The sequence below is a fragment of the Delphinapterus leucas genome, chromosome 15 (genome assembly GCF_059928025.1).
Source record: "Delphinapterus leucas isolate spDelLeu-1000000601 "Yukka" chromosome 15, BTC_Dleu_Yukka2, whole genome shotgun sequence".
NCBI classification, from domain to species: Eukaryota; Metazoa; Chordata; class Mammalia; order Artiodactyla; family Monodontidae; genus Delphinapterus; species Delphinapterus leucas.
Window position 1 is genome coordinate 56806551 of NC_143143.1, and position 70247 is coordinate 56876797.

Below are 70247 nucleotides of genomic sequence, written 5' to 3' on the forward strand. Positions count from 1 at the left end.
TCCAGCTGGAGAAAGAGAAACAGGGACGGCTTTCCCCGGGACAGTTCTGGACCTTTGAGACCGTCCAGAATCACCAAAGCCTAAACGTTGCACGGCCTGGGGAACGCTCTTCCGCATGTCCAGCCATCCCCGCGTCAAAACCTGTCTCAGCAGAGGCAGGCACTCTCTCACTTGTGCTAGATAGCTCGGCAGAAGCTTCAGAGAAACCTGCTGCGTCATTCAGCTGGAAAGTGGGACGCGGATGGGAGGGTACGCTTTCTCCCGGTTTGGAGGCGCCTTGCGCTTGGCTTCCAAGCTGCCTGAACGGCACTAGCGGGCCTACGTCTCTTCACGGCAAGATTGTCGTTGTGGGCCAAGGCTGCGTGTTCTGCAAAGCGAAAACTGTGCTGGCAATACCTTTCACATTCGCTGCCGGGGCAACGTACTGCTCTCTGGGTTGACTAGGTGGAGTGCCCCAGTCGTCCAAGAGCCTCGCGAAAGAAGCGCTGCGCAGACTCTCTTTGGCAGTCGAACGGCCCCCTCGACTGAAAGAGAACCGCAGTGCCAAGAGACACCGTGCTGACGACTGGCTCCAAGAGGAGATTCGGGACAGCACTCTCACAGAAGCCAAAGATAGGCTGTGGGCCCAGCCTGAGGAACAGTGCGCTTTGCACACTGTACACAGCTAGGCATGAGCCAGAGAGCCTTGGTCACTGAGGCCTACCTAAGGTACTGGCCTACTTACCCAGTAGGTCCCATGCAGAGGTCCCTGTGCCCCAAAGTGCCTCCACGGAAGGGCCCCGTTCCTCCCGTGTGTTTCCTTGAGGCAATCAGGAACCACTGAAGGTAACTCCGCGAGCTCAGGGTTGAAACTGGGCGACCCTGGGCAAACCTTATTCCCCTCCGTGGTAGACGGGACAGTTGCGGGTCCTAAGCTGCCTGAAGCACACTCCTCGCGCCCACCTTCTCTTTGCTGCCTGAAGGCCTCACATAAGAAGTCTGAGTTTACTCGTGACGGAAGCAGTCTGAGTGCCCTCGTGTGAGGCCTGCTGCTCTGAGTTCCTTGCTGGGAGCTTCAGCAAGAGCACTCTGCAGCTCGCCGACAAAAGAATCGTGAGCCCCCCCACGGCCTCAAGGAAAAGTCCAGATTTCCCCCGTTAGTAACACCTCGGAGTGCCATAGGAGCGAAGAAGCATGCCTTAAGGGAATGCTTCAACACTGTAAGGGATTTATTTCACGAGACACTGTGCACTCACGTTCGTGGTAACAACTGTCAAAGGGCACTGTATGCCTTCCAACTCCTCTGTTGTGTTTGAGCCACAGGAAGGCAATGCATTCGTTTGAGTAAGCTCCCTGAACGTGCAACGATGATGGCGCAGCGCTGCCCTGTTCCCTTGAAAGCTCTCGTTTGTGCGGCTTTCCAACGGCCTCAGGGTACGCAGTTGTAAACAGCCTTACATTCCGTGCTGCTGTGCCCCCAAGGAGGAATTTGGGCTCCTCTGTGAAGCACCAACGTGGGTCACAAATGAAACCAGGGGGCTCCCCCAGGACGTCTGCGTACGGCAGTCGGTTCCCAGATGTTTACTTCCAGCTGGAGAAAGAGAAACAGGGACGGCTTTCCCCGGGACAGTTCTGGACCTTTGAGACCGTCCAGAATCACCAAAGCCTAAACGTTGCACGGCCTGGGGAACGCTCTTCCGCATGTCCAGCCATCCCCGCGTCAAAACCTGTCTCAGCAGAGGCAGGCACTCTCTCACTTGTGCTAGATAGCTCGGCAGAAGCTTCAGAGAAACCTGCTGCGTCATTCAGCTGGAAAGTGGGACGCGGATGGGAGGGTACGCTTTCTCCCGGTTTGGAGGCGCCTTGCGCTTGGCTTCCAAGCTGCCTGAACGGCACTAGCGGGCCTACGTCTCTTCACGGCAAGATTGTCGTTGTGGGCCAAGGCTGCGTGTTCTGCAAAGCGAAAACTGTGCTGGCAATACCTTTCACATTCGCTGCCGGGGCAACGTACTGCTCTCTGGGTTGACTAGGTGGAGTGCCCCAGTCGTCCAAGAGCCTCGCGAAAGAAGCGCTGCGCAGACTCTCTTTGGCAGTCGAACGGCCCCCTCGACTGAAAGAGAACCGCAGTGCCAAGAGACACCGTGCTGACGACTGGCTCCAAGAGGAGATTCGGGACAGCACTCTCACAGAAGCCAAAGATAGGCTGTGGGCCCAGCCTGAGGAACAGTGCGCTTTGCACACTGTACACAGCTAGGCATGAGCCAGAGAGCCTTGGTCACTGAGGCCTACCTAAGGTACTGGCCTACTTACCCAGTAGGTCCCATGCAGAGGTCCCTGTGCCCCAAAGTGCCTCCACGGAAGGGCCCCGTTCCTCCCGTGTGTTTCCTTGAGGCAATCAGGAACCACTGAAGGTAACTCCGCGAGCTCAGGGTTGAAACTGGGCGACCCTGGGCAAACCTTATTCCCCTCCGTGGTAGACGGGACAGTTGCGGGTCCTAAGCTGCCTGAAGCACACTCCTCGCGCCCACCTTCTCTTTGCTGCCTGAAGGCCTCACATAAGAAGTCTGAGTTTACTCGTGACGGAAGCAGTCTGAGTGCCCTCGTGTGAGGCCTGCTGCTCTGAGTTCCTTGCTGGGAGCTTCAGCAAGAGCACTCTGCAGCTCGCCGACAAAGGAATCGTGAGCCCCCCCACGGCCTCAAGGAAAAGTCCAGATTTCCCCCGTTAGTAACACCTCGGAGTGCCATAGGAGCGAAGAAGCATGCCTTAAGGGAATGCTTCAACACTGTAAGGGATTTATTTCACGAGACACTGTGCACTCACGTTCGTGGTAACAACTGTCAAAGGGCACTGTATGCCGTCCAACTCCTCTGTTGTGTTTGAGCCACAGGAAGGAAATGCATTCGTTTGAGTAAGCTCCATGAACGTGCAACGATGATGGCGCAGCGCTGCCCTGTTCCCTTGAAAGCTCTCGTTTGTGCGGCTTTCCAACGGCCTCAGGGTACGCAGTTGTAAACAGCCTTACATTCCGTGCTGCTGTGCCCCCAAGGAGGAATTTGGGCTCCTCTGTGAAGCACCAACGTGGGTCACAAATGAAACCAGGGGGCTCCCCCAGGACGTCTGCGTACGGCAGTCGGTTCCCAGATGTTTACTTCCAGCTGGAGAAAGAGAAACAGGGACGGCTTTCCCCGGGACAGTTCTGGACCTTTGAGACCGTCCAGAATCACCAAAGCCTAAACGTTGCACGGCCTGGGGAACGCTCTTCCGCATGTCCAGCCATCCCCGCGTCAAAACCTGTCTCAGCAGAGGCAGGCACTCTCTCACTTGTGCTAGATAGCTCGGCAGAAGCTTCAGAGAAACCTGCTGCGTCATTCAGCTGGACAGTGGGACGCGGATGGGAGGGTACGCTTTCTCCCGGTTTGGAGGCGCCTTGCGCTTGGCTTCCAAGCTGCCTGAACGGCACTAGCGGGCCTACGTCTCTTCACGGCAAGATTGTCGTTGTGGGCCAAGGCTGCGTGTTCTGCAAAGCGAAAACTGTGCTGGCAATACCTTTCACATTCGCTGCCGGGGCAACGTACTGCTCTCTGGGTTGACTAGGTGGAGGGCCCCAGTCGTCCAAGAGCCTCGCGAAAGAAGCGCTGCGCAGACTCTCTTTGGCAGTCGAACGGCCCCCTCGACTGAAAGAGAACCGCAGTGCCAAGAGACACCGTGCTGACGACTGGCTCCAAGAGGAGATTCGGGACAGCACTCTCACAGAAGCCAAAGATAGGCTGTGGGCCCAGCCTGAGGAACAGTGCGCTTTGCACACTGTACACAGCTAGGCATGAGCCAGAGAGCCTTGGTCACTGAGGCCTACCTAAGGTACTGGCCTACTTACCCAGTAGGTCCCATGCAGAGGTCCCTGTGCCCCAAAGTGCCTCCACGGAAGGGCCCCGTTCCTCCCGTGTGTTTCCTTGAGGCAATCAGGAACCACTGAAGGTAACTCCGCGAGCTCAGGGTTGAAACTGGGCGACCCTGGGCAAACCTTATTCCCCTCCGTGGTAGACGGGACAGTTGCGGGTCCTAAGCTGCCTGAAGCACACTCCTCGCGCCCACCTTCTCTTTGCTGCCTGAAGGCCTCACATAAGAAGTCTGAGTTTACTCGTGACGGAAGCAGTCTGAGTGCCCTCGTGTGAGGCCTGCTGCTCTGAGTTCCTTGCTGGGAGCTTCAGCAAGAGCACTCTGCAGCTCGCCGACAAAGGAATCGTGAGCCCCCCCACGGCCTCAAGGAAAAGTCCAGATTTCCCCCGTTAGTAACACCTCGGAGTGCCATAGGAGCGAAGAAGCATGCCTTAAGGGAATGCTTCAACACTGTAAGGGATTTATTTCACGAGACACTGTGCACTCACGTTCGTGGTAACAACTGTCAAAGGGCACTGTATGCCTTCCAACTCCTCTGTTGTGTTTGAGCCACAGGAAGGAAATGCATTCGTTTGAGTAAGCTCCATGAACGTGCAACGATGATGGCGCAGCGCTGCCCTGTTCCCTTGAAAGCTCTGGTTTGTGCGGCTTTCCAACGGCCTCAGGGTACGCAGTTGTAAACAGCCTTACATTCCGTGCTGCTGTGCCCCCAAGGAGGAATTTGGGCTCCTCTGTGAAGCACCAACATGCGTCACAAATGAAACCAGGGGGCTCCCCCAGGACGTCTGCGTACGGCAGTCGGTTCCCAGATGTTTACTTCCAGCTGGAGAAAGAGAAACAGGGACGGCTTTCCCCGGGACAGTTCTGGACCTTTGAGACCGTCCAGAATCACCAAAGCCTAAACGTTGCACGGCCTGGGGAACGCTCTTCCGCATGTCCAGCCATCCCCGCGTCAAAACCTGTCTCAGCAGAGGCAGGCACTCTCTCACTTGTGCTAGATAGCTCGGCAGAAGCTTCAGAGAAACCTGCTGCGTCATTCAGCTGGAAAGTGGGACGCGGATGGGAGGGTACGCTTTCTCCCGGTTTGGAGGCGCCTTGCGCTTGGCTTCCAAGCTGCCTGAACGGCACTAGCGGGCCTACGTCTCTTCACGGCAAGATTGTCGTTGTGGGCCAAGGCTGCGTGTTCTGCAAAGCGAAAACTGTGCTGGCAATACCTTTCACATTCGCTGCCGGGGCAACGTACTGCTCTCTGGGTTGACTAGGTGGAGTGCCCCAGTCGTCCAAGAGCCTCGCGAAAGAAGCGCTGCGCAGACTCTCTTTGGCAGTCGAACGGCCCCCTCGACTGAAAGAGAACCGCAGTGCCAAGAGACACCGTGCTGACGACTGGCTCCAAGAGGAGATTCGGGACAGCACTCTCACAGAAGCCAAAGATAGGCTGTGGGCCCAGCCTGAGGAACAGTGCGCTTTGCACACTGTACACAGCTAGGCATGAGCCAGAGAGCCTTGGTCACTGAGGCCTACCTAAGGTACTGGCCTACTTACCCAGTAGGTCCCATGCAGAGGTCCCTGTGCCCCAAAGTGCCTCCACGGAAGGGCCCCGTTCCTCCCGTGTGTTTCCTTGAGGCAATCAGGAACCACTGAAGGTAACTCCGCGAGCTCAGGGTTGAAACTGGGCGACCCTGGGCAAACCTTATTCCCCTCCGTGGTAGACGGGACAGTTGCGGGTCCTAAGCTGCCTGAAGCACACTCCTCGCGCCCACCTTCTCTTTGCTGCCTGAAGGCCTCACATAAGAAGTCTGAGTTTACTCGTGACGGAAGCAGTCTGAGTGCCCTCGTGTGAGGCCTGCTGCTCTGAGTTCCTTGCTGGGAGCTTCAGCAAGAGCACTCTGCAGCTCGCCGACAAAAGAATCGTGAGCCCCCCCACGGCCTCAAGGAAAAGTCCAGATTTCCCCCGTTAGTAACACCTCGGAGTGCCATAGGAGCGAAGAAGCATGCCTTAAGGGAATGCTTCAACACTGTAAGGGATTTATTTCACGAGACACTGTGCACTCACGTTCGTGGTAACAACTGTCAAAGGGCACTGTATGCCCTCCAACTCCTCTGTTGTGTTTGAGCCGCAGGAAGGAAATGCATTCGTTTGAGTAAGCTCCATGAACGTGCAACGATGATGGCGCAGCGCTGCCCTGTTCCCTTGAAAGCTCTCGTTTGTGCGGCTTTCCAACGGCCTCAGGGCACGCAGTTGTAAACAGCCTTACATTCCGTGCTGCTGTGCCCCCAAGGAGGAATTTGGGCTCCTCTGTGAAGCACCAACGTGGGTCACAAATGAAACCAGGGGGCTCCCCCAGGACGTCTGCGTACGGCAGTCGGTTCCCAGATGTTTACTTCCAGCTGGAGAAAGAGAAACAGGGACGGCTTTCCCCGGGACAGTTCTGGACCTTTGAGACCGTCCAGAATCACCAAAGCCTAAACGTTGCACGGCCTGGGGAACGCTCTTCCGCATGTCCAGCCATCCCCGCGTCAAAACCTGTCTCAGCAGAGGCAGGCACTCTCTCACTTGTGCTAGATAGCTCGGCAGAAGCTTCAGAGAAACCTGCTGCGTCATTCAGCTGGAAAGTGGGACGCGGATGGGAGGGTACGCTTTCTCCCGGTTTGGAGGCGCCTTGCGCTTGGCTTCCAAGCTGCCTGAACGGCACTAGCGGGCCTACGTCTCTTCACGGCAAGATTGTCGTTGTGGGCCAAGGCTGCGTGTTCTGCAAAGCGAAAACTGTGCTGGCAATACCTTTCACATTCGCTGCCGGGGCAACGTACTGCTCTCTGGGTTGACTAGGTGGAGTGCCCCAGTCGTCCAAGAGCCTCGCGAAAGAAGCGCTGCGCAGACTCTCTTTGGCAGTCGAACGGCCCCCTCGACTGAAAGAGAACCGCAGTGCCAAGAGACACCGTGCTGACGACTGGCTCCAAGAGGAGATTCGGGACAGCACTCTCACAGAAGCCAAAGATAGGCTGTGGGCCCAGCCTGAGGAACAGTGCGCTTTGCACACTGTACACAGCTAGGCATGAGCCAGAGAGCCTTGGTCACTGAGGCCTACCTAAGGTACTGGCCTACTTACCCAGTAGGTCCCATGCAGAGGTCCCTGTGCCCCAAAGTGCCTCCACGGAAGGGCCCCGTTCCTCCCGTGTGTTTCCTTGAGGCAATCAGGAACCACTGAAGGTAACTCCGCGAGCTCAGGGTTGAAACTGGGCGACCCTGGGCAAACCTTATTCCCCTCCGTGGTAGACGGGACAGTTGCGGGTCCTAAGCTGCCTGAAGCACACTCCTCGCGCCCACCTTCTCTTTGCTGCCTGAAGGCCTCACATAAGAAGTCTGAGTTTACTCGTGACGGAAGCAGTCTGAGTGCCCTCGTGTGAGGCCTGCTGCTCTGAGTTCCTTGCTGGGAGCTTCAGCAAGAGCACTCTGCAGCTCACCGACAAAAGAATCGTGAGCCCCCCCACGGCCTCAAGGAAAAGTCCAGATTTCCCCCGTTAGTAACACCTCGGAGTGCCATAGGAGCGAAGAAGCATGCCTTAAGGGAATGCTTCAACACTGTAAGGGATTTATTTCACGAGACACTGTGCACTCACGTTCGTGGTAACAACTGTCAAAGGGCACTGTATGCCGTCCAACTCCTCTGTTGTGTTTGAGCCACAGGAAGGAAATGCATTCGTTTGAGTAAGCTCCATGAACGTGCCACGATGATGGCGCAGCGCTGCCCTGTTCCCTTGAAAGCTCTCGTTTGTGCGGCTTTCCAACGGCCTCAGGGTACGCAGTTGTAAACAGCCTTACATTCCGTGCTGCTGTGCCCCCAAGGAGGAATTTGGGCTCCTCTGTGAAGCACCAACGTGGGTCACAAATGAAACCAGGGGGCTCCCCCAGGACGTCTGCGTACGGCAGTCGGTTCCCAGATGTTTACTTCCAGCTGGAGAAAGAGAAACAGGGACGGCTTTCCCCGGGACAGTTCTGGACCTTTGAGACCGTCCAGAATCACCAAAGCCTAAACGTTGCACGGCCTGGGGAACGCTCTTCCGCATGTCCAGCCATCCCCGCGTCAAAACCTGTCTCAGCAGAGGCAGGCACTCTCTCACTTGTGCTAGATAGCTCGGCAGAAGCTTCAGAGAAACCTGCTGCGTCATTCAGCTGGAAAGTGGGACGCGGATGGGAGGGTACGCTTTCTCCCGGTTTGGAGGCGCCTTGCGCTTGGCTTCCAAGCTGCCTGAACGGCACTAGCGGGCCTACGTCTCTTCACGGCAAGATTGTCGTTGTGGGCCAAGGCTGCGTGTTCTGCAAAGCGAAAACTGTGCTGGCAATACCTTTCACATTCGCTGCCGGGGCAACGTACTGCTCTCTGGGTTGACTAGGTGGAGGGCCCCAGTCGTCCAAGAGCCTCGCGAAAGAAGCGCTGCGCAGACTCTCTTTGGCAGTCGAACGGCCCCCTCGACTGAAAGAGAACCGCAGTGCCAAGAGACACCGTGCTGACGACTGGCTCCAAGAGGAGATTCGGGACAGCACTCTCACAGAAGCCAAAGATAGGCTGTGGGCCCAGCCTGAGGAACAGTGCGCTTTGCACACTGTACACAGCTAGGCATGAGCCAGAGAGCCTTGGTCACTGAGGCCTACCTAAGGTACTGGCCTACTTACCCAGTAGGTCCCATGCAGAGGTCCCTGTGCCCCAAAGTGCCTCCACGGAAGGGCCCCGTTCCTCCCGTGTGTTTCCTTGAGGCAATCAGGAACCACTGAAGGTAACTCCGCGAGCTCAGGGTTGAAACTGGGCGACCCTGGGCAAACCTTATTCCCCTCCGTGGTAGACGGGACAGTTGCGGGTCCTAAGCTGCCTGAAGCACACTCCTCGCGCCCACCTTCTCTTTGCTGCCTGAAGGCCTCACATAAGAAGTCTGAGTTTACTCGTGACGGAAGCAGTCTGAGTGCCCTCGTGTGAGGCCTGCTGCTCTGAGTTCCTTGCTGGGAGCTTCAGCAAGAGCACTCTGCAGCTCGCCGACAAAAGAATCGTGAGCCCCCCCACGGCCTCAAGGAAAAGTCCAGATTTCCCCCGTTAGTAACACCTCGGAGTGCCATAGGAGCGAAGAAGCATGCCTTAAGGGAATGCTTCAACACTCTAAGGGATTTATTTCACGAGACACTGTGCACTCACGTTCGTGGTAACAACTGTCAAAGGGCACTGTATGCCTTCCAACTCCTCTGTTGTGTTTGAGCCACAGGAAGGAAATGCATTCGTTTGAGTAAGCTCCATGAACGTGCAACGATGATGGCGCAGCGCTGCCCTGTTCCCTTGAAAGCTCTCGTTTGTGCGGCTTTCCAACGGCCTCAGGGTACGCAGTTGTAAACAGCCTTACATTCCGTGCTGCTGTGCCCCCAAGGAGGAATTTGGGCTCCTCTGTGAAGCACCAACGTGGGTCACAAATGAAACCAGGGGGCTCCCCCAGGACGTCTGCGTACGGCAGTCGGTTCCCAGATGTTTACTTCCAGCTGGAGAAAGAGAAACAGGGACAGCTTTCCCCGGGACAGTTCTGGACCTTTGAGACCGTCCAGAATCACCAAAGCCTAAACGTTGCACGGCCTGGGGAACGCTCTTCCGCATGTCCAGCCATCCCCGCGTCAAAACCTGTCTCAGCAGAGGCAGGCACTCTCTCACTTGTGCTAGATAGCTCGGCAGAAGCTTCAGAGAAACCTGCTGCGTCATTCAGCTGGAAAGTGGGACGCGGATGGGAGGGTACGCTTTCTCCCGGTTTGGAGGCGCCTTGCGCTTGGCTTCCAAGCTGCCTGAACGGCACTAGCGGGCCTACGTCTCTTCACGGCAAGATTGTCGTTGTGGGCCAAGGCTGCGTGTTCTGCAAAGCGAAAACTGTGCTGGCAATACCTTTCACATTCGCTGCCGGGGCAACGTACTGCTCTCTGGGTTGACTAGGTGGAGTGCCCCAGTCGTCCAAGAGCCTCGCGAAAGAAGCGCTGCGCAGACTCTCTTTGGCAGTCGAACGGCCCCCTCGACTGAAAGAGAACCGCAGTGCCAAGAGACACCGTGCTGACGACTGGCTCCAAGAGGAGATTCGGGACAGCACTCTCACAGAAGCCAAAGATAGGCTGTGGGCCCAGCCTGAGGAACAGTGCGCTTTGCACACTGTACACAGCTAGGCATGAGCCAGAGAGCCTTGGTCACTGAGGCCTACCTAAGGTACTGGCCTACTTACCCAGTAGGTCCCATGCAGAGGTCCCTGTGCCCCAAAGTGCCTCCACGGAAGGGCCCCGTTCCTCCCGTGTGTTTCCTTGAGGCAATCAGGAACCACTGAAGGTAACTCCGCGAGCTCAGGGTTGAAACTGGGCGACCCTGGGCAAACCTTATTCCCCTCCGTGGTAGACGGGACAGTTGCGGGTCCTAAGCTGCCTGAAGCACACTCCTCGCGCCCACCTTCTCTTTGCTGCCTGAAGGCCTCACATAAGAAGTCTGAGTTTACTCGTGACGGAAGCAGTCTGAGTGCCCTCGTGTGAGGCCTGCTGCTCTGAGTTCCTTGCTGGGAGCTTCAGCAAGAGCACTCTGCAGCTCGCCGACAAAGGAATCGTGAGCCCCCCCACGGCCTCAAGGAAAAGTCCAGATTTCCCCCGTTAGTAACACCTCGGAGTGCCATAGGAGCGAAGAAGCATGCCTTAAGGGAATGCTTCAACACTGTAAGGGATTTATTTCACGAGACACTGTGCACTCACGTTCGTGGTAACAACTGTCAAAGGGCACTGTATGCCTTCCAACTCCTCTGTTGTGTTTGAGCCACAGGAAGGAAATGCATTCGTTTGAGTAAGCTCCATGAACGTGCAACGATGATGGCGCAGCGCTGCCCTGTTCCCTTGAAAGCTCTCGTTTGTGCGGCTTTCCAACGGCCTCAGGGCACGCAGTTGTAAACAGCCTTACATTCCGTGCTGCTGTGCCCCCAAGGAGGAATTTGGGCTCCTCTGTGAAGCACCAACGTGGGTCACAAATGAAACCAGGGGGCTCCCCCAGGACGTCTGCGTACGGCAGTCGGTTCCCAGATGTTTACTTCCAGCTGGAGAAAGAGAAACAGGGACGGCTTTCCCCGGGACAGTTCTGGACCTTTGAGACCGTCCAGAATCACCAAAGCCTAAACGTTGCACGGCCTGGGGAACGCTCTTCCGCATGTCCAGCCATCCCCGCGTCAAAACCTGTCTCAGCAGAGGCAGGCACTCTCTCACTTGTGCTAGATAGCTCGGCAGAAGCTTCAGAGAAACCTGCTGCGTCATTCAGCTGGAAAGTGGGACGCGGATGGGAGGGTACGCTTTCTCCCGGTTTGGAGGCGCCTTGCGCTTGGCTTCCAAGCTGCCTGAACGGCACTAGCGGGCCTACGTCTCTTCACGGCAAGATTGTCGTTGTGGGCCAAGGCTGCGTGTTCTGCAAAGCGAAAACTGTGCTGGCAATACCTTTCACATTCGCTGCCGGGGCAACGTACTGCTCTCTGGGTTGACTAGGTGGAGTGCCCCAGTCGTCCAAGAGCCTCGCGAAAGAAGCGCTGCGCAGACTCTCTTTGGCAGTCGAACGGCCCCCTCGACTGAAAGAGAACCGCAGTGCCAAGAGACACCGTGCTGACGACTGGCTCCAAGAGGAGATTCGGGACAGCACTCTCACAGAAGCCAAAGATAGGCTGTGGGCCCAGCCTGAGGAACAGTGCGCTTTGCACACTGTACACAGCTAGGCATGAGCCAGAGAGCCTTGGTCACTGAGGCCTACCTAAGGTACTGGCCTACTTACCCAGTAGGTCCCATGCAGAGGTCCCTGTGCCCCAAAGTGCCTCCACGGAAGGGCCCCGTTCCTCCCGTGTGTTTCCTTGAGGCAATCAGGAACCACTGAAGGTAACTCCGCGAGCTCAGGGTTGAAACTGGGCGACCCTGGGCAAACCTTATTCCCCTCCGTGGTAGACGGGACAGTTGCGGGTCCTAAGCTGCCTGAAGCACACTCCTCGCGCCCACCTTCTCTTTGCTGCCTGAAGGCCTCACATAAGAAGTCTGAGTTTACTCGTGACGGAAGCAGTCTGAGTGCCCTCGTGTGAGGCCTGCTGCTCTGAGTTCCTTGCTGGGAGCTTCAGCAAGAGCACTCTGCAGCTCGCCGACAAAAGAATCGTGAGCCCCCCCACGGCCTCAAGGAAAAGTCCAGATTTCCCCCGTTAGTAACACCTCGGAGTGCCATAGGAGCGAAGAAGCATGCCTTAAGGGAATGCTTCAACACTGTAAGGGATTTATTTCACGAGACACTGTGCACTCACGTTCGTGGTAACAACTGTCAAAGGGCACTGTATGCCTTCCAACTCCTCTGTTGTGTTTGAGCCACAGGAAGGAAATGCATTCGTTTGAGTAAGCTCCATGAACGTGCAACGATGATGGCGCAGCGCTGCCCTGTTCCCTTGAAAGCTCTCGTTTGTGCGGCTTTCCAACGGCCTCAGGGTACGCAGTTGTAAACAGCCTTACATTCCGTGCTGCTGTGCCCCCAAGGAGGAATTTGGGCTCCTCTGTGAAGCACCAACGTGGGTCACAAATGAAACCAGGGGGCTCCCCCAGGACGTCTGCGTACGGCAGTCGGTTCCCAGATGTTTACTTCCAGCTGGAGAAAGAGAAACAGGGACGGCTTTCCCCGGGACAGTTCTGGACCTTTGAGACCGTCCAGAATCACCAAAGCCTAAACGTTGCACGGCCTGGGGAACGCTCTTCCGCATGTCCAGCCATCCCCGCGTCAAAACCTGTCTCAGCAGAGGCAGGCACTCTCTCACTTGTGCTAGATAGCTCGGCAGAAGCTTCAGAGAAACCTGCTGCGTCATTCAGCTGGAAAGTGGGACGCGGATGGGAGGGTACGCTTTCTCCCGGTTTGGAGGCGCCTTGCGCTTGGCTTCCAAGCTGCCTGAACGGCACTAGCGGGCCTACGTCTCTTCACGGCAAGATTGTCGTTGTGGGCCAAGGCTGCGTGTTCTGCAAAGCGAAAACTGTGCTGGCAATACCTTTCACATTCGCTGCCGGGGCAACGTACTGCTCTCTGGGTTGACTAGGTGGAGTGCCCCAGTCGTCCAAGAGCCTCGCGAAAGAAGCGCTGCGCAGACTCTCTTTGGCAGTCGAACGGCCCCCTCGACTGAAAGAGAACCGCAGTGCCAAGAGACACCGTGCTGACGACTGGCTCCAAGAGGAGATTCGGGACAGCACTCTCACAGAAGCCAAAGATAGGCTGTGGGCCCAGCCTGAGGAACAGTGCGCTTTGCACACTGTACACAGCTAGGCATGAGCCAGAGAGCCTTGGTCACTGAGGCCTACCTAAGGTACTGGCCTACTTACCCAGTAGGTCCCATGCAGAGGTCCCTGTGCCCCAAAGTGCCTCCACGGAAGGGCCCCGTTCCTCCCGTGTGTTTCCTTGAGGCAATCAGGAACCACTGAAGGTAACTCCGCGAGCTCAGGGTTGAAACTGGGCGACCCTGGGCAAACCTTATTCCCCTCCGTGGTAGACGGGACAGTTGCGGGTCCTAAGCTGCCTGAAGCACACTCCTCGCGCCCACCTTCTCTTTGCTGCCTGAAGGCCTCACATAAGAAGTCTGAGTTTACTCGTGACGGAAGCAGTCTGAGTGCCCTCGTGTGAGGCCTGCTGCTCTGAGTTCCTTGCTGGGAGCTTCAGCAAGAGCACTCTGCAGCTCGCCGACAAAAGAATCGTGAGCCCCCCCACGGCCTCAAGGAAAAGTCCAGATTTCCCCCGTTAGTAACACCTCGGAGTGCCATAGGAGCGAAGAAGCATGCCTTAAGGGAATGCTTCAACACTGTAAGGGATTTATTTCACGAGACACTGTGCACTCACGTTCGTGGTAACAACTGTCAAAGGGCACTGTATGCCTTCCAACTCCTCTGTTGTGTTTGAGCCACAGGAAGGAAATGCATTCGTTTGAGTAAGCTCCATGAACGTGCAACGATGATGGCGCAGCGCTGCCCTGTTCCCTTGAAAGCTCTCGTTTGTGCGGCTTTCCAACGGCCTCAGGGTACGCAGTTGTAAACAGCCTTACATTCCGTGCTGCTGTGCCCCCAAGGAGGAATTTGGGCTCCTCTGTGAAGCACCAACGTGGGTCACAAATGAAACCAGGGGGCTCCCCCAGGACGTCTGCGTACGGCAGTCGGTTCCCAGATGTTTACTTCCAGCTGGAGAAAGAGAAACAGGGACGGCTTTCCCCGGGACAGTTCTGGACCTTTGAGACCGTCCAGAATCACCAAAGCCTAAACGTTGCACGGCCTGGGGAACGCTCTTCCGCATGTCCAGCCATCCCCGCGTCAAAACCTGTCTCAGCAGAGGCAGGCACTCTCTCACTTGTGCTAGATAGCTCGGCAGAAGCTTCAGAGAAACCTGCTGCGTCATTCAGCTGGAAAGTGGGACGCGGATGGGAGGGTACGCTTTCTCCCGGTTTGGAGGCGCCTTGCGCTTGGCTTCCAAGCTGCCTGAACGGCACTAGCGGGCCTACGTCTCTTCACGGCAAGATTGTCGTTGTGGGCCAAGGCTGCGTGTTCTGCAAAGCGAAAACTGTGCTGGCAATACCTTTCACATTCGCTGCCGGGGCAACGTACTGCTCTCTGGGTTGACTAGGTGGAGTGCCCCAGTCGTCCAAGAGCCTCGCGAAAGAAGCGCTGCGCAGACTCTCTTTGGCAGTCGAACGGCCCCCTCGACTGAAAGAGAACCGCAGTGCCAAGAGACACCGTGCTGACGACTGGCTCCAAGAGGAGATTCGGGACAGCACTCTCACAGAAGCCAAAGATAGGCTGTGGGCCCAGCCTGAGGAACAGTGCGCTTTGCACACTGTACACAGCTAGGCATGAGCCAGAGAGCCTTGGTCACTGAGGCCTACCTAAGGTACTGGCCTACTTACCCAGTAGGTCCCATGCAGAGGTCCCTGTGCCCCAAAGTGCCTCCACGGAAGGGCCCCGTTCCTCCCGTGTGTTTCCTTGAGGCAATCAGGAACCACTGAAGGTAACTCCGCGAGCTCAGGGTTGAAACTGGGCGACCCTGGGCAAACCTTATTCCCCTCCGTGGTAGACGGGACAGTTGCGGGTCCTAAGCTGCCTGAAGCACACTCCTCGCGCCCACCTTCTCTTTGCTGCCTGAAGGCCTCACATAAGAAGTCTGAGTTTACTCGTGACGGAAGCAGTCTGAGTGCCCTCGTGTGAGGCCTGCTGCTCTGAGTTCCTTGCTGGGAGCTTCAGCAAGAGCACTCTGCAGCTCGCCGACAAAGGAATCGTGAGCCCCCCCACGGCCTCAAGGAAAAGTCCAGATTTCCCCCGTTAGTAACACCTCGGAGTGCCATAGGAGCGAAGAAGCATGCCTTAAGGGAATGCTTCAACACTGTAAGGGATTTATTTCACGAGACACTGTGCACTCACGTTCGTGGTAACAACTGTCAAAGGGCACTGTATGCCTTCCAACTCCTCTGTTGTGTTTGAGCCACAGGAAGGAAATGCATTCGTTTGAGTAAGCTCCCTGAACGTGCAACGATGATGGCGCAGCGCTGCCCTGTTCCCTTGAAAGCTCTCGTTTGTGCGGCTTTCCAACGGCCTCAGGGCACGCAGTTGTAAACAGCCTTACATTCCGTGCTGCTGTGCCCCCAAGGAGGAATTTGGGCTCCTCTGTGAAGCACCAACGTGGGTCACAAATGAAACCAGGGGGCTCCCCCAGGACGTCTGCGTACGGCAGTCGGTTCCCAGATGTTTACTTCCAGCTGGAGAAAGAGAAACAGGGACGGCTTTCCCCGGGACAGTTCTGGACCTTTGAGACCGTCCAGAATCACCAAAGCCTAAACGTTGCACGGCCTGGGGAACGCTCTTCCGCATGTCCAGCCATCCCCGCGTCAAAACCTGTCTCAGCAGAGGCAGGCACTCTCTCACTTGTGCTAGATAGCTCGGCAGAAGCTTCAGAGAAACCTGCTGCGTCATTCAGCTGGAAAGTGGGACGCGGATGGGAGGGTACGCTTTCTCCCGGTTTGGAGGCGCCTTGCGCTTGGCTTCCAAGCTGCCTGAACGGCACTAGCGGGCCTACGTCTCTTCACGGCAAGATTGTCGTTGTGGGCCAAGGCTGCGTGTTCTGCAAAGCGAAAACTGTGCTGGCAATACCTTTCACATTCGCTGCCGGGGCAACGTACTGCTCTCTGGGTTGACTAGGTGGAGTGCCCCAGTCGTCCAAGAGCCTCGCGAAAGAAGCGCTGCGCAGACTCTCTTTGGCAGTCGAACGGCCCCCTCGACTGAAAGAGAACCGCAGTGCCAAGAGACACCGTGCTGACGACTGGCTCCAAGAGGAGATTCGGGACAGCACTCTCACAGAAGCCAAAGATAGGCTGTGGGCCCAGCCTGAGGAACAGTGCGCTTTGCACACTGTACACAGCTAGGCATGAGCCAGAGAGCCTTGGTCACTGAGGCCTACCTAAGGTACTGGCCTACTTACCCAGTAGGTCCCATGCAGAGGTCCCTGTGCCCCAAAGTGCCTCCACGGAAGGGCCCCGTTCCTCCCGTGTGTTTCCTTGAGGCAATCAGGAACCACTGAAGGTAACTCCGCGAGCTCAGGGTTGAAACTGGGCGACCCTGGGCAAACCTTATTCCCCTCCGTGGTAGACGGGACAGTTGCGGGTCCTAAGCTGCCTGAAGCACACTCCTCGCGCCCACCTTCTCTTTGCTGCCTGAAGGCCTCACATAAGAAGTCTGAGTTTACTCGTGACGGAAGCAGTCTGAGTGCCCTCGTGTGAGGCCTGCTGCTCTGAGTTCCTTGCTGGGAGCTTCAGCAAGAGCACTCTGCAGCTCGCCGACAAAGGAATCGTGAGCCCCCCCACGGCCTCAAGGAAAAGTCCAGATTTCCCCCGTTAGTAACACCTCGGAGTGCCATAGGAGCGAAGAAGCATGCCTTAAGGGAATGCTTCAACACTGTAAGGGATTTATTTCACGAGACACTGTGCACTCACGTTCGTGGTAACAACTGTCAAAGGGCACTGTATGCCTTCCAACTCCTCTGTTGTGTTTGAGCCACAGGAAGGAAATGCATTCGTTTGAGTAAGCTCCATGAACGTGCAACGATGATGGCGCAGCGCTGCCCTGTTCCCTTGAAAGCTCTCGTTTGTGCGGCTTTCCAACGGCCTCAGGGTACGCAGTTGTAAACAGCCTTACATTCCGTGCTGCTGTGCCCCCAAGGAGGAATTTGGGCTCCTCTGTGAAGCACCAACGTGGGTCACAAATGAAACCAGGGGGCTCCCCCAGGACGTCTGCGTACGGCAGTCGGTTCCCAGATGTTTACTTCCAGCTGGAGAAAGAGAAACAGGGACGGCTTTCCCCGGGACAGTTCTGGACCTTTGAGACCGTCCAGAATCACCAAAGCCTAAACGTTGCACGGCCTGGGGAACGCTCTTCCGCATGTCCAGCCATCCCCGCGTCAAAACCTGTCTCAGCAGAGGCAGGCACTCTCTCACTTGTGCTAGATAGCTCGGCAGAAGCTTCAGAGAAACCTGCTGCGTCATTCAGCTGGAAAGTGGGACGCGGATGGGAGGGTACGCTTTCTCCCGGTTTGGAGGCGCCTTGCGCTTGGCTTCCAAGCTGCCTGAACGGCACTAGCGGGCCTACGTCTCTTCACGGCAAGATTGTCGTTGTGGGCCAAGGCTGCGTGTTCTGCAAAGCGAAAACTGTGCTGGCAATACCTTTCACATTCGCTGCCGGGGCAACGTACTGCTCTCTGGGTTGACTAGGTGGAGTGCCCCAGTCGTCCAAGAGCCTCGCGAAAGAAGCGCTGCGCAGACTCTCTTTGGCAGTCGAACGGCCCCCTCGACTGAAAGAGAACCGCAGTGCCAAGAGACACCGTGCTGACGACTGGCTCCAAGAGGAGATTCGGGACAGCACTCTCACAGAAGCCAAAGATAGGCTGTGGGCCCAGCCTGAGGAACAGTGCGCTTTGCACACTGTACACAGCTAGGCATGAGCCAGAGAGCCTTGGTCACTGAGGCCTACCTAAGGTACTGGCCTACTTACCCAGTAGGTCCCATGCAGAGGTCCCTGTGCCCCAAAGTGCCTCCACGGAAGGGCCCCGTTCCTCCCGTGTGTTTCCTTGAGGCAATCAGGAACCACTGAAGGTAACTCCGCGAGCTCAGGGTTGAAACTGGGCGACCCTGGGCAAACCTTATTCCCCTCCGTGGTAGACGGGACAGTTGCGGGTCCTAAGCTGCCTGAAGCACACTCCTCGCGCCCACCTTCTCTTTGCTGCCTGAAGGCCTCACATAAGAAGTCTGAGTTTACTCGTGACGGAAGCAGTCTGAGTGCCCTCGTGTGAGGCCTGCTGCTCTGAGTTCCTTGCTGGGAGCTTCAGCAAGAGCACTCTGCAGCTCGCCGACAAAAGAATCGTGAGCCCCCCCACGGCCTCAAGGAAAAGTCCAGATTTCCCCCGTTAGTAACACCTCGGAGTGCCATAGGAGCGAAGAAGCATGCCTTAAGGGAATGCTTCAACACTGTAAGGGATTTATTTCACGAGACACTGTGCACTCACGTTCGTGGTAACAACTGTCAAAGGGCACTGTATGCCTTCCAACTCCTCTGTTGTGTTTGAGCCACAGGAAGGAAATGCATTCGTTTGAGTAAGCTCCATGAACGTGCAACGATGATGGCGCAGCGCTGCCCTGTTCCCTTGAAAGCTCTCGTTTGTGCGGCTTTCCAACGGCCTCAGGGTACGCAGTTGTAAACAGCCTTACATTCCGTGCTGCTGTGCCCCCAAGGAGGAATTTGGGCTCCTCTGTGAAGCACCAACGTGGGTCACAAATGAAACCAGGGGGCTCCCCCAGGACGTCTGCGTACGGCAGTCGGTTCCCAGATGTTTACTTCCAGCTGGAGAAAGAGAAACAGGGACGGCTTTCCCCGGGACAGTTCTGGACCTTTGAGACCGTCCAGAATCACCAAAGCCTAAACGTTGCACGGCCTGGGGAACGCTCTTCCGCATGTCCAGCCATCCCCGCGTCAAAACCTGTCTCAGCAGAGGCAGGCACTCTCTCACTTGTGCTAGATAGCTCGGCAGAAGCTTCAGAGAAACCTGCTGCGTCATTCAGCTGGAAAGTGGGACGCGGATGGGAGGGTACGCTTTCTCCCGGTTTGGAGGCGCCTTGCGCTTGGCTTCCAAGCTGCCTGAACGGCACTAGCGGGCCTACGTCTCTTCACGGCAAGATTGTCGTTGTGGGCCAAGGCTGCGTGTTCTGCAAAGCGAAAACTGTGCTGGCAATACCTTTCACATTCGCTGCCGGGGCAACGTACTGCTCTCTGGGTTGACTAGGTGGAGTGCCCCAGTCGTCCAAGAGCCTCGCGAAAGAAGCGCTGCGCAGACTCTCTTTGGCAGTCGAACGGCCCCCTCGACTGAAAGAGAACCGCAGTGCCAAGAGACACCGTGCTGACGACTGGCTCCAAGAGGAGATTCGGGACAGCACTCTCACAGAAGCCAAAGATAGGCTGTGGGCCCAGCCTGAGGAACAGTGCGCTTTGCACACTGTACACAGCTAGGCATGAGCCAGAGAGCCTTGGTCACTGAGGCCTACCTAAGGTACTGGCCTACTTACCCAGTAGGTCCCATGCAGAGGTCCCTGTGCCCCAAAGTGCCTCCACGGAAGGGCCCCGTTCCTCCCGTGTGTTTCCTTGAGGCAATCAGGAACCACTGAAGGTAACTCCGCGAGCTCAGGGTTGAAACTGGGCGACCCTGGGCAAACCTTATTCCCCTCCGTGGTAGACGGGACAGTTGCGGGTCCTAAGCTGCCTGAAGCACACTCCTCGCGCCCACCTTCTCTTTGCTGCCTGAAGGCCTCACATAAGAAGTCTGAGTTTACTCGTGACGGAAGCAGTCTGAGTGCCCTCGTGTGAGGCCTGCTGCTCTGAGTTCCTTGCTGGGAGCTTCAGCAAGAGCACTCTGCAGCTCGCCGACAAAAGAATCGTGAGCCCCCCCACGGCCTCAAGGAAAAGTCCAGATTTCCCCCGTTAGTAACACCTCGGAGTGCCATAGGAGCGAAGAAGCATGCCTTAAGGGAATGCTTCAACACTGTAAGGGATTTATTTCACGAGACACTGTGCACTCACGTTCGTGGTAACAACTGTCAAAGGGCACTGTATGCCTTCCAACTCCTCTGTTGTGTTTGAGCCACAGGAAGGAAATGCATTCGTTTGAGTAAGCTCCATGAACGTGCAACGATGATGGCGCAGCGCTGCCCTGTTCCCTTGAAAGCTCTCGTTTGTGCGGCTTTCCAACGGCCTCAGGGTACGCAGTTGTAAACAGCCTTACATTCCGTGCTGCTGTGCCCCCAAGGAGGAATTTGGGCTCCTCTGTGAAGCACCAACGTGGGTCACAAATGAAACCAGGGGGCTCCCCCAGGACGTCTGCGTACGGCAGTCGGTTCCCAGATGTTTACTTCCAGCTGGAGAAAGAGAAACAGGGACGGCTTTCCCCGGGACAGTTCTGGACCTTTGAGACCGTCCAGAATCACCAAAGCCTAAACGTTGCACGGCCTGGGGAACGCTCTTCCGCATGTCCAGCCATCCCCGCGTCAAAACCTGTCTCAGCAGAGGCAGGCACTCTCTCACTTGTGCTAGATAGCTCGGCAGAAGCTTCAGAGAAACCTGCTGCGTCATTCAGCTGGAAAGTGGGACGCGGATGGGAGGGTACGCTTTCTCCCGGTTTGGAGGCGCCTTGCGCTTGGCTTCCAAGCTGCCTGAACGGCACTAGCGGGCCTACGTCTCTTCACGGCAAGATTGTCGTTGTGGGCCAAGGCTGCGTGTTCTGCAAAGCGAAAACTGTGCTGGCAATACCTTTCACATTCGCTGCCGGGGCAACGTACTGCTCTCTGGGTTGACTAGGTGGAGTGCCCCAGTCGTCCAAGAGCCTCGCGAAAGAAGCGCTGCGCAGACTCTCTTTGGCAGTCGAACGGCCCCCTCGACTGAAAGAGAACCGCAGTGCCAAGAGACACCGTGCTGACGACTGGCTCCAAGAGGAGATTCGGGACAGCACTCTCACAGAAGCCAAAGATAGGCTGTGGGCCCAGCCTGAGGAACAGTGCGCTTTGCACACTGTACACAGCTAGGCATGAGCCAGAGAGCCTTGGTCACTGAGGCCTACCTAAGGTACTGGCCTACTTACCCAGTAGGTCCCATGCAGAGGTCCCTGTGCCCCAAAGTGCCTCCACGGAAGGGCCCCGTTCCTCCCGTGTGTTTCCTTGAGGCAATCAGGAACCACTGAAGGTAACTCCGCGAGCTCAGGGTTGAAACTGGGCGACCCTGGGCAAACCTTATTCCCCTCCGTGGTAGACGGGACAGTTGCGGGTCCTAAGCTGCCTGAAGCACACTCCTCGCGCCCACCTTCTCTTTGCTGCCTGAAGGCCTCACATAAGAAGTCTGAGTTTACTCGTGACGGAAGCAGTCTGAGTGCCCTCGTGTGAGGCCTGCTGCTCTGAGTTCCTTGCTGGGAGCTTCAGCAAGAGCACTCTGCAGCTCGCCGACAAAAGAATCGTGAGCCCCCCCACGGCCTCAAGGAAAAGTCCAGATTTCCCCCGTTAGTAACACCTCGGAGTGCCATAGGAGCGAAGAAGCATGCCTTAAGGGAATGCTTCAACACTGTAAGGGATTTATTTCACGAGACACTGTGCACTCACGTTCGTGGTAACAACTGTCAAAGGGCACTGTATGCCTTCCAACTCCTCTGTTGTGTTTGAGCCACAGGAAGGAAATGCATTCGTTTGAGTAAGCTCCATGAACGTGCAACGATGATGGCGCAGCGCTGCCCTGTTCCCTTGAAAGCTCTCGTTTGTGCGGCTTTCCAACGGCCTCAGGGTACGCAGTTGTAAACAGCCTTACATTCCGTGCTGCTGTGCCCCCAAGGAGGAATTTGGGCTCCTCTGTGAAGCACCAACGTGGGTCACAAATGAAACCAGGGGGCTCCCCCAGGACGTCTGCGTACGGCAGTCGGTTCCCAGATGTTTACTTCCAGCTGGAGAAAGAGAAACAGGGACGGCTTTCCCCGGGACAGTTCTGGACCTTTGAGACCGTCCAGAATCACCAAAGCCTAAACGTTGCACGGCCTGGGGAACGCTCTTCCGCATGTCCAGCCATCCCCGCGTCAAAACCTGTCTCAGCAGAGGCAGGCACTCTCTCACTTGTGCTAGATAGCTCGGCAGAAGCTTCAGAGAAACCTGCTGCGTCATTCAGCTGGAAAGTGGGACGCGGATGGGAGGGTACGCTTTCTCCCGGTTTGGAGGCGCCTTGCGCTTGGCTTCCAAGCTGCCTGAACGGCACTAGCGGGCCTACGTCTCTTCACGGCAAGATTGTCGTTGTGGGCCAAGGCTGCGTGTTCTGCAAAGCGAAAACTGTGCTGGCAATACCTTTCACATTCGCTGCCGGGGCAACGTACTGCTCTCTGGGTTGACTAGGTGGAGTGCCCCAGTCGTCCAAGAGCCTCGCGAAAGAAGCGCTGCGCAGACTCTCTTTGGCAGTCGAACGGCCCCCTCGACTGAAAGAGAACCGCAGTGCCAAGAGACACCGTGCTGACGACTGGCTCCAAGAGGAGATTCGGGACAGCACTCTCACAGAAGCCAAAGATAGGCTGTGGGCCCAGCCTGAGGAACAGTGCGCTTTGCACACTGTACACAGCTAGGCATGAGCCAGAGAGCCTTGGTCACTGAGGCCTACCTAAGGTACTGGCCTACTTACCCAGTAGGTCCCATGCAGAGGTCCCTGTGCCCCAAAGTGCCTCCACGGAAGGGCCCCGTTCCTCCCGTGTGTTTCCTTGAGGCAATCAGGAACCACTGAAGGTAACTCCGCGAGCTCAGGGTTGAAACTGGGCGACCCTGGGCAAACCTTATTCCCCTCCGTGGTAGACGGGACAGTTGCGGGTCCTAAGCTGCCTGAAGCACACTCCTCGCGCCCACCTTCTCTTTGCTGCCTGAAGGCCTCACATAAGAAGTCTGAGTTTACTCGTGACGGAAGCAGTCTGAGTGCCCTCGTGTGAGGCCTGCTGCTCTGAGTTCCTTGCTGGGAGCTTCAGCAAGAGCACTCTGCAGCTCGCCGACAAAAGAATCGTGAGCCCCCCCACGGCCTCAAGGAAAAGTCCAGATTTCCCCCGTTAGTAACACCTCGGAGTGCCATAGGAGCGAAGAAGCATGCCTTAAGGGAATGCTTCAACACTGTAAGGGATTTATTTCACGAGACACTGTGCACTCACGTTCGTGGTAACAACTGTCAAAGGGCACTGTATGCCTTCCAACTCCTCTGTTGTGTTTGAGCCACAGGAAGGAAATGCATTCGTTTGAGTAAGCTCCATGAACGTGCAACGATGATGGCGCAGCGCTGCCCTGTTCCCTTGAAAGCTCTCGTTTGTGCGGCTTTCCAACGGCCTCAGGGTACGCAGTTGTAAACAGCCTTACATTCCGTGCTGCTGTGCCCCCAAGGAGGAATTTGGGCTCCTCTGTGAAGCACCAACGTGGGTCACAAATGAAACCAGGGGGCTCCCCCAGGACGTCTGCGTACGGCAGTCGGTTCCCAGATGTTTACTTCCAGCTGGAGAAAGAAAAACAGGGACAGCTTTCCCCGGGACAGTTCTGGACCTTTGAGACCGTCCAGAATCACCAAAGCCTAAACGTTGCACGGCCTGGGGAACGCTCTTCCGCATGTCCAGCCATCCCCGCGTCAAAACCTGTCTCAGCAGAGGCAGGCACTCTCTCACTTGTGCTAGATAGCTCGGCAGAAGCTTCAGAGAAACCTGCTGCGTCATTCAGCTGGAAAGTGGGACGCGGATGGGAGGGTACGCTTTCTCCCGGTTTGGAGGCGCCTTGCGCTTGGCTTCCAAGCTGCCTGAACGGCACTAGCGGGCCTACGTCTCTTCACGGCAAGATTGTCGTTGTGGGCCAAGGCTGCGTGTTCTGCAAAGCGAAAACTGTGCTGGCAATACCTTTCACATTCGCTGCCGGGGCAACGTACTGCTCTCTGGGTTGACTAGGTGGAGTGCCCCAGTCGTCCAAGAGCCTCGCGAAAGAAGCGCTGCGCAGACTCTCTTTGGCAGTCGAACGGCCCCCTCGACTGAAAGAGAACCGCAGTGCCAAGAGACACCGTGCTGACGACTGGCTCCAAGAGGAGATTCGGGACAGCACTCTCACAGAAGCCAAAGATAGGCTGTGGGCCCAGCCTGAGGAACAGTGCGCTTTGCACACTGTACACAGCTAGGCATGAGCCAGAGAGCCTTGGTCACTGAGGCCTACCTAAGGTACTGGCCTACTTACCCAGTAGGTCCCATGCAGAGGTCCCTGTGCCCCAAAGTGCCTCCACGGAAGGGCCCCGTTCCTCCCGTGTGTTTCCTTGAGGCAATCAGGAACCACTGAAGGTAACTCCGCGAGCTCAGGGTTGAAACTGGGCGACCCTGGGCAAACCTTATTCCCCTCCGTGGTAGACGGGACAGTTGCGGGTCCTAAGCTGCCTGAAGCACACTCCTCGCGCCCACCTTCTCTTTGCTGCCTGAAGGCCTCACATAAGAAGTCTGAGTTTACTCGTGACGGAAGCAGTCTGAGTGCCCTCGTGTGAGGCCTGCTGCTCTGAGTTCCTTGCTGGGAGCTTCAGCAAGAGCACTCTGCAGCTCGCCGACAAAAGAATCGTGAGCCCCCCCACGGCCTCAAGGAAAAGTCCAGATTTCCCCCGTTAGTAACACCTCGGAGTGCCATAGGAGCGAAGAAGCATGCCTTAAGGGAATGCTTCAACACTGTAAGGGATTTATTTCACGAGACACTGTGCACTCACGTTCGTGGTAACAACTGTCAAAGGGCACTGTATGCCTTCCAACTCCTCTGTTGTGTTTGAGCCACAGGAAGGAAATGCATTCGTTTGAGTAAGCTCCATGAACGTGCAACGATGATGGCGCAGCGCTGCCCTGTTCCCTTGAAAGCTCTCGTTTGTGCGGCTTTCCAACGGCCTCAGGGTACGCAGTTGTAAACAGCCTTACATTCCGTGCTGCTGTGCCCCCAAGGAGGAATTTGGGCTCCTCTGTGAAGCACCAACGTGGGTCACAAATGAAACCAGGGGGCTCCCCCAGGACGTCTGCGTACGGCAGTCGGTTCCCAGATGTTTACTTCCAGCTGGAGAAAGAAAAACAGGGACAGCTTTCCCCGGGACAGTTCTGGACCTTTGAGACCGTCCAGAATCACCAAAGCCTAAACGTTGCACGGCCTGGGGAACGCTCTTCCGCATGTCCAGCCATCCCCGCGTCAAAACCTGTCTCAGCAGAGGCAGGCACTCTCTCACTTGTGCTAGATAGCTCGGCAGAAGCTTCAGAGAAACCTGCTGCGTCATTCAGCTGGAAAGTGGGACGCGGATGGGAGGGTACGCTTTCTCCCGGTTTGGAGGCGCCTTGCGCTTGGCTTCCAAGCTGCCTGAACGGCACTAGCGGGCCTACGTCTCTTCACGGCAAGATTGTCGTTGTGGGCCAAGGCTGCGTGTTCTGCAAAGCGAAAACTGTGCTGGCAATACCTTTCACATTCGCTGCCGGGGCAACGTACTGCTCTCTGGGTTGACTAGGTGGAGTGCCCCAGTCGTCCAAGAGCCTCGCGAAAGAAGCGCTGCGCAGACTCTCTTTGGCAGTCGAACGGCCCCCTCGACTGAAAGAGAACCGCAGTGCCAAGAGACACCGTGCTGACGACTGGCTCCAAGAGGAGATTCGGGACAGCACTCTCACAGAAGCCAAAGATAGGCTGTGGGCCCAGCCTGAGGAACAGTGCGCTTTGCACACTGTACACAGCTAGGCATGAGCCAGAGAGCCTTGGTCACTGAGGCCTACCTAAGGTACTGGCCTACTTACCCAGTAGGTCCCATGCAGAGGTCCCTGTGCCCCAAAGTGCCTCCACGGAAGGGCCCCGTTCCTCCCGTGTGTTTCCTTGAGGCAATCAGGAACCACTGAAGGTAACTCCGCGAGCTCAGGGTTGAAACTGGGCGACCCTGGGCAAACCTTATTCCCCTCCGTGGTAGACGGGACAGTTGCGGGTCCTAAGCTGCCTGAAGCACACTCCTCGCGCCCACCTTCTCTTTGCTGCCTGAAGGCCTCACATAAGAAGTCTGAGTTGACTCGTGACGGAAGCAGTCTGAGTGCCCTCGTGTGAGGCCTGCTGCTCTGAGTTCCTTGCTGGGAGCTTCAGCAAGAGCACTCTGCAGCTCGCCGACAAAAGAATCGTGAGCCCCCCCACGGCCTCAAGGAAAAGTCCAGATTTCCCCCGTTAGTAACACCTCGGAGTGCCATAGGAGCGAAGAAGCATGCCTTAAGGGAATGCTTCAACACTGTAAGGGATTTATTTCACGAGACACTGTGCACTCACGTTCGTGGTAACAACTGTCAAAGGGCACTGTATGCCTTCCAACTCCTCTGTTGTGTTTGAGCCACAGGAAGGAAATGCATTCGTTTGAGTAAGCTCCATGAACGTGCAACGATGATGGCGCAGCGCTGCCCTGTTCCCTTGAAAGCTCTCGTTTGTGCGGCTTTCCAACGGCCTCAGGGTACGCAGTTGTAAACAGCCTTACATTCCGTGCTGCTGTGCCCCCAAGGAGGAATTTGGGCTCCTCTGTGAAGCACCAACGTGGGTCACAAATGAAACCAGGGGGCTCCCCCAGGACGTCTGCGTACGGCAGTCGGTTCCCAGATGTTTACTTCCAGCTGGAGAAAGAAAAACAGGGACAGCTTTCCCCGGGACAGTTCTGGACCTTTGAGACCGTCCAGAATCACCAAAGCCTAAACGTTGCACGGCCTGGGGAACGCTCTTCCGCATGTCCAGCCATCCCCGCGTCAAAACCTGTCTCAGCAGAGGCAGGCACTCTCTCACTTGTGCTAGATAGCTCGGCAGAAGCTTCAGAGAAACCTGCTGCGTCATTCAGCTGGAAAGTGGGACGCGGATGGGAGGGTACGCTTTCTCCCGGTTTGGAGGCGCCTTGCGCTTGGCTTCCAAGCTGCCTGAACGGCACTAGCGGGCCTACGTCTCTTCACGGCAAGATTGTCGTTGTGGGCCAAGGCTGCGTGTTCTGCAAAGCGAAAACTGTGCTGGCAATACCTTTCACATTCGCTGCCGGGGCAACGTACTGCTCTCTGGGTTGACTAGGTGGAGTGCCCCAGTCGTCCAAGAGCCTCGCGAAAGAAGCGCTGCGCAGACTCTCTTTGGCAGTCGAACGGCCCCCTCGACTGAAAGAGAACCGCAGTGCCAAGAGACACCGTGCTGACGACTGGCTCCAAGAGGAGATTCGGGACAGCACTCTCACAGAAGCCAAAGATAGGCTGTGGGCCCAGCCTGAGGAACAGTGCGCTTTGCACACTGTACACAGCTAGGCATGAGCCAGAGAGCCTTGGTCACTGAGGCCTACCTAAGGTACTGGCCTACTTACCCAGTAGGTCCCATGCAGAGGTCCCTGTGCCCCAAAGTGCCTCCACGGAAGGGCCCCGTTCCTCCCGTGTGTTTCCTTGAGGCAATCAGGAACCACTGAAGGTAACTCCGCGAGCTCAGGGTTGAAACTGGGCGACCCTGGGCAAACCTTATTCCCCTCCGTGGTAGACGGGACAGTTGCGGGTCCTAAGCTGCCTGAAGCACACTCCTCGCGCCCACCTTCTCTTTGCTGCCTGAAGGCCTCACATAAGAAGTCTGAGTTGACTCGTGACGGAAGCAGTCTGAGTGCCCTCGTGTGAGGCCTGCTGCTCTGAGTTCCTTGCTGGGAGCTTCAGCAAGAGCACTCTGCAGCTCGCCGACAAAAGAATCGTGAGCCCCCCCACGGCCTCAAGGAAAAGTCCAGATTTCCCCCGTTAGTAACACCTCGGAGTGCCATAGGAACGAAGAAGCATGCCTTAAGGGAATGCTTCAACACTGTAAGGGATTTATTTCACGAGACACTGTGCACTCACGTTCGTGGTAACAACTGTCAAAGGGCACTGTATGCCTTCCAACTCCTCTGTTGTGTTTGAGCCACAGGAAGGAAATGCATTCGTTTGAGTAAGCTCCATGAACGTGCAACGATGATGGCGCAGCGCTGCCCTGTTCCCTTGAAGGCTCTCGTTTGTGCGGCTTTCCAACGGCCTCAGGGTACGCAGTTGTAAACAGCCTTACATTCCGTGCTGCTGTGCCCCCAAGGAGGAATTTGGGCTCCTCTGTGAAGCACCAACGTGGGTCACAAATGAAACCAGGGGGCTCCCCCAGGACGTCTGCGTACGGCAGTCGGTTCCCAGATGTTTACTTCCAGCTGGAGAAAGAGAAACAGGGACAGCTTTCCCCGGGACAGTTCTGGACCTTTGAGACCGTCCAGAATCACCAAAGCCTAAACGTTGCACGGCCTGGGGAACGCTCTTAGGCATGTCCAGCCATCCCCGCGTCAAAACCTGTCTCAGCAGAGGCAGGCACTCTCTCACTTGTGCTAGATAGCTCGGCAGAAGCTTCAGAGAAACCTGCTGCGTCATTCAGCTGGAATGTTGGACGCGGATGGGAGGGTACGCTTTCTCCCGGTTTGGAGGCGCCTTGCGCTTGGCTTCCAAGCTGCCTGAACGGCACTAGCGGGCCTACGTCTCTTCACGGCAAGATTGTCGTTGTGGGCCAAGGCTGCGTGTTCTGCAAAGCGAAAACTGTGCTGGCAATACCTTTCACATTCGCTGCCGGGGCAACGTACTGCTCTCTGGGTTGACTAGGTGGAGTGCCCCAGTCGTCCAAGAGCCTCGCGAAAGAAGCGCTGCGCAGACTCTCTTTGGCAGTCGAACGGCCCCCTCGACTGAAAGAGAACCGCAGTGCCAAGAGACACCGTGCTGACGACTGGCTCCAAGAGGAGATTCGGGACAGCACTCACAGAAGCCAAAGATAGGCTGTGGGCCCAGCCTGAGGAACAGTGCGCTTTGCACACTCTACACAGCTAGGCATGAGCCAGAGAGCCTTGGTCACTGAGGCCTACCTAAGGTACTGGCCTACTTACCCAGTAGGTCCCATGCAGAGGTCCCTGTGCCCCAAAGTGCCTCCACGGAAGGGCCCCGTTCCTCCCGTGTGTTTCCTTGAGGCAATCAGGAACCACTGAAGGTAACTCCGCGAGCTCAGGGTTGAAACTGGGCGACCCTGGGCAAACCTTATTCCCCTCCGTGGTAGACGGGACAGTTGCGGGTCCTAAGCTGCCTGAAGCACACTCCTCGCGCCCACCTTCTCTTTGCTGCCTGAAGGCCTCACATAAGAAGTCTGAGTTGACTCGTGACGGAAGCAGTCTGAGTGCCCTCGTGTGAGGCCTGCTGCTCTCAGTTCCTTGTTGGGAGCTTCAGCAAGAGCCCTCTGCAGCTCGCCGACAAAAGAACTGTGAGCCCCCTCACGGCCTCAAGTAAAAGTCCAGATTTCCCCCGATAGTAACACCTCGGAGTGCCATAGGAGTGAAGAAGCATGCCTTAAGGGAATGCTTCAACACTCTAAGGGATTTATTTCTCGAGACACTGTGCACTCACGTTCGTGGGAACAACCGTCAAAAGGCACTGTGTGCCTTCCAACTCCTCTGTTGTGTTTGAGCCACAGGAGGTAAATGCATTCGTTTGATTAGGCTCCATGAACGTGCAACGATGATGCCGAAGCGCTGCCCTGTTCCCTTGAAAGCTCTCGTTTGTGCGGCTTTCCAACGGCCTCAGGGTACGCAGTTGTAAACAGCCTTACATTCCGTGCTGCTGTGCCCCCAAGGAGGAATTTGGGCTCTTCTGTGAGACACCAATGTGCGTCACCAATGAAACCAGGGTGCTCCCCGAGGACGTCTGCGGACGGCAATCAGTTCCCAGATGTTTACTTCCAGCTGGAGAAAGAAGAAAATGGACAGCTTTCCCAGGGACAGTTCTGGGCCTTTGGGACTGTCCAGAATCACCAAAGCCTAAACGTTGCACGGCCTGGGGAACGCTCTTCCGTATGTGCAGCCATCCCCGCGTCAAAACCTTTCTCTGCAGAGGCAGGCACTCTCTCACTTGTACTAGATAGCTCGGCAGAAACTTCAGAGCAACATGCTGCGTCATTCAGTTTGAAAGTGGGACGCGGATGGGAGGATACGCTTTCTCCGGGTTTGGAGGCGCCTTGCGCTTGGCTTCCAAGCTGCCTGAACAGCACTAGCGGCCCTACGTCTCTTCACGGCAAGAGTGTCGTTGTGGGCCAAGGCTGCGTGTTCTCCAAAGCGAAAACTATGCTGGCAATACCTTTCACATTCACTGCCAGGGCAACGTACTGCTCTCTGGGTTGACTAGGTGGAGTGCCCCAGTCGCCCAAGAGACTCGCGAAAGAAGGGCTGGGCAGACTCTCTTTGGCAGTCGAACGGCCTCCTTGACTGAAAGAGAACCGCAGTGCCAATAGACACCGTGCTGACGACAGTCTCCAAGAGGAGATTCGGGACAGCACTCTCACAGAAGCCAAAGATAGGCTGTGGGCCCAGCCTGAGGAACAGTACGCTTTGCAACTTAACACAGCTAGGCATGAGCCAGAGAGCCTTGGTCACTGAGGCCTACCTAAGGTACTGGCATACTTACCCAGTAGATCCCATTCAGAGGTCTCTATGTCCCAAAGTGCCTCCATGCAAGGGTCCCATTCATCCCGTGTGTTTCCTTGAGGCAATCAGGAACCTCGGAGGATAACTACGTGAGTTCAGGTTTGAAACGGGGCGACCCTGGGCAAACCTTATTCCCCTCCGTGGTAGATGAGACAGTTGAAGGTCCTAAGCTGCCTGAAGCACACTCTTCGCGCCCACCGTCTCTTTGCTGCCTGAAGGCCTCACATAAGAAGACTGAGTTTACTCGTGACGGAAGCAGTCTGAGTGCACTCGTGTGAGGCCTGCTGCTCTCAGTTCCTTGTTGGGAGCTTCAGCAAGAGCCCTCTGCAGCTCGCCGACAAAAGAATCGTGAACCCCCTCACGGCCTCAAGTAAAAGTCCAGATTTCCCCCGGTAGTAACACCTCGGGGTGCCATAGGAGCGAAGAAGCATGCCTTAAGGGAATGCTTCAACACTGTAAGGGATTTATTTTACGAGACACTGTGCACTCACGTTCGTGGGAACAACGGTCAAAGGGCACTGTGTGCCTTCCAACTCCTCTGTTGTGTTTGAGCCACAGGAGGTAAATGCATTCGTTTGATTAGGCTCCATGAACGTGCAACGATGATGCCGAAGCGCTGCCCTGTTCCCTTGAAAGCAACCGTTTGTACGGCTTTCCAACGGCCTCAAGGTACGCAGTTCTAAACATCCTTACATTCCGTGCTGCTCTGCCCACAACGAGGAATTTGGGCTCATCTGTGAGACACCAGTGTGCGTCACCAATGAACCCAGGGGGCTCCCCTAGGACGTCTGTGTACGGCAGTCGGTTCCCAGATGTTTACTTCCAGCTGGAGATGGAAGAAAAGGGACAGCTTTCCCAGGGACTGTCCTGGGACTTTGGGACCGTCCAGAATCACCAAAGCCTAAACTTTGCACGGCATGGGGAACGCTCTTCCGTATGTCCAGCCATCCCCGCGTCAAAACCTTTCTCAGCAGAGGCAGGCACTCTCTCACTTGTACTAGATAGCTCGGCAGAACCTTCAGAGAAACATGCTGCGCCATTCAGCTTGAAAGTGGGACGCGGATGGGATGATACGCTTTCTCCCGGTTTGGAGGCGCCTTGCGCTTGGTTTCCAAGCTGCCTGAAGAGCGCTAGCCGCCCTATGTCTCTTCACGGCAAGATTGTCCTAGTGGGCCAAAGTTGCGTGTTCTCCAAAGCGAAAACTATGCTGGCAATACCTTTCACATTCACTGCCAGGGCAACGTACTGCTCTCTGGGTTGACTAGGTGGAGTGCCCCATTCGCCCAAGAGCCTCGCGAAAGAAGCGCTGGGCAGACTCTCTTTGGCAGTCGAACGGCCTCCTTGACTGAAAGACACCCGCAGTATCAATAGACACCGTGCTGACGACTGGCTCCAAGAGGAGATTCGGGACAGCACTCTCACAGAAGCCAAAGATAGGCTGTGGGCCCAGCCTGAGGAACAGTACGCTTTGCACACTTAACACAGCTAGGCATGAGCCAGAGAGCCTTGGTCACTGAGGCCTACATAAGGTACTGGCATACTTACCCAGTAGATCCCATTCAGAGGTCTCTATGCCCCAAAGTGCCTCCATGCAAGGGTCCCGTTCGTCCCGTGTGTTTCCTTGAGGCAATCAGGAACCTCGGAGGATAACTACGTGAGCTCAGGTTTGAAACGGGGCGACCCTGGGCAAACCTTATTCCCCTCCGTGGTAGACGAGACAGTTGAAGGTCCTAAGCGGCCTGAAGCACACTCTTTGCGCCCACCGTCTCTTTGCTGCCTGAAGGCCTCACATAAGAAGTCTGATTTTACTCGTGACGGAAGCAGTCTGAGTGCACTCGTGTGAGGCCTGCTGCTCTGAGTTCCTTGCTGGGAGCTTCAGCAAGAGAACTCTGCAGCTCCCGACAAAAGAATTATGAGCCCCCTCACGGCCTCAAGTGAAAGTCCAGATTTCCCCCGATAGTAACACCTCAGAGTGCCATAGGAGTGAAGAATCATGCCTGAAGGGAATGCTTCCACACTCTAAGGGATTTATTTCAAGAGACACTGTGCACTCACGTTCGAGGGAACAACCGTCAAAGGGCACTGTGTGCCTTCCAACTCCTCTGTTGTGTTTGAGCCACAGGAGGTAAATGCATTCGTTTGATTAGGCTCCATGAACGTGCAACGATGATGGCGAAGCGCTGCCCTGTTCCCTTGAAAGCTCTCGTTTGTACGGCTTTCCAACGGCCTCAAGGTACGCAGTTGTAAACAGCCTTACATTCCGTGCTGCTGTGCCCCCAAGGAGGAATTTGGGCTCTTCTGTGAGACACCAATGTGCGTCACCAATGAAACCAGGGGGCTCCCCGAGGACGTCTGCGGACGGCAGTCAGTTCCCAGATGTTTACTTGCAGCTGGAGAAAGAAGAAAACAGACAGCTTTCCCAGGGACAGTTCTGGGCCTTTGGGACCGTCCAGAATCACCAAAGCCTAAACGTTGCACGGCCTGGGGAACGCTCTTCCGCATGTCCAGCCATCCCCGCGTCAAAACCTTTCTCAGCAGAGGCAGGCACTCTCTCACTTGTACTAGATAGCTTGGCAGAACCTTCAGAGAAACATGCTGCGTCATTCAGCTTGAAAGTGCGACGCGGATGGGAGGATATGCTTTCTCCCGGTTCGAAGGCGCCTTGCGCTTGGCTTCCAAGCTGCCTGAACGGCACTAGCGGCCCCACGTCTCTTCACGGCAAGATTGTCGTTGTGGGCCAAGGCTGCGTGTTCTCCAAAGCGAAAACTATGCTGGCAATACCTTTCACATTCACTGCCAGGGCAACGTACTGCTCTCTGGGTTGACTAGGTGGAGTGCCCCATTCGCCCAAGAGCCTCGCGAAAGAAGCGCTGGGCAGACTCTCTTTGGCAGTCGAACGGCCTCCTTGACTGAAAGAGAACCGCAGTGCCAATAGACACCGTGCTGACGACTGGCTCCAAGAGGAGATTCGGGACAGCACTCTCACAGAAGCCAAAGATAGGCTGTGGGCCCAGCCTGAGGAACAGTACGCTTTGCACACTTAACACAGCTAGGCATGAGCCAGAGAGCCTTGGTCACTGAGGCCTACCTAAGGTACTGGCATACTTACCCAGTAGATCCCATTCAGAGGTCTCTATGCCCCAAAGTGCCTCCATGCAAGGGCCCCGTTCGTCCCGTGTGTTTCCTTGAGGCAATCAGGAACCTCGGAGGATAACTACGTGAGCTCAGGTTTGAAACGGGGCGACCCTGGGCAAACCTTATTCCCCTCCGTGCTAGATGAGACAGTTGAAGGTCCTAAGCTGCCTGAAGCACACTCTTCGCGCCCACCGTCTCTTTGCTGCCTGAAGGCCTCACATAAGAAGTCTGAGTTTACTCGTGACGGAAGCAGTCTGAGTGCACTCGTGTGAGGCCTGCTGCTCTCAGTTCCTTGTTGGGAGCTTCAGCAAGAGCACTCTGCAGCTCGCCGACAAAAGAATTGTGAGCCCACTCACGGCCTCAAGTAAAAGTCCAGATTTCCCCCGGTAGTAACACCTCGGAGTGCCATAGGAGCGAAGAAGCATGCCTTAAGGGAATGCTTCAACACTGTAAGGGATTTATTTCACGAGACACTGTGCACTCAGGTTCGTGGTAACAACTGTCAAAGGGCACTGTATGCCTTCCAACTCCTCTGTTGTGTTTGAGCCACAGGAAGGAAATGCATTCGTTTGAGTAAGCTCCATGAACGTGCAACGATGATGGCGCAGCGCTGCCCTGTTCCCTTGAAAGCTCTCGTTTGTTGGGCTTTCCAACGGCCTCAGGGTACGCAGTTGTAAACAGCCTTACATTCCGTGCTGCTGTGCCCCCAAGGAGGAATTTGGGCTCCTCTGTGAAGCACCAATGTGGGTCACAAATGAAACCAGGGAGCTCCCCCAGGACGTCTGCGTACGGCAGTCGGTTCCCAGATGTTTACTTCCAGCTGGAGAAAGAAAAAAAGGGACAGCTTTCCCCGGGACAGTTCTGGACCTTTGAGACCGTCCAGAATCACCAAAGCCTAAACGTTGCACGGCCTGGGGAACGCTCTTCCGCATGTCCAGCCATCCCCGCGTCAAAACCTGTCTCAGCAGAGGCAGGCACTCTCTCACTTGTACTAGATAGCTCGGCAGAAGCTTCAGAGAAACCTGCTGCGTCATTCAGCTGGAAAGTGGGACGCGGATGGGAGGGTACGCTTTCTCCCGGTTTGGAGGCGCCTTGCGCTTGGCTTCCAAGCTGCCTGAACGGCACTAGCGGCCCTACGTCTCTTCACGGCAAGATTGTCGTTGTGGGCCAAGGCTGCGTGTTCTGCAAAGCGAAAACTGTGCTGGCAATACCTTTCACATTCGCTGCCGGGGCAACGTACTGCTCTCTGGGTTGACTAGGTGGAGTGCCCCAGTCGTCCAAGAGCCTCGCGAAAGAAGCGCTGCGCAGACTCTCTTTGGCAGTCGAACGGCCCCCTTGACTGAAAGAGAACCGCAGTGCCAAGAGACACCGTGCTGACGACTGGCTCCAAGAGGAGATTCGGGACAGCACTCTCACAGAAGCCAAAGATAGGCTGTGGGCCCAGCCTGAGGAACAGTGCGCTTTGCACACTGTACACAGCTAGGCATGAGCCAGAGAGCCTTGGTCACTGAGGCCTACCTAAGGTACTGGCCTACTTACCCAGTAGGTCCCATGCAGAGGTCCCTGTGCCCCAAAGTGCCTCCATGGAAGGGCCCCGTTCCTCCCGTGTGTTTCCTTGAGGCAATCAGGAACCACTGAAGGTAACTCCGCGAGCTCAGGGTTGAAACTGGGCGACCCTGGGCAAACCTTATTCCCCTCCGTGGTAGACGGGACAGTTGCGGGTCCTAAGCTGCCTGAAGCACACTCCTCGCGCCCACCTTCTCTTTGCTGCCTGAAGGCCTCACATAAGAAGTCTGAGTTTACTCGTGACGGAAGCAGTCTGAGTGCCCTCGTGTGAGGCCTGCTGCTCTGAGTTCCTTGCTGGGAGCTTCAGCAAGAGCACTCTGCAGCTCGCCGACAAAAGAATCGTGAGCCCCCCCACGGCCTCAAGGAAAAGTCCAGATTTCCCCCGTTAGTAACACCTCGGAGTGCCATAGGAGCGAAGAAGCATGCCTTAAGGGAATGCTTCAACACTGTAAGGGATTTATTTCACGAGACACTGTGCACTCACGTTCGTGGTAACAACTGTCAAAGGGCACTGTATGCCTTCCAACTCCTCTGTTGTGTTTGAGCCACAGGAAGGAAATGCATTCGTTTGAGTAAGCTCCATGAACGTGCAACGATGATGGCGCAGCGCTGCCCTGTTCCCTTGAAAGCTCTCGTTTGTGCGGCTTTCCAACGGCCTCAGGGTACGCAGTTGTAAACAGCCTTACATTCCGTGCTGCTGTGCCCCCAAGGAGGAATTTGGGCTCCTCTGTGAAGCACCAACGTGGGTCACAAATGAAACCAGGGGGCTCCCCCAGGACGTCTGCGTACGGCAGTCGGTTCCCAGATGTTTACTTCCAGCTGGAGAAAGAAAAACAGGGACAGCTTTCCCCGGGACAGTTCTGGACCTTTGAGACCGTCCAGAATCACCAAAGCCTAAACGTTGCACGGCCTGGGGAACGCTCTTCCGCATGTCCAGCCATCCCCGCGTCAAAACCTGTCTCAGCAGAGGCAGGCACTCTCTCACTTGTGCTAGATAGCTCGGCAGAAGCTTCAGAGAAACCTGCTGCGTCATTCAGCTGGAAAGTGGGACGCGGATGGGAGGGTACGCTTTCTCCCGGTTTGGAGGCGCCTTGCGCTTGGCTTCCAAGCTGCCTGAACGGCACTAGCGGGCCTACGTCTCTTCACGGCAAGATTGTCGTTGTGGGCCAAGGCTGCGTGTTCTGCAAAGCGAAAACTGTGCTGGCAATACCTTTCACATTCGCTGCCGGGGCAACGTACTGCTCTCTGGGTTGACTAGGTGGAGTGCCCCAGTCGTCCAAGAGCCTCGCGAAAGAAGCGCTGCGCAGACTCTCTTTGGCAGTCGAACGGCCCCCTCGACTGAAAGAGAACCGCAGTGCCAAGAGACACCGTGCTGACGACTGGCTCCAAGAGGAGATTCGGGACAGCACTCTCACAGAAGCCAAAGATAGGCTGTGGGCCCAGCCTGAGGAACAGTGCGCTTTGCACACTGTACACAGCTAGGCATGAGCCAGAGAGCCTTGGTCACTGAGGCCTACCTAAGGTACTGGCCTACTTACCCAGTAGGTCCCATGCAGAGGTCCCTGTGCCCCAAAGTGCCTCCACGGAAGGGCCCCGTTCCTCCCGTGTGTTTCCTTGAGGCAATCAGGAACCACTGAAGGTAACTCCGCGAGCTCAGGGTTGAAACTGGGCGACCCTGGGCAAACCTTATTCCCCTCCGTGGTAGACGGGACAGTTGCGGGTCCTAAGCTGCCTGAAGCACACTCCTCGCGCCCACCTTCTCTTTGCTGCCTGAAGGCCTCACATAAGAAGTCTGAGTTGACTCGTGACGGAAGCAGTCTGAGTGCCCTCGTGTGAGGCCTGCTGCTCTGAGTTCCTTGCTGGGAGCTTCAGCAAGAGCACTCTGCAGCTCGCCGACAAAAGAATCGTGAGCCCCCCCACGGCCTCAAGGAAAAGTCCAGATTTCCCCCGTTAGTAACACCTCGGAGTGCCATAGGAGCGAAGAAGCATGCCTTAAGGGAATGCTTCAACACTGTAAGGGATTTATTTCACGAGACACTGTGCACTCACGTTCGTGGTAACAACTGTCAAAGGGCACTGTATGCCTTCCAACTCCTCTGTTGTGTTTGAGCCACAGGAAGGAAATGCATTCGTTTGAGTAAGCTCCCTGAACGTGCAACGATGATGGCGCAGCGCTGCCCTGTTCCCTTGAAAGCTCTCGTTTGTGCGGCTTTCCAAAGGCCTCAGGGTACGCAGTTGTAAACAGCCTTACATTCCGTGCTGCTGTGCCCCCAAGGAGGAATTTGGGCTCCTCTGTGAAGCACCAACGTGGGTCACAAATGAAACCAGGGGGCTCCCCCAGGACGTCTGCGTACGGCAGTCGGTTCCCAGATGTTTACTTCCAGCTGGAGAAAGAAGAAAAGGGACAGCTTTCCCAGGGACTGTTCTGGGCCTTTGGGACCGTCCAGAATCACCAAAGCCTAAACTTTGCACAGCATGGGGAACGCTCTTCCGCATGTCCAGCCATCCCCACGTCAAAACCTTTCTCAGCAGAGGCAGGCACTCTCTCACTTGTACTAGATAGCTCGGCAGAAACTTCAGAGAAACATGCTGCGTCATTCAGCTTGAAAGTGGGACGCGGATGGGAGGATACGCTTTCTCCCGGTTTGGAGACGCCTTGCGCTTGGCTTCCAAGGTGCCTGAACAGCACTAGCGGCCCTACGTCTCTTCACGGCAAGATTGTCGTTGTGGGCCAAGGCTGCGTGTTCTCCAAAGCGAAAACTATGCTGGCAATACCTTTCACATTCACTGCCAGGGCAACGTACTGCTCTCTGGGTTGACTAGGTGGAGTGCCCCAGTCGCCCAAGAGCCTCGCGAAAGAAGCGCTGGGCAGACTCTCTTTGGCAGTCGAACGGCCTCCTTGACTGAAAGAGAACCGCAGTGCCAATAGACACCGTGCTGACGACTGGCTCCAAGAGGAGATTCGGGACAGCACTCTCACAGAAGCCAAAGATAGGCTGTGGGCCCAGCCTGAGGAACAGTACGCTTTGCACACTTAACACAGCTAGGCATGAGCCAGAGAGCCTTGGTCACTGAGGCCTACATAAGGTACTGGCATACTTACCCAGTAGATCCCATTCAGAGGTCTCTATGCCCCAAAGTGCCTCCATGCAAGGGTCCCGTTCGTCCCGTGTGTTTCCTTGAGGCAATCAGGAACCTCGGAGGATAACTACGTGAGCTCAGGTTTGAAACGGGGCGACCCTGGGCAAACCTTATTTCCCTCCGTGGTAGACGAGACAGTTGAAGGTCCTAAGCGGCCTGAAGCACACTCTTCGCGCCCACAGTCTCTTTGCTGCCTGAAGGCCTCACATAAGAAGTCTGAGTTTACTCGTGACGGAAGCAGTCTGAGCGCACTCGTGTGAGGCCTGCTGCTCTCAGTTCCTTGCTGGGAGCTTCAGCAAGAGCACTCTGCAGCTCGCCGACAAAAGAATTGTGAGCCCCCTCACGGCCTCAAGTAAAAGTCCAGATTTCCCCCGTTAGTAACACCTCGGAGTGCCATAGGAGCGAAGAAGCATGCCTTAAGGGAATGCTTCAACACTCTAAGGGATTTATTTCACGAGACACTGTGCACTCACGTTCGTGGTAACAACTGTCAAAGGGCACTGTATGCCTTCCAACTCCTCTGTTGTGTTTGAGCCACAGGAAGGAAATGCATTCGTTTGAGTAAGCTCCATGAACGTGCAACGATGATGGCGCAGCGCTGCCCTGTTCCCTTGAAAGCTCTCGTTTGTGCGGGTTTCCAACGGCCTCAGGGTACGCAGTTGTAAACAGCCTTACATTCCGTGCTGCTGTGCCCCCAAGGAGGAATTTGGGCTCCTCGGTGAAGCACCAACGTGCGTCACCAATGAAACCAGGGGGCTCCCCGAGGACGTCTGCGGACGGCAGTCAGTTCCCAGATGTTTACTTGCAGCTGGAGAAAGAAGAAAACAGATAGCTATCCCAGGGACAGTTCTGGGCCTTTGGGACCGTCCAGAATCACCAAAGCCTAAACGTTGCACGGCCTGGGGAACGCTCTTCCGTATGTGCAGCCATCCCCGCGTCAAAACCTTTCTCAGCAGAGGCAGGCACTCTCTCACTTGTTCTAGATAGCTCGGCAGAACCTTCAGAGAAACATGCTGCGTCATTCAGCTTGAAAGTGGGACGCGGATGGGAGGATACTCTTTCTCCCGGTTAGGAGGGGCCTCGCGCTTGGCGTCCAAGCTGCCTGAACAGCACTAGCGGCCCTACGTCTCTTCACGGCAAGATTGTCGTCGTGGGCCAAGGCTGCGTGTTCTCCAAGGCAAAAACTGTGCTGGCAATACCTTTCACATTCACTGCCAGGTCAACGTACTGCTCTCTGGGTTGACTAGGTGGAGTGCCCCAGTCGCCCAAGAGCCTCGCGAAAGAAGCGCTGGGCAGACTCTGTTTGGCAGTCGAACGGCCTCCTTGACTGAAAGAGAACCGCAGTGTCAAGAGACACCGTGCTGACGACTGGCTCCAAGAGGGGATTCGGGACAGCACTCTCACAGAAGCCAAAGATAGGCTGTGGGCCCAGCTTTAGGAACAGTACGCTTTGCACACTTAACACAGGTAGGCATGAGCCAGAGAGCCTTGGTCACTGAGGCCTACCTAAGGTACTGGCATACTTACCCAGTAGATCCCATTCAGAGGTCTCTATGCCCCAAAGTGCCTCCATGCAAGGGCCCCGTTCGTCCCGTGTGTTTCCTTGAGGCAATCAGGAACCTCGGAGTATAACTACATGAGCTCAGGTTTGAAACGGGGCGACCCTGGGCAAACCTTATTCCCCTCCGTGGTAGACGAGACAGTTGAAGGTCCTAAGCTGCCTGAAGCACACTCTTCGCGCCCACAGTCTCTTTGCTGCCTGAAGGCCTCACATAAGAAGTCTGAGTTTACTCGTGACGGAAGCAGTCTGAGTGCACTCGTGTGAGGCCTGCTGCTCTCAGTTCCTTGTTGGGAGCTTCAGCAAGAGCCCTCTGCAGCTCACCGACAAAAGAATTGTGAGCCCCCTCACGGCCTCAAGTAAAAGTCCAGATTTCCCCCGGTAGTAACACCTCGGAGTGCCATAGGAGCGAAGAAGCATGCCTTAAGGGAATGCTTCAACACTCTAAGGGATTTATTTCACGAGACACTGTGCACTCACGTTCGTGGGAACAACCGTCAAAGGGCACTGTGTGCCTTCCAACTCCTCTGTTGTGTTTGAGCCACAGGAGGTAAATGCATTCGTTTGATTAGGCTCCATGAACGTGCAACGATGATGCCGAAGCGCTGCCCTGTTCGCTTGAAAGCTCTCGTTTGTACGGCTTTCCAACGGCCTCAAGGTACGCAGTTGTAAACAGCCTTACATTCCGTGCTGCTGTGCCCACAAGGAGGAATTTGGGCTCATCTGTGAGACACCAATGTGCGTCACCAATGAAACCAGGGTGCTCCCCCAGGACGTCTGCGGACGGCAGTCGGTTCCCAGCTGTTTACTTCAAGCTGGAGAAAGAAGAAAAGGGACAGCTTTCCCAGGGACAGTTCTGGGCCTTTGGGACCGTGCAGAATCACCAAAGCCTAAACTTTGCACGGCCTGGGGAACGTTCTTCCGCATGTCCAGCCATCCCCGCGTCAAAACCTTTCTCAGCAGAGGCAGGCACTCTCTCACTTGTACTAGATAGCTCGGCAGAACCTTCAGAGAAACATGCTGCGTCATTCAGCTTGAAAGTGGGACGCGGATGGGAGGGTACGCTTTCTCCCGGTTCGGAGGCGCCTTGCGCTTGGCTTCCAAGCTGCCTGAACAGCACTAGCGGCCCTACGTCTCTTCACGGCAAGATTGTCGTTGTGGGCCAAGGCTGCGTGTTCTCCAAAGCCAAAACTATGCTGGCAATACCTTTCACATTCACTGCCAGGGCAACGTACTGCTCTCTGGGTTGACTAGGTAGAGTGCCCCAGTCGCGCAAGAGCCTCGCGAAAGAAGCGCTGGGCAGACTCTCTTTGGCAGTCGAACGGCCTCCTTGACTGAAAGAGAACCGCAGTGCCAATAGACACCGTGCTGACGACTGGCTCCAAGAGGAGATTCGGGACAGCACTCTCACAGAAGCCAAAGATAGGCTGTGGGCCCAGCCTGAGGAACAGTACGCTTTGCACACTTAACACAGCTAGGCATGAGCCAGAGAGCCTTGGTCACTGAGGCCTACCTAAGGTACAGGCATACTTACTCAGTAGATCCCATTCAGAGGTCTCTATACCCCAAAGTGCCTCCATGCAAGGGCCCCGTTCGTCCCGTGTGTTTCCTTGAGGCAATCAGGAACCTCGGAGTATAACTACATGAGCTCAGGTTTGAAACGGGGCGACCCTGGGCAAACCTTATTCCCCTCCGTGGTAGACGAGACAGTTGAAGGTCCTAAGCTGCCTGAAGCACACTCTTCGCGCCCACAGTCTCTTTGCTGCCTGAAGGCCTCACATAAGAAGTCTGAGTTTACTCGTGACGGAAGCAGTCTGAGTGCCCTCGTGTGAGGCCTGCTGCGCTGAGTTCCTTGCTGGGAGCTTCAGCAAGAGCACTCTGCAGCTCGCCGACAAAAGAATCATGAGCCCCCCCACGGCCTCAAGGAAAAGTCCAGATTTCCCCCGTTAGTAACACCTCGGAGTGCCATAGGAGCGAAGAAGCATGCCTTAAGGGAATGCTTCAACACTCTAAGGGATTTATTTCACGAGACACTGTGCACTCACGTTCGTGGTAACAACTGTCAAAGGGCACTGTATGCCTTCCAACTCCTCTGTTGTGTTTGAGCCACAGGAAGGAAATGCATTCGTTTGAGTAAGCTCCATGAACGTGCAACGATGATGGCCCAGCGCTGCCCTGTTCCCTTCAAAGCTCTCGTTTGTGCGGCTTTCCAACGGCCTCAGGGTACGCAGTTGTAAACAGCCTTACATTCCGTGCTGCTGTGCTCCGAAGGAGGAATTTGGGCTCCTCTGTGAAGCACCAACGTGGGTCACAAATGAAACCAGGGGGCTCCCCCAGGACGTCTGCGTACGGCAGTCGGTTCCCAGATGTTTACTTCCAGCTGGAGAAAGAAAAACAGGGACAGCTTTCCCCGGGACAGTTCTGGACCTTTGAGACCGTCCAGAATCACCAAAGCCTAAACGTTGCACGGCCTGGGGAACGCTCTTCCGCATGTCCAGCCATCCCCGCGTCAAAACCTGTCTCAGCAGAGGCAGGCACTCTCTCACTTGTGCTAGATAGCTCGGCAGAAGCTTCAGAGAAACCTGCTGCGTCATTCAGCTGGAAAGTGGGACGCGGATGGGAGGGTACGCTTTCTCCCGGTTTGGAGGCGCCTTGCGCTTGGCTTCCAAGCTGCCTGAACGGCACTAGCGGGCCTACGTCTCTTCACGGCAAGATTGTCGTTGTGGGCCAAGGCTGCGTGTTCTGCAAAGCGAAAACTGTGCTGGCAATACCTTTCACATTCGCTGCCGGGGCAACGTACTGCTCTCTGGGTTGACTAGGTGGAGTGCCCCAGTCGTCCAAGAGCCTCGCGAAAGAAGCGCTGCGCAGACTCTCTTTGGCAGTCGAACGGCCCCCTCGACTGAAAGAGAACCGCAGTGCCAAGAGACACCGTGCTGACGACTGGCTCCAAGAGGAGATTCGGGACAGCACTCTCACAGAAGCCAAAGATAGGCTGTGGGCCCAGCCTGAGGAACAGTGCGCTTTGCACACTGTACACAGCTAGGCATGAGCCAGAGAGCCTTGGTCACTGAGGCCTACCTAAGGTACTGGCCTACTTACCCAGTAGGTCCCATGCAGAGGTCCCTGTGCCCCAAAGTGCCTCCACGGAAGGGCCCCGTTCCTCCCGTGTGTTTCCTTGAGGCAATCAGGAACCACTGAAGGTAACTCCGCGAGCTCAGGGTTGAAACTGGGCGACCCTGGGCAAACCTTATTCCCCTCCGTGGTAGACGGGACAGTTGCGGGTCCTAAGCTGCCTGAAGCACACTCCTCGCGCCCACCTTCTCTTTGCTGCCTGAAGGCCTCACATAAGAAGTCTGAGTTGACTCGTGACGGAAGCAGTCTGAGTGCCCTCGTGTGAGGCCTGCTGCTCTGAGTTCCTTGCTGGGAGCTTCAGCAAGAGCACTCTGCAGCTCGCCGACAAAAGAATCGTGAGCCCCCCCACGGCCTCAAGGAAAAGTCCAGATTTCCCCCGTTAGTAACACCTCGGAGTGCCATAGGAGCGAAGAAGCATGCCTTAAGGGAATGCTTCAACACTGTAAGGGATTTATTTCACGAGACACTGTGCACTCACGTTCGTGGTAACAACTGTCAAAGGGCACTGTATGCCTTCCAACTCCTCTGTTGTGTTTGAGCCACAGGAAGGAAATGCATTCGTTTGAGTAAGCTCCATGAACGTGCAACGATGATGGCGCAGCGCTGCCCTGTTCCCTTGAAAGCTCTCGTTTGTGCGGCTTTCCAACGGCCTCAGGGTACGCAGTTGTAAACAGCCTTACATTCCGTGCTGCTGTGCCCCCAAGGAGGAATTTGGGCTCCTCTGTGAAGCACCAACGTGGGTCACAAATGAAACCAGGGGGCTCCCCCAGGACGTCTGCGTACGGCAGTCGGTTCCCAGATGTTTACTTCCAGCTGGAGAAAGAAAAACAGGGACAGCTTTCCCCGGGACAGTTCTGGACCTTTGAGACCGTCCAGAATCACCAAAGCCTAAACGTTGCACGGCCTGGGGAACGCTCTTCCGCATGTCCAGCCATCCCCGCGTCAAAACCTGTCTCAGCAGAGGCAGGCACTCTCTCACTTGTGCTAGATAGCTCGGCAGAAGCTTCAGAGAAACCTGCTGCGTCATTCAGCTGGAAAGTGGGACGCGGATGGGAGGGTACGCTTTCTCCCGGTTTGGAGGCGCCTTGCGCTTGGCTTCCAAGCTGCCTGAACGGCACTAGCGGGCCTACGTCTCTTCACGGCAAGATTGTCGTTGTGGGCCAAGGCTGCGTGTTCTGCAAAGCGAAAACTGTGCTGGCAATACCTTTCACATTCGCTGCCGGGGCAACGTACTGCTCTCTGGGTTGACTAGGTGGAGTGCCCCAGTCGTCCAAGAGCCTCGCGAAAGAAGCGCTGCGCAGACTCTCTTTGGCAGTCGAACGGCCCCCTCGACTGAAAGAGAACCGCAGTGCCAAGAGACACCGTGCTGACGACTGGCTCCAAGAGGAGATTCGGGACAGCACTCTCACAGAAGCCAAAGATAGGCTGTGGGCCCAGCCTGAGGAACAGTACGCTTTGCACACTTAACACAGCTAGGCATGAGCCAGAGAGCCTTGGTCACTGAGGCCTACCTAAGGTACTGGCATACTTACCCAGTAGATCCCATTCAGAGGTCTCTATGCCCCAAAGTGCCTCCATGCAAGGGCCCCGTTCGTCCCGTGTGTTTCCTTGAGGCAATCAGGAACCTCGGAGGATAACTACGTGAGCTCAGGTTGGAAACGGGGCGACCCTGGGCAAACCTTATTCCCCTCCGTGGTAGACGAGACAGTTGAAGGTCCTATGCGGCCTGAAGCACACTCTTCGCGCCCACCGTCTCTTTGCTGCATGAAGGCCTCACATAAGAAGTCTGAGTTTACTCCTGACGGAAGCAGTCTGAGTGCACTCGTGTGAGGCCTGCTGCTCTCAGTTCCTTGCTGGGAGCTTCAGCAAGAGCACTCTGCAGCTCGCCGACAAAAGAATTGTGAGCCCCCTCACGGCCTCAAGTAAAAGTCCAGATTTCCCCCGTTAGTAACACCTCGGAGTGCCATAGGAGCGAAGAAGCATGCCTTAAGGGAATGCTTCAACACTCTAAGGGGTTTATTTCATGAGACACTGTGCACTCACGTTCGTGGGAACAACTGTCAAAGGGCACTGTATGCCTTCCAACTCCTCTGTTGTGTTTGAGCCACAGGAGGTAAATGCATTCGTTTGATTAGGCTCCATGAACGTGCAACGATGATGGCGAAGCGCTGCCCTGTTCCCTTGAAAGCTCTCGTTTGTACGGCTTTCCAACGGCCTCAGGGTACGCAGTTGTAAACAGCCTTACATTCCGTGCTGCTGTGCCCCCAAGGAGGAATTTGGGCTCTTCTGTGAAACACCAATGTGCGTCACCAATAAAACCAGGGGGCTCCCCGAGGACGTCTGCGGACGGCAGTCAGTTCCCAGATGTTTACTTGCAGCTGGAGAAAGAAGAAAACAGACAGCTTTCCCAGGGACAGTTCTGGGCCTTTGGGACCGTCCAGAATCACCAAAGCCTAAACGTTGCACGGCCTGGGGAACGCTCTTCCGTATGTGCAGCCATCACCGCGTCAAAACCTTTCTCAGCAGAGGCAGGCACTCTCTCACTTGTTCTAGATAACTCGGCAGAAACTTCAGAGAAACATGCTGCGTCATTCAGCTTGAAAGTGGGACGCGGATGGGAGGATACGCTTTCTCCCGGTTAGGAGGCGCCTCGCGCTTGGCGTCCAAGCTGCCTGAACAGCACTAGCGGCCCTACGTTTCTTCACGGCAAGATTGTCGTCGTGGGCCAAGGCTGCGTGTTCTCCAAAGCAAAAACTGTGCTGGCAATACCTTTCACATTCACTGCCAGGGCAACGTACTGCTCTCTGGGTTGACTAGGTGGAGTGCCCCAGTCGCCCAAGAGCCTCGCGAAAGAAGCGCTGGGCAGACTCTCTTTGGCAGTCGAACGGCCTCCTTGACTGAAAGAGAACCGCAGTGCCAATAGACACCGTGCTGACGACTGGCTCCAAGAGGGGATTCGGGACAGCACTCTCACAGAAGCCAAAGATAGGCTGTGGGCCCAGCTTTAGGAACAGTACGCTTTGCACACTTAACACAGGTAGGCATGAGCCAGAGAGCCTTGGTCACTGAGGCCTACCTAAGGTACTGGCATACTTACCCAGTAGATCCCATTCAGAGGTCTCTATGCCCCAAAGTGCCTCTATGCAAGGGCCCCGTTCGTCCCGTGTGTTTCCTTAAGGCAATCAGGAACCTCGGAAGATAACTACGTGAGCTCAGGTTTGAAACGGGGCGACCCTGGGCAAACCTTATTCCCCTCCGTGGTAGACGAGACAGTTGAAGGTCCTAAGCTGCCTGAAGCACACTCTTCGCGCCCACAGTCTCTTTGCTGCCTGAAGGCCTCACATAAGAAGTCTGAGTTTACTCGTGACGGAAGCAGTCTGAGTGCACTCGTGTGAGGCCTGCTGCTCTCAGTTCCTTGTTGGGAGCTTCAGCAAGAGCCCTCTGCAGCTCGCCGACAAAAGAATTGTGAGCCCCCCCACGGCCTCAAGTAAAAGTCCAGATTTCCCCCGATAGTAACACCTCGGAGTGCCATAGGAGCGAAGAAGCATGCCTTAAGGGAATGCTTCAACACTCTAAGGGATTTATTTCACGAGACACTGTGCACTCACGTTCGTGGGAACAACCGTCAAAGGGCACTGTGTGCCTTCCAACTCCTCTGTTGTGTTTGAGCCACAGGAGGTAAATGCATTCGTTTGATTAGGCTCCATGAACGTGCAACGATGATGGCGAAGCGCTGCCCTGTTCGCTTGAAAGCTCTCGTTTGTACGGCTTTCCAACGGCCTCAAGATACGCAGTTGTAAACAGCCTTACATTCCGTGCTGCTGTGCCCACAAGGAGGAATTTGGGCTCATGTGTGAGACACCAATGTGCGTCACCAATGAAACCAGGGGGCTCCCCCAGGACGTCTGCGGACGGCAGTCAGTTCCCAGATGTTTACTTGCAGCTGGAGAAAGAAGAAAAGGGACAGCTTTCCCAGGGACAGTTCTGGGCCTTTGGGACCGTCCAGAATCACCAAAGCCTAAACGTGGCACGGCCTCGGGAACGCTCTTCCGCATGTCCAGCCATCCCCGCGTCAAAACCTTTCTCAGCAGAGGCAGGCACTCTCTCACTTGTACTAGATAGCTCGGCAGAACCTTCAGAGAAACATGCTGCGTCATTCAGCTTGAAAGTGGGACGCGGATGGGAGGATACGCTTTCTCCCGGTTTGGAGGCGCCTCGCGCTTGGCTTCCAAGCTGCCTGAACAGCACTAGCGGCCCTACATCTCTTCATGGCAAGATTGTCGTTGTGGGCCAAGGCTGCGTGTTCTCCAAAGCGAAAACTATGCTGGCAATACCTTTCACATTCACTGCCAGGGCAACGTACTGCTCTCTGGGTTGACTAGGTGGAGTGCCCCAGTCGCCCAAGAGCCTCGCGAAAGAAGCGCTGGGCAGACTCTCTTTGGCAGTCGAACGGCCTCCTTGACTGAAAGAGAACCGCAGTGCCAATAGACACCGTGCTGACGACTGGCTCCAAGAGGAGATTCGGGACAGCACTCTCACAGAAGCCAAAGATAGGCTGTGGGCCCAGCCTGAGGAACAGTACGCTTTGCACACTTAACACAGCTAGGCATGAGCCAGAGAGCCTTGGTCACTGAGGCCTACCTAAGGTACAGGCATACTTACTCAGTAGATCCCATTCAGAGGTCTCTATACCCCAAAGTGCCTCCATGCAAGGGCCCCGTTCGTCCCGTGTGTTTCCTTGAGGCAATCAGGAACCTCGGAGGATAACTACATGAGCTCAGGTTTGAAACGGGGCGACCCTGGGCAAACCTTATTCCCCTCCGTGGTAGACGAGACAGTTGAAGGTCCTAAGCTGCCTGAAGCACACTCTTCGCGCCCACAGTCTCTTTGCTGCCTGAAGGCCTCACATAAGAAGTCTGAGTTTACTCGTGACGGAAGCAGTCTGAGTGCCCTCGTGTGAGGCCTGCTGCGCTGAGTTCCTTGCTGGGAGCTTCAGCAAGAGCACTCTGCAGCTCGCCGACAAAAGAATCATGAGCCCTCCCACGGCCTCAAGGAAAAGTCCAGATTTCCCCCGTTAGTAACACCTCGGAGTGCCATAGGAGCGAAGAACCATGCCTTAAGGGAATGCTTCAACACTCTAAGGGATTTATTTCACGAGACACTGTGCACTCACGTTCGTGGTAACAACTGTCAAAGGGCACTGTATGCCTTCCAACTCCTCTGTTGTGTTTGAGCCACAGGAAGGAAATGCATTCGTTTGAGTAAGCTCCATGAACGTGCAACGATGATGGCCCAGCGCTGCCCTGTTCCCTTCAAAGCTCTCGTTTGTGCGGCTTTCCAACGGCCTCAGGGTACGCAGTTGTAAACAGCCTTACATTCCGTGCTGCTGTGCTCCGAAGGAGGAATTTGGGCTCCTCTGTGAAGCACCAACGTGGGTCACAAATGAAACCAGGGGGCTCCCCCAGGACGTCTGCGTACGGCAGTCGGTTCCCAGATGTTTACTTCCAGCTGGAGAAAGAAAAACAGGGACAGCTTTCCCCGGGACAGTTCTGGACCTTTGAGACCGTCCAGAATCACCAAAGCCTAAACGTTGCACGGCCTGGGGAACGCTCTTCCGCATGTCCAGCCATCCCCGCGTCAAAACCTGTCTCAGCAGAGGCAGGCACTCTCTCACTTGTGCTAGATAGCTCGGCAGAAGCTTCAGAGAAACCTGCTGCGTCATTCAGCTGGAAAGTGGGACGCGGATGGGAGGGTACGCTTTCTCCCGGTTTGGAGGCGCCTTGCGCTTGGCTTCCAAGCTGCCTGAACGGCACTAGCGGGCCTACGTCTCTTCACGGCAAGATTGTCGTTGTGGGCCAAGGCTGCGTGTTCTGCAAAGCGAAAACTGTGCTGGCAATACCTTTCACATTCGCTGCCGGGGCAACGTACTGCTCTCTGGGTTGACTAGGTGGAGTGCCCCAGTCGTCCAAGAGCCTCGCGAAAGAAGCGCTGCGCAGACTCTCTTTGGCAGTCGAACGGCCCCCTTGACTGAAAGAGAACCGCAGTGCCAAGAGACACCGTGCTGACGACTGGCTCCAAGAGGAGATTCGGGACAGCACTCTCACAGAAGCCAAAGATAGGCTGTGGGCCCAGCCTGAGGAACAGTGCGCTTTGCACACTGTACACAGCTAGGCATGAGCCAGAGAGCCTTGGTCACTGAGGCCTACCTAAGGTACTGGCCTACTTACCCAGTAGGTCCCATGCAGAGGTCCCTGTGCCCCAAAGTGCCTCCACGGAAGGGCCCCGTTCCTCCCGTGTGTTTCCTTGAGGCAATCAGGAACCACTGAAGGTAACTCCGCGAGCTCAGGGTTGAAACTGGGCGACCCTGGGCAAACCTTATTCCCCTCCGTGGTAGACGGGACAGTTGCGGGTCCTAAGCTGCCTGAAGCACACTCCTCGCGCCCACCTTCTCTTTGCTGCCTGAAGGCCTCACATAAGAAGTCTGAGTTTACTCGTGACGGAAGCAGTCTGAGTGCCCTCGTGTGAGGCCTGCTGCTCTGAGTTCCTTGCTGGGAGCTTCAGCAAGAGCACTCTGCAGCTCGCCGACAAAAGAATCGTGAGCCCCCCCACGGCCTCAAGGAAAAGTCCAGATTTCCCCCGTTAGTAACACCTCGGAGTGCCATAGGAGCGAAGAAGCATGCCTTAAGGGAATGCTTCAACACTGTAAGGGATTTATTTCACGAGACACTGTGCACTCACGTTCGTGGTAACAACTGTCAAAGGGCACTGTATGCCTTCCAACTCCTCTGTTGTGTTTGAGCCACAGGAAGGAAATGCATTCGTTTGAGTAAGCTCCATGAACGTGCAACGATGATGGCGCAGCGCTGCCCTGTTCCCTTGAAAGCTCTCGTTTGTGCGGCTTTCCAACGGCCTCAGGGTACGCAGTTGTAAACAGCCTTACATTCCGTGCTGCTGTGCCCCCAAGGAGGAATTTGGGCTCCTCTGTGAAGCACCAACGTGGGTCACAAATGAAACCAGGGGGCTCCCCCAGGACGTCTGCGTACGGCAGTCGGTTCCCAGATGTTTACTTCCAGCTGGAGAAAGAGAAACAGGGACAGCTTTCCCCGGGACAGTTCTGGACCTTTGAGACCGTCCAGAATCACCAAAGCCTAAACGTTGCACGGCCTGGGGAACGCTCTTCCGCATGTCCAGCCATCCCCGCGTCAAAACCTGTCTCAGCAGAGGCAGGCACTCTCTCACTTGTGCTAGATAGCTCGGCAGAAACTTCAGAGAAACCTGCTGCGTCATTCAGCTTGAAAGTGGGACGCGGATGGGAGGGTACGCTTTCTCCCGGTTTGGAGGCGCCTTGCGCTTGGCGTCCAAGCTGCCTGAACAGCACTAGCGGCCCTACGTCTCTTCACGGCAAGATTGTCGTTGTGGGCCAAGGCTGCGTGTTCTCCAAAGCAAAAACTGTGCTGGCAATACCTTTCACATTCACTGCCAGGGCAACGTACTGCTCTCTGGGTTGACTAGGTGGAGTGCCCCAGTCGCCCAAGAGCCTCGCGAAAGAAGCGCTGCGCAGACTCTCTTTGGCAGTCGAACGGCCTCCTTGACTGAAAGAGAACCGCAGTGCCAAGAGACACCGTGCTGAAGACTGGCTCCAAGAGGGGATTCGGGACAGCACTCTCACAGAAGCCAAAGATAGGCTGTGGGCCCAGCTTTAGGAACAGTACGCTTTGCACACTTAACACAGGTAGGCATGAGCCAGAGAGCCTTGGTCACTGAGGCCCACCTAAGGTACTGGCATACTTACCCAGTAGATCCCATTCAGAGGTCTCTATGCCCCAAAGTGCCTCTATGCAAGGGCCCCGTTCGTCCCGTGTGTTTCCTTAAGGCAATCAGGAACCTCGGAAGATAACTACGTGAGCTCAGGTTTGAAACGGGGCGACCCTGGGCAAACCTTATTCCCCTTCGTGGTAGACGAGACAGTTGAAGGTCCTAAGCTGCCTGAAGCACACTCTTCGCGCCCACAGTCTCTTTGCTGCCTGAAGGCCTCACATAAGAAGTCTGAGTTTACTCGTGACGGAAGCAGTCTGAGTGCACTCGTGTGAGGCCTGCTGCTCTCAGTTCCTTGTTGGGAGCTTCAGCAAGAGCCCTCTGCAGCTCGCCGACAAAAGAATTGTGAGCCCCCCCACGGCCTCAAGGAAAAGTCCAGATTTCCCCCGTTAGTAACACCTCGGAGTGGCATAGGAGCGAAGAAGCATGCCTTAAGGGAATGCTTCAACACTCTAAGGGATTTATTTCACGAGACACTGTGCACTCACGTTCGTGGGAACAACCGTCAAAGGGCACTGTGTGCCTTCCAACTCCTCTGTTGTGTTTCAGCCACAGGAGGTAAATGTATTCGTTTGATTAGGCTCCATGAACGTGCAACGATGATGGCGAAGCGCTGCCCTGTTCGCTTGAAAGCTCTCGTTTGTACGGCTTTCCAACGGCCTCAAGATACGCAGTTGTAAACAGCCTTACATTCCGTGCTGCTGTGCCCACAAGGAGGAATTTGGGCTCATGTGTGAGACACCAATGTGCGTCACCAATGAAACCAGGGGGCTCCCCCAGGACGTCTGCGGACGGCAGTCAGTTCCCAGATGTTTACTTGCAGCTGGAGAAAGAAGAAAAGGGACAGCTTTCCCAGGGACAGTTCTGGGCCTTTGGGACCGTCCAGAATCACCAAAGCCTAAACGTGGCACGGCCTCGGGAACGCTCTTCCGCATGTCCAGCCATCCCCGCGTCAAAACCTTTCTCAGCAGAGGCAGGCACTCTCTCACTTGTACTAGATAGCTCGGCAGAACCTTCAGAGAAACATGCTGCGTCATTCAGCTTGAAAGTGGGACGCGGATGGGAGGATACGCTTTCTCCCGGTTTGGAGGCACCTTGCGCTTGGCTTCCAAGCTGCCTGAACAGCACTAGCGGCCCTACATCTCTTCATGGCAAGATTGTCGTTGTGGGCCAAGGCTGCGTGTTCTCCAAAGCGAAAACTATGCTGGCAATACCTTTCACATTCACTGCCAGGGCAACGTACTGCTCTCTGGGTTGACTAGGTGGAGTGCCCCAGTCGCCCAAGAGCCTCGCGAAAGAAGCGCTGGGCAGACTCTCTTTGGCAGTCGAACGGCCTCCTTGACTGAAAGAGAACCGCAGTGCCAATAGACACCGTGCTGACGACTGGCTCCAAGAGGAGATTCGGGACAGCACTCTCACAGAAGCCAAAGATAGGCTGTGGGCCCAGCCTGAGGAACAGTACGCTTTGCACACTTAACACAGCTAGGCATGAGCCAGAGAGCCTTGGTCACTGAGGCCTACCTAAGTTACAGGCATACTTACTCAGTAGATCCCATTCAGAGGTCTCTATACCCCAATGTGCCTCCATGCAAGGGCCCCGTTCGTCCCGTGTGTTTCCTTGAGGCAATCAGGAACCTCGGAGGATAACTACATGAGCTCAGGTTTGAAACGGGGCGACCCTGGGCAAACCTTATTCCCCTCCGTGGTAGACGAGACAGTTGAAGGTCCTAAGCTGCCTGAAGCACACTCTTCGCGCCCACAGTCTCTTTGCTGCCTGAAGGCCTCACATAAGAAGTCTGAGTTTACTCGTGACGGAAGCAGTCTGAGTGCCCTCGTGTGAGGCCTGCTGCGCTGAGTTCCTTGCTGGGAGCTTCAGCAAGAGCACTCTGCAGCTCGCCGACAAAAGAATCATGAGCCCTCCCACGGCCTCAAGGAAAAGTCCAGATTTCCCCCGTTAGTAACACCTCGGAGTGTCATAGGAGCGAAGAACCATGCCTTCAGGGAATGCTTCAACACTCTAAGGGATTTATTTCACGAGACACTGTGCACTCACGTTCGTGGTAACAACTGTCAAAGGGCACTGTATGCCTTCCAACTCCTCTGTTGTGTTTGAGCCACAGGAAGGAAATGCATTCGTTTGAGTAAGCTCCATGAACGTGCAACGATGATGGCCCAGCGCTGCCCTGTTCCCTTCAAAGCTCTCGTTTGTGCGGCTTTCCAACGGCCTCATGGTACGCAGTTGTAAACAGCCTTACATTCCGTGCTGCTGTGCTCCGAAGGAGGAATTTGGGCTCCTCTGTGAAGCACCAACGTGGGTCACAAATGAAACCAGGGGGCTCCCCCAGGACGTCTGCGTACGGCAGTCGGTTCCCAGATGTTTACTTCCAGCTGGAGAAAGAAAAACAGGGACAGCTTTCCCCGGGACAGTTCTGGACCTTTGAGACCGTCCAGAATCACCAAAGCCTAAACGTTGCACGGCCTGGGGAACGCTCTTCCGCATGTCCAGCCATCCCCGCGCCAAAACCTGTCTCAGCAGAGGCAGGCACTCTCTCACTTGTGCTAGATAGCTCGGCAGAAGCTTCAGAGAAACCTGCTGCGTCATTCAGCTGGAAAGTGGGACGCGGATGGGAGGGTACGCTTTCTCCCGGTTTGGAGGCGCCTTGCGCTTGGCTTCCAAGCTGCCTGAACGGCACTAGCGGGCCTACGTCTCTTCACGGCAAGATTGTCGTTGTGGGCCAAGGCTGCGTGTTCTGCAAAGCGAAAACTGTGCTGGCAATACCTTTCACATTCGCTGCCGGGGCAACGTACTGCTCTCTGGGTTGACTAGGTGGAGTGCCCCAGTCGTCCAAGAGCCTCGCGAAAGAAGCGCTGCGCAGACTCTCTTTGGCAGTCGAACGGCCCCCTTGACTGAAAGAGAACCGCAGTGCCAAGAGACACCGTGCTGACGACTGGCTCCAAGAGGAGATTCGGGACAGCACTCTCACAGAAGCCAAAGATAGGCTGTGGGCCCAGCCTGAGGAACAGTGCGCTTTGCACACTGTACACAGCTAGGCATGAGCCAGAGAGCCTTGGTCACTGAGGCCTACCTAAGGTACTGGCCTACTTACCCAGTAGGTCCCATGCAGAGGTCCCTGTGCCCCAAAGTGCCTCCACGGAAGGGCCCCGTTCCTCCCGTGTGTTTCCTTGAGGCAATCAGGAACCACTGAAGGTAACTCCGCGAGCTCAGGGTTGAAACTGGGCGACCCTGGGCAAACCTTATTCCCCTCCGTGGTAGACGGGACAGTTGCGGGTCCTAAGCTGCCTGAAGCACACTCCTCGCGCCCACCTTCTCTTTGCTGCCTGAAGGCCTCACATAAGAAGTCTGAGTTTACTCGTGACGGAAGCAGTCTGAGTGCCCTCGTGTGAGGCCTGCTGCTCTGAGTTCCTTGCTGGGAGCTTCAGCAAGAGCACTCTGCAGCTCGCCGACAAAAGAATCGTGAGCCCCCCCACGGCCTCAAGGAAAAGTCCAGATTTCCCCCGTTAGTAACACCTCGGAGTGCCATAGGAGCGAAGAAGCATGCCTTAAGGGAATGCTTCAACACTGTAAGGGATTTATTTCACGAGACACTGTGCACTCACGTTCGTGGTAACAACTGTCAAAGGGCACTGTATGCCTTCCAACTCCTCTGTTGTGTTTGAGCCACAGGAAGGAAATGCATTCGTTTGAGTAAGCTCCATGAACGTGCAACGATGATGGCGCAGCGCTGCCCTGTTCCCTTGAAAGCTCTCGTTTGTGCGGCTTTCCAACGGCCTCAGGGTACGCAGTTGTAAACAGCCTTACATTCCGTGCTGCTGTGCCCCCAAGGAGGAATTTGGGCTCCTCTGTGAAGCACCAACGTGGGTCACAAATGAAACCAGGGGGCTCCCCCAGGACGTCTGCGTACGGCAGTCGGTTCCCAGATGTTTACTTCCAGCTGGAGAAAGAGAAACAGGGACAGCTTTCCCCGGGACAGTTCTGGACCTTTGAGACCGTCCAGAATCACCAAAGCCTAAACGTTGCACGGCCTGGGGAACGCTCTTCCGCATGTCCAGCCATCCCCGCGTCAAAACCTGTCTCAGCAGAGGCAGGCACTCTCTCACTTGTGCTAGATAGCTCGGCAGAAGCTTCAGAGAAACCTGCTGCGTCATTCAGCTTGAAAGTGGGACGCGGATGGGAGGGTACGCTTTCTCCCGGTTTGGAGGCGCCTTGCGCTTGGCTTCCAAGCTGCCTGAACGGCACTAGCGGGCCTACGTCTCTTCACGGCAAGATTGTCGTTGTGGGCCAAGGCTGCGTGTTCTGCAAAGCGAAAACTGTGCTGGCAATACCTTTCACATTCGCTGCCGGGGCAACGTACTGCTCTCTGGGTTGACTAGGTGGAGTGCCCCAGTCGTCCAAGAGCCTCGCGAAAGAAGCGCTGCGCAGACTCTCTTTGGCAGTCGAACGGCCCCCTCGACTGAAAGAGAACCGCAGTGCCAAGAGACACCGTGCTGACGACTGGCTCCAAGAGGAGATTCGGGACAGCACTCTCACAGAAGCCAAAGATAGGCTGTGGGCCCAGCCTGAGGAACAGTACGCTTTGCACACTTAACACAGCTAGGCATGAGCCAGAGAGCCTTGGTCACTGAGGCCTACCTAAGGTACTGGCATACTTACCCAGTAGATCCCATTCAGAGGTCTCTATGCCCCAAAGTGCCTCCATGCAAGGGTCCCGTTCGTCCCGTGTGTTTCCTTGAGGCAATCAGGAACCTCGGAGGATAACTACGTGAGCTCAGGTTTGAAACGGGGCGACCCTGGGCAAACCTTATTTCCCTCCGTGGTAGACGAGACAGTTGAAGGTCCTAAGCGGCCTGAAGCACACTCTTCGCGCCCACAGTCTCTTTGCTGCCTGAAGGCCTCACATAAGAAGTCTGAGTTTACTCGTGACGGAAGCAGTCTGAGCGCACTCGTGTGAGGCCTGCTGCTCTCAGTTCCTTGCTGGGAGCTTCAGCAAGAGCACTCTGCAGCTCGCCGACAAAAGAATTGTGAGCCCCCTCACGGCCTCAAGTAAAAGTCCAGATTTCCCCCGTTAGTAACACCTCGGAGTGCCATAGGAGCGAAGAACCATGCCTTAAGGGAATGCTTCAACACTCTAAGGGATTTATTTCACGAGACACTGTGCACTCACGTTCGTGGTAACAACTGTCAAAGGGCACTGTATGCCCTCCAACACCTCTGTTGTGTTTGAGCCACAGGAAGGAAATGCATTCGTTTGAGTAAGCTCCATGAACGTGCAACGATGATTGCGCAGCGCTGCCCTGTTCCCTTGAAAGCTCTCGTTTGTGCGGCTTTCCAACGGCCTCAGGGTACGCAGTTGTAAACAGCCTTACATTCCGTGCTGCTGTGCCCCCAAGGAGGAATTTGGGCTCCTCTGTGAAGCACCAACGTGCGTCACAAATAAAACCAGGGGGCTCCCCGAGGACGTCTGCGGACGGCAGTCAGTTCCCAGATGTTTACTTGCAGCTGGAGAAAGAAGAAAACAGATAGCTATCCCAGGGACAGTTCTGGGCCTTTGGGACCGTCCAGAATCACCAAAGCCTAAACGTTGCACGGCCTGGGGAACGCTCTTCCGTATGTGCAGCCATCCCCGCGTCAAAACCTTTCTCAGCAGAGGCAGGCACTCTCTCACTTGTTCTAGATAGCTCGGCAGAACCTTCAGAGAAACATGCTGCGTCATTCAGCTTGAAAGTGGGACGCGGATGGGAGGATACGCTTTCTCCCGGTTAGGAGGCGCCTTGCGCTTGGCGTCCAAGCTGCCTGAACAGCACTAGCGGCCCTACGTTTCTTCACGGCAAGATTGTCGTCGTGGGCCAAGGCTGCGTGTTCTCCAAAGCAAAAACTGTCCTGGCAATACCTTTCACATTCACTGCCAGGGCAACGTACTGCTCTCTGGGTTGACTAGGTGGAGTGCCCCAGTCGCCCAAGAGCCTCGCGAAAGAAGCGCTGGGCAGACTCTCTTTGGCAGTCGAACGGCCTCCTTGACTGAAAGAGAACCGCAGTGCCAAGAGACACCGTGCTGACGACTGGCTCCAAGAGGAGATTCGGGACAGCACTCTCACAGAAGCCAAAGATAGGCTGTGGGCCCAGCCTGAGGAACAGTACGCTTTGCACACTTAACACAGCTAGGCATGAGCCAGAGAGCCTTGGTCACTGAGGCCTACCTAAGGTACTGGCATACTTACCCAGTAGATCCCATTCAGAGGTCTCTATGCCCCAAAGTGCCTCCATGCAAGGGCCCTGTTCGTCCCGTGTGTTTCCTTGAGGCAATCAGGAACCTCGGAGGATAACTACGTGAGCTCAGGTTGGAAACGGGGCGACCCTGGGCAAACCTTATTCCCCTCCGTGGTAGACGAGACAGTTGAAGGTCCTAAGCGCCTGAAGCACACTCTTCGCGCCCACCTTCTCTTTGCTGCCTGAAGGCCTCACATAAGAAGTCTGAGTTTACTCGTGACGGAAGCAGTCTGACTGCACTCGTGTGAGGCCTGCTGCTCTCAGTTCCTTGCTGGGAGCTTCAGCAAGAGCCCTCTGCAGCTCGCCGACAAAAGAATTGTGAGCCCCCTCACGGCCTCAAGTAAAAGTCCAGATTTCCCCCGGTAGTAACACCTCGGAGTGCCATAGGAGCGAAGAAGCATGCCTTAAGGGAATGCTTCAACACTCTAAGGGATTTATTTCACGAGACACTGTGCACTCACGTTCGTGGGAACAACCGTCAAAGGGCACTGTGTGCCTTCCAACTCCTCTGTTGTGTTTGAGCCACAGGAGGTAAATGCATTCGTTTGATTAGGCTCCATGAACGTGCAACGATGATGCCGAAGCGCTGCCCTGTTCGCTTGAAAGCTCTCGTTTGTACGGCTTTCCAACGGCCTCAAGGTACGCAGTTCTAAACAGCCTTACATTCCGTGCTGCTGTGCCCCCAAGGAGGAATTAGGGCTCTTCTGTGAGACACCAATGTGTGTCACCAATGAAACCAGGGAGCTCCCCCAGGACGTCTGCGGCCGGCAGTCGGTTCCCAGATGTTTACTTCCAGCTGGAGAAAGAAGAAAACGGACAGCTTTCCCAGGGACAGTTCTGGGCCTTTGGGACCGTCCAGAATCACCAAAGCCTAAACTTTGCACGGCCTGGGGAACGCTCTTCCGCATGTCCAGCCATCCCCGCGTTAAAACCTTTCTCAGCAGAGGCAGGCACTCTCTCACTTGTACTAGATAGCTCGGCAGAACCTTCAGAGAAACATGCTGCGTCATTCCGCTTGAAAGTGGGACGCGGATGGGAGGATACGCTTTCTCCCGGTTCGGAGGCGCCTTGCGCTTGGCTTCCAAGCTGCCTGAACAGCACTAGCGGCCCTACGTGTCTTCACGGCAAGATTGTCGTTGTGGGCCAAGGCTGCATGTTCTCCAAAGCGAAAACTATGCTGGCAATACCTTTCACATTCACTGCCAGGGCAACGTACTGCTCTCTGGGTTGACTAGGTAGAGTGCCGCAGTCGCCCAAGAGCCTCGCGAAAGAAGCGCTGGGCAGACTCTCTTAGGCAGTCGAACGGCCTCCTTGACTGAAAGAGAACCGCAGTGCCAATAGACACCGTGCTGACGACTGGCTCCAAGAGGAGATTCGGGACAGCACTCTCACAGAAGCCAAAGATAGGCTGTGGGCCCAGCCTGAGGAACAGTGCGCTTTGCACACTGTACACAGCTAGGCATGAGCCAGAGAGCCTTGGTCACTGAGGCCCACCTAAGGTACTGGCCTACTTACCCAGTAGGTCCCATGCAGAGGTCCCTGTGCCCCAAAGTGCCTCCATGGAAGGGCCCCGTTCCTCCCGTGTGTTTCCTTGAGGCAATCAGGAACCACTGAAGGTAACTCCGCGAGCTCAGGGTTGAAACTGGGCGACCCTGGGCAAACCTTATTCCCCTCCGTGGTAGACGGGACAGTTGCGGGTCCTAAGCTGCCTGAAGCACACTCCTCGCGCCCACCTTCTCTTTGCTGCCTGAAGGCCTCACATAAGAAGTCTGAGTTTACTCGTGACGGAAGCAGTCTGAGTGCCCTCGTGTGAGGCCTGCTGCTCTGAGTTCCTTGCTGGGAGCTTCAGCAAGAGCACTCTGCAGCTCGCCGACAAAAGAATCGTGAGCCCCCCCACGGCCTCAAGGAAAAGTCCAGATTTCCCCCGTTAGTAACACCTCGGAGTGCCATAGGAGCGAAGAAGCATGCCTTAAGGGAATGCTTCAACACTGTAAGGGATTTATTTCACGAGACACTGTGCACTCACGTTCGTGGTAACAACTGTCAAAGGGCACTGTATGCCTTCCAACTCCTCTGTTGTGTTTGAGCCACAGGAAGGAAATGCATTCGTTTGAGTAAGCTCCATGAACGTGCAACGATGATGGCGCAGCGCTGCCCTGTTCCCTTGAAAGCTCTCGTTTGTGCGGCTTTCCAACGGCCTCAGGGTACGCAGTTGTAAACAGCCTTACATTCCGTGCTGCTGTGCCCCCAAGGAGGAATTTGGGCTCCTCTGTGAAGCACCAACGTGGGTCACAAATGAAACCAGGGGGCTCCCCCAGGACGTCTGCGTACGGCAGTCGGTTCCCAGATGTTTACTTCCAGCTGGAGAAAGAAAAACAGGGACAGCTTTCCCCGGGACAGTTCTGGACCTTTGAGACCGTCCAGAATCACCAAAGCCTAAACGTTGCACGGCCTGGGGAACGCTCTTCCGCATGTCCAGCCATCCCCGCGTCAAAACCTGTCTCAGCAGAGGCAGGCACTCTCTCACTTGTGCTAGATAGCTCGGCAGAAGCTTCAGAGAAACCTGCTGCGTCATTCAGCTGGAAAGTGGGACGCGGATGGGAGGGTACGCTTTCTCCCGGTTTGGAGGCGCCTTGCGCTTGGCTTCCAAGCTGCCTGAACGGCACTAGCGGGCCTACGTCTCTTCACGGCAAGATTGTCGTTGTGGGCCAAGGCTGCGTGTTCTGCAAAGCGAAAACTGTGCTGGCAATACCTTTCACATTCGCTGCCGGGGCAACGTACTGCTCTCTGGGTTGACTAGGTGGAGTGCCCCAGTCGTCCAAGAGCCTCGCGAAAGAAGCGCTGCGCAGACTCTCTTTGGCAGTCGAACGGCCCCCTCGACTGAAAGAGAACCGCAGTGCCAAGAGACACCGTGCTGACGACTGGCTCCAAGAGGAGATTCGGGACAGCACTCTCACAGAAGCCAAAGATAGGCTGTGGGCCCAGCCTGAGGAACAGTGCGCTTTGCACACTGTACACAGCTAGGCATGAGCCAGAGAGCCTTGGTCACTGAGGCCTACCTAAGGTACTGGCCTACTTACCCAGTAGGTCCCATGCAGAGGTCCCTGTGCCCCAAAGTGCCTCCACGGAAGGGCCCCGTTCCTCCCGTGTGTTTCCTTGAGGCAATCAGGAACCACTGAAGGTAACTCCGCGAGCTCAGGGTTGAAACTGGGCGACCCTGGGCAAACCTTATTCCCCTCCGTGGTAGACGGGACAGTTGCGGGTCCTAAGCTGCCTGAAGCACACTCCTCGCGCCCACCTTCTCTTTGCTGCCTGAAGGCCTCACATAAGAAGTCTGAGTTGACTCGTGACGGAAGCAGTCTGAGTGCCCTCGTGTGAGGCCTGCTGCTCTGAGTTCCTTGCTGGGAGCTTCAGCAAGAGCACTCTGCAGCTCGCCGACAAAAGAATCGTGAGCCCCCCCACGGCCTCAAGGAAAAGTCCAGATTTCCCCCGTTAGTAACACCTCGGAGTGCCATAGGAGCGAAGAAGCATGCCTTAAGGGAATGCTTCAACACTGTAAGGGATTTATTTCACGAGACACTGTGCACTCACGTTCGTGGTAACAACTGTCAAAGGGCACTGTATGCCTTCCAACTCCTCTGTTGTGTTTGAGCCACAGGAAGGAAATGCATTCGTTTGAGTAAGCTCCATGAACGTGCAACGATGATGGCGCAGCGCTGCCCTGTTCCCTTGAAAGCTCTCGTTTGTGCGGCTTTCCAACGGCCTCAGGGTACGCAGTTGTAAACAGCCTTACATTCCGTGCTGCTGTGCCCCCAAGGAGGAATTTGGGCTCCTCTGTGAAGCACCAACGTGGGTCACAAATGAAACCAGGGAGCTCCCCCAGGACGTCTGCGTACGGCAGTCGGTTCCCAGATGTTTACTTCCAGCTGGAGAAAGAAAAACAGGGACAGCTTTCCCCGGGACAGTTCTGGACCTTTGAGACCGTCCAGAATCACCAAAGCCTAAACGTTGCACGGCCTGGGGAACGCTCTTCCGCATGTCCAGCCATCCCCGCGTCAAAACCTGTCTCAGCAGAGGCAGGCACTCTCTCACTTGTGCTAGATAGCTCGGCAGAAGCTTCAGAGAAACCTGCTGCGTCATTCAGCTGGAAAGTGGGACGCGGATGGGAGGGTACGCTTTCTCCCGGTTTGGAGGCGCCTTGCGCTTGGCTTCCAAGCTGCCTGAACGGCACTAGCGGGCCTACGTCTCTTCACGGCAAGATTGTCGTTGTGGGCCAAGGCTGCGTGTTCTGCAAAGCGAAAACTGTGCTGGCAATACCTTTCACATTCGCTGCCGGGGCAACGTACTGCTCTCTGGGTTGACTAGGTGGAGTGCCCCAGTCGTCCAAGAGCCTCGCGAAAGAAGCGCTGCGCAGACTCTCTTTGGCAGTCGAACGGCCCCCTCGACTGAAAGAGAACCGCAGTGCCAAGAGACACCGTGCTGACGACTGGCTCCAAGAGGAGATTCGGGACAGCACTCTCACAGAAGCCAAAGATAGGCTGTGGGCCCAGCCTGAGGAACAGTGCGCTTTGCACACTGTACACAGCTAGGCATGAGCCAGAGAGCCTTGGTCACTGAGGCCTACCTAAGGTACTGGCCTACTTACCCAGTAGGTCCCATGCAGAGGTCCCTGTGCCCCAAAGTGCCTCCACGGAAGGGCCCCGTTCCTCCCGTGTGTTTCCTTGAGGCAATCAGGAACCACTGAAGGTAACTCCGCGAGCTCAGGGTTGAAACTGGGCGACCCTGGGCAAACCTTATTCCCCTCCGTGGTAGACGGGACAGTTGCGGGTCCTAAGCTGCCTGAAGCACACTCCTCGCGCCCACCTTCTCTTTGCTGCCTGAAGGCCTCACATAAGAAGTCTGAGTTGACTCGTGACGGAAGCAGTCTGAGTGCCCTCGTGTGAGGCCTGCTGCTCTGAGTTCCTTGCTGGGAGCTTCAGCAAGAGCACTCTGCAGCTCGCCGACAAAAGAATCGTGAGCCCCCCCACGGCCTCAAGGAAAAGTCCAGATTTCCCCCGTTAGTAACACCTCGGAGTGCCATAGGAGCGAAGAAGCATGCCTTAAGGGAATGCTTCAACACTGTAAGGGATTTATTTCACGAGACACTGTGCACTCACGTTCGTGGTAACAACTGTCAAAGGGCACTGTATGCCTTCCAACTCCTCTGTTGTGTTTGAGCCACAGGAAGGAAATGCATTCGTTTGAGTAAGCTCCATGAACGTGCAACGATGATGGCGCAGCGCTGCCCTGTTCCCTTGAAAGCTCTCGTTTGTGCGGCTTTCCAACGGCCTCAGGGTACGCAGTTGTAAACAGCCTTACATTCCGTGCTGCTGTGCCCCCAAGGAGGAATTTGGGCTCCTCTGTGAAGCACCAACGTGGGTCACAAATGAAACCAGGGGGCTCCCCCAGGACGTCTGCGTACGGCAGTCGGTTCCCAGATGTTTACTTCCAGCTGGAGAAAGAGAAACAGGGACAGCTTTCCCCGGGACAGTTCTGGACCTTTGAGACCGTCCAGAATCACCAAAGCCTAAACGTTGCACGGCCTGGGGAACGCTCTTCCGCATGTCCAGCCATCCCCGCGTCAAAACCTGTCTCAGCAGAGGCAGGCACTCTCTCACTTGTGCTAGATAGCTCGGCAGAAGCTTCAGAGAAACCTGCTGCGTCATTCAGCTGGAAAGTGGGACGCGGATGGGAGGGTACGCTTTCTCCCGGTTTGGAGGCGCCTTGCGCTTGGCTTCCAAGCTGCCTGAACGGCACTAGCGGGCCTACGTCTCTTCACGGCAAGATTGTCGTTGTGGGCCAAGGCTGCGTGTTCTGCAAAGCGAAAACTGTGCTGGCAATACCTTTCACATTCGCTGCCGGGGCAACGTACTGCTCTCTGGGTTGACTAGGTGGAGTGCCCCAGTCGTCCAAGAGCCTCGCGAAAGAAGCGCTGCGCAGACTCTCTTTGGCAGTCGAACGGCCCCCTTGACTGAAAGAGAACCGCAGTGCCAAGAGACACCGTGCTGACGACTGGCTCCAAGAGGAGATTCGGGACAGCACTCTCACAGAAGCCAAAGATAGGCTGTGGGCCCAGCCTGAGGAACAGTGCGCTTTGCACACTGTACACAGCTAGGCATGAGCCAGAGAGCCTTGGTCACTGAGGCCTACCTAAGGTACTGGCCTACTTACCCAGTAGGTCCCATGCAGAGGTCCCTGTGCCCCAAAGTGCCTCCACGGAAGGGCCCCGTTCCTCCCGTGTGTTTCCTTGAGGCAATCAGGAACCACTGAAGGTAACTCCGCGAGCTCAGGGTTGAAACTGGGCGACCCTGGGCAAACCTTATTCCCCTCCGTGGTAGACGGGACAGTTGAGGGTCCTAAGCTGCCTGAAGCACACTCCTCGCGCCCACCTTCTCTTTGCTGCCTGAAGGCCTCACATAAGAAGTCTGAGTTTACTCGTGACGGAAGCAGTCTGAGTGCCCTCGTGTGAGGCCTGCTGCTCTGAGTTCCTTGCTGGGAGCTTCAGCAAGAGCCCTCTGCAGCTCGCCGACAAAAGAATCGTGAGCCCCCCCACGGCCTCAAGGAAAAGTCCAGATTTCCCCCGTTAGTAACACCTCGGAGTGCCATAGGAGCGAAGAAGCATGCCTTAAGGGAATGCTTCAACACTGTAAGGGATTTATTTCACGAGACACTGTGCACTCACGTTCGTGGGAACAACTGTCAAAGGGCACTGTATGCCTTCCAACTCCTCTGTTGTGTTTGAGCCACAGGAGGTAAATGCATTCGTTTGAGTAAGCTCCATGAACGTGCAACGATGATGGCGAAGCGCTGCCCTGTTCCCTTGAAAGCTCTCGTTTGTGCGGCTTTCCAACGGCCTCAGGGTACGCAGTTGTAAACAGCCTTACATTCCGTGCTGCTGTGCCCCCAAGGAGGAATTTGGGCTCATCTGTGAAACACCAACGTGGGTCACAAATGAAACCAGGGGGCTCCCCCAGGACGTCTGCGTACGGCAGTCGGTTCCCAGATGTTTACTTCCAGCTGGAGAAAGAAGAAAAGGGACAGCTTTCCCAGGGACAGTTCTGGGCCTTTGGGACCGTCCAGAATCACCAAAGCCTAAACGTTGCACAGCATGGGGAACGCTCTTCCGTATGTCCAGCCATCCCCACGTCAAAACCTTTCTCAGCAGAGGCAGGCACTCTCTCACTTGTACTAGATAGCTCGGCAGAAACTTCAGAGAAACATGCTGCGTCATTCAGCTTGAAAGTGGGACGCGGATGGGAGGATACGCTTTCTCCCGGTTTGGAGGCGCCTTGCGCTTGGCTTCCAAGCTGCCTGAAGAGCACTAGCGGCCCTACGTCTCTTCACGGCAAGATTGTCGTTGTGGGCCAAGGTTGCGTGTTCTCCAAAGCGAAAACTATGCTGGCAATACCTTTCACATTCACTGCCAGGGCAACGTACTGCTCTCTGGGTTGACTAGGTGGAGTGCCCCAGTCGCCCAAGAGCCTCGCGAAAGAAGCGCTGGGCAGACTCTCTTTGGCAGTCGAACGGCCTCCTTGACTGAAAGAGACCCGCAGTGCCAATAGACACCGTGCTGACGACTGGCTCCAAGAGGAGATTCGGGACAGCACTCTCACAGAAGCCAAAGATAGGCTGTGGGCCCAGCCTGAGGAACAGTACGCTTTGCACACTTAACACAGCTAGGCATGAGCCAGAGAGCCTTGGTCACTGAGGCCTACCTAAGGTACTGGCATACTTACCCAGTAGATCCCATTCAGAGGTCTCTATGCCCCAAAGTGCCTCCATGCAAGGGTCCCATTCGTCCTGTGTGTTTCCTTGAGGCAATCAGGAACCTCGGAGGATAACTACGTGAGCTCAGGTTTGAAACGGGGCGACCCTGGGCAAACCTTATTCCCCTCTGTGGTAGACGAGACAGTTGAAGGTCCTATGCGGCCTGAAGCACACACTTCGCGCCCACAGTCTCTTTGCTGCCTGAAGGCCTCACATAAGAAATCTGAGTTTACTCGTGACGGAAGCAGTCTGAGTGCACTCATGTGAGGCCTGCTGCTCTCAGTTCCTTGCTGGGAGCTTCAGCAAGAGCACTCTGCAGCTCGACGACAAAAGAATTGTGAGCCCCCTCACGGCCTCAAGTAAAAGTCCAGATTTCCCCCGATAGTAACACCTCGGTGTGCCATAGGAGCGAAGAAGCATGCCTTAAGGGAATGCTTCAACACTCTAAGGGATTTATTTCACGAGACACTGTGCACTCACGTTCGTGGGAACAACCGTCAAAGGGCACTGTGTGCCTTCCAACTCCTCTGTTGTGTTTGAGCCACAGGAGGTAAATGCATTCGTTTGATTAGGCTCCATGAACGTGCAACGATGATGGCGAAGCGCTGCCCTGTTCGCTTGAAAGCACTCGTTTGTACGGCTTTCCAACGGCCTCAAGGTACGCAGTTCTAAACAGCCTTACATTCCGTGCTGGTGTGCCCCCAAGGAGGAATTTGGGCTCTTCTGTGAGACACCAATGTGCGTCACCAATGAAACCAGGGGGCTCCCCCAGGACGTCTGCGGACGGCAGTCAGTTCCCAGATGTTTACATGCAGCTGGAGAAAGAAGAAAACGGACAGCTTTCCCAGGGACAGTTCTGGGCCTTTGGGACCGTCCAGAATCACCAAAGCCAAAACGTTGCACGGCCTGGGGAACGCTCTTCCGCATGTCCAGCCATCCCCGCGTCAAAACCTTTCTCAGCAGAGGCAGGCACTCTCTCACTTGTACTAGATAGCTCGGCAGAACCTTCAGAGAAACATGCTGCGTCATTCAGCTTGAAAGTGGGACGCGGATGGGAGGGTACGCTTTCTCCCGGTTCGGAGGCGCCTTGCGCTTGGCTTCCAAGCTGCCTGAACAGCACTAGCGGCCCTACGTCTCTTCACGGCAAGATTGTCGTTGTGGGCCAAGGCTGCGTGTTTTCCAAAGCGAAAACTATGCTGGCAATACCTTTCACATTCACTGCCAGGGCAACGTACTGCTCTCTGGGTTGACTAGGTGGAGTGCCCCAGTCGCCCAAGAGCCTCGCGAAAGAAGCGCTGGGCAGACTCTCTTTGGCAGTCGAACGGCCTCCTTGACTGAAAGAGAACCGCAGTGCAAATAGACACCGTGCTGGCGACTGGCTCCAAGAGGAGATTCGGGACAGCCCTCTCACAGAAGCCAAAGATAGGCTGTGGGCCCAGCCTGAGGAACAGTACGCTTTGCACACTTAAAACAGCTAGGCATGAGCCAGAGAGCCTTGGTCACTGAGGCCTACCTAAGGTACTGGCATACTTACCCAGTAGATCCCATTCAGAGGTCTCTATGCCCCAAAGTGCCTCCATGCAAGGGCCCCGTTCGTCCCGTGTGTTTCCTTGAGGCAATCAGGAACATCGGAGGATAACTACGTGAGCTCAGGTTTGAAACGGGGCGACCCTGGGCAAACCTTATTCCCCTCCGTGGTAGATGAGACAGTTGAAGGTCCTAAGCTGCCTGAAGCACACTCTTCGCGCCCACAGTCTCTTTGCTGCCTGAAGGCCTCACATAAGAAGTCTGAGTTTACTCGTGATGGAAGCAGTCTGAGTGCACTCGTGTGAGGCCTGCTGCTCTCAGTTCCTTGTTGGGAGCTTTAGCAAGAGCACTCTGCAGCTCGCCGACAAAAGAATTGTGAGCCCCCCCACGGCCTCAAGGAAAAGTCCAGATTTCCCCCGTTAGTAACACCTCGGAGTGCCATAGGAGCGAAGAAGCATGCCTTAAGGGAATGCTTCAACACTGTAAGGGATTTATTTCACGAGACACTGTGCACTCACGTTCGTGGTAACAACTGTCAAAGGGCACTGTATGCCTTCCAACTCCTCTGTTGTGTTTGAGCCACAGGAAGGAAATGCATTCGTTTGAGTAAGCTCCATGAACGTGCAACGATGATGGCGCAGCGCTGCCCTGTTCCCTTGAAAGCTCTCGTTTGTGCGGCTTTCCAACGGCCTCAGGGTACGCAGTTGTAAACAGCCTTACATTCCGTGCTGCTGTGCCCCGAAGGAGGAATTTGGGCTCCTCTGTGAAGCACCAACGTGGGTCACAAATGAAACCAGGGGGCTCCCCCAGGACGTCTGCGTACGGCAGTCGGTTCCCAGATGTTTACTTCCAGCTGGAGAAAGAAAAACAGGGACAGCTTTCCCCGGGACAGTTCTGGACCTTTGAGACCGTCCAGAATCACCAAAGCCTAAACGTTGCACGGCCTGGGGAACGCTCTTCCGCATGTCCAGCCATCCCCGCGTCAAAACCTGTCTCAGCAGAGGCAGGCACTCTCTCACTTGTGCTAGATAGCTCGGCAGAAGCTTCAGAGAAACCTGCTGCGTCATTCAGCTGGAAAGTGGGACGCGGATGGGAGGGTACGCTTTCTCCCGGTTTGGAGGCGCCTTGCGCTTGGCTTCCAAGCTGCCTGAACGGCACTAGCGGGCCTACGTCTCTTCACGGCAAGATTGTCGTTGTGGGCCAAGGCTGCGTGTTCTGCAAAGCGAAAACTGTGCTGGCAATACCTTTCACATTCGCTGCCGGGGCAACGTACTGCTCTCTGGGTTGACTAGGTGGAGTGCCCCAGTCGTCCAAGAGCCTCGCGAAAGAAGCGCTGCGCAGACTCTCTTTGGCAGTCGAACGGCCCCCTCGACTGAAAGAGAACCGCAGTGCCAAGAGACACCGTGCTGACGACTGGCTCCAAGAGGAGATTCGGGACAGCACTCTCACAGAAGCCAAAGATAGGCTGTGGGCCCAGCCTGAGGAACAGTGCGCTTTGCACACTGTACACAGCTAGGCATGAGCCAGAGAGCCTTGGTCACTGAGGCCTACCTAAGGTACTGGCCTACTTACCCAGTAGGTCCCATGCAGAGGTCCCTGTGCCCCAAAGTGCCTCCACGGAAGGGCCCCGTTCCTCCCGTGTGTTTCCTTGAGGCAATCAGGAACCACTGAAGGTAACTCCGCGAGCTCAGGGTTGAAACTGGGCGACCCTGGGCAAACCTTATTCCCCTCCGTGGTAGACGGGACAGTTGCGGGTCCTAAGCTGCCTGAAGCACACTCCTCGCGCCCACCTTCTCTTTGCTGCCTGAAGGCCTCACATAAGAAGTCTGAGTTGACTCGTGACGGAAGCAGTCTGAGTGCCCTCGTGTGAGGCCTGCTGCTCTGAGTTCCTTGCTGGGAGCTTCAGCAAGAGCACTCTGCAGCTCGCCGACAAAAGAATCGTGAGCCCCCCCACGGCCTCAAGGAAAAGTCCAGATTTCCCCCGTTAGTAACACCTCGGAGTGCCATAGGAACGAAGAAGCATGCCTTAAGGGAATGCTTCAACACTGTAAGGGATTTATTTCACGAGACACTGTGCACTCACGTTCGTGGTAACAACTGTCAAAGGGCACTGTATGCCTTCCAACTCCTCTGTTGTGTTTGAGCCACAGGAAGGAAATGCATTCGTTTGAGTAAGCTCCCTGAACGTGCAACGATGATGGCGCAGCGCTGCCCTGTTCCCTTGAAAGCTCTCGTTTGTGCGGCTTTCCAACGGCCTCAGGGTACGCAGTTGTAAACAGCCTTACATTCCGTGCTGCTGTGCCCCCAAGGAGGAATTTGGGCTCCTCTGTGAAGCACCAACGTGGGTCACAAATGAAACCAGGGAGCTCCCCCAGGACGTCTGCGTACGGCAGTCGGTTCCCAGATGTTTACTTCCAGCTGGAGAAAGAGAAACAGGGACAGCTTTCCCCGGGACAGTTCTGGACCTTTGAGACCGTCCAGAATCACCAAAGCCTAAACGTTGCACGGCCTGGGGAACGCTCTTAGGCATGTCCAGCCATCCCCGCGTCAAAACCTGTCTCAGCAGAGGCAGGCACTCTCTCACTTGTGCTAGATAGCTCGGCAGAAGCTTCAGAGAAACCTGCTGCGTCATTCAGCTGGAATGTTGGACGCGGATGGGAGGGTACGCTTTCTCCCGGTTTGGAGGCGCCTTGCGCTTGGCTTCCAAGCTGCCTGAACGGCACTAGCGGGCCTACGTCTCTTCACGGCAAGATTGTCGTTGTGGGCCAAGGCTGCGTGTTCTGCAAAGCGAAAACTGTGCTGGCAATACCTTTCACATTCGCTGCCGGGGCAACGTACTGCTCTCTGGGTTGACTAGGTGGAGTGCCCCAGTCGTCCAAGAGCCTCGCGAAAGAAGCGCTGCGCAGACTCTCTTTGGCAGTCGAACGGCCCCCTCGACTGAAAGAGAACCGCAGTGCCAAGAGACACCGTGCTGACGACTGGCTCCAAGAGGAGATTCGGGACAGCACTCTCACAGAAGCCAAAGATAGGCTGTGGGCCCAGCCTGAGGAACAGTGCGCTTTGCACACTCTACACAGCTAGGCATGAGCCAGAGAGCCTTGGTCACTGAGGCCTACCTAAGGTACTGGCCTACTTACCCAGTAGGTCCCATGCAGAGGTCCCTGTGCCCCAAAGTGCCTCCACGGAAGGGCCCCGTTCCTCCCGTGTGTTTCCTTGAGGCAATCAGGAACCACTGAAGGTAACTCCGCGAGCTCAGGGTTGAAACTGGGCGACCCTGGGCAAACCTTATTCCCCTCCGTGGTAGACGGGACAGTTGCGGGTCCTAAGCTGCCTGAAGCACACTCCTCGCGCCCACCTTCTCTTTGCTGCCTGAAGGCCTCACATAAGAAGTCTGAGTTGACTCGTGACGGAAGCAGTCTGAGTGCCCTCGTGTGAGGCCTGCTGCTCTGAGTTCCTTGCTGGGAGCTTCAGCAAGAGCACTCTGCAGCTCGCCGACAAAAGAACTGTGAGCCCCCTCACGGCCTCAAGTAAAAGTCCAGATTTCCCCCGATAGTAACACCTCGGAGTGCCATAGGAGTGAAGAAGCATGCCTTAAGGGAATGCTTCAACACTCTAAGGGATTTATTTCACGAGACACTGTGCACTCACGTTCGTGGGAACAACCGTCAAAAGGCACTGTGTGCCTTCCAACTCCTCTGTTGTGTTTGAGCCACAGGAGGTAAATGCATTCGTTTGATTAGGCTCCATGAACGTGCAACGATGATGCCGAAGCGCTGCCCTGTTCCCTTGAAAGCTCTCGTTTGTG